Source organism: Chiloscyllium punctatum, chromosome 28 (assembly GCF_047496795.1).
Source record: "Chiloscyllium punctatum isolate Juve2018m chromosome 28, sChiPun1.3, whole genome shotgun sequence".
In the NCBI taxonomy this organism is placed as follows: domain Eukaryota; kingdom Metazoa; phylum Chordata; class Chondrichthyes; order Orectolobiformes; family Hemiscylliidae; genus Chiloscyllium; species Chiloscyllium punctatum.
Genome location: NC_092766.1, coordinates 12,685,361 through 12,757,449, shown reverse-complemented (window position 1 = coordinate 12,757,449; position 72,089 = coordinate 12,685,361). Strand labels below are relative to the sequence as shown.

Sequence of the window (72,089 nt, the reverse complement as noted above, 5' to 3'; positions counted from 1 at the left end):
CACACGCTGTCCTTCTCTTACACAAACCCTCTTTAACTCTTCTTGTCACACGCACACTTTCCCTTTTTAACACACTCACTTACGCATGTATTCGCAATTTCTGCCCCTTTAACACTCTCTCTCTAAACCTCCTTCTCTATCTTTCTCTGGAACTCCGTCACATAGTCTCTCACACACAATCTTCTTGGAACACTTTCAGTGACAATTTCATCCTAACCATCAGAAACCTTGTCTCCGGTGACTCCGCTATCTACTACCGCGCTGTGTGGGATTGCTCAGCTGGTTATATCTTCGGCGGTGGGACCACCCTGACTGTTCGCAGCAAGTGAATCTGTTTTCTCTCTCTTTATCATTGAGATTAGTTCAATTTTGTATCCCTTCAGTGTCGGTTCTATTGTCCATACTTTGCCAGTTCATAATTAAACACATTTCGCAACAACTCGAACTCACACACACAAATCAGTATTACATAACAATTCTCTCACTCACCCTGATGAAGGGCTTTTGCCCGAAACCTCGATTTCCCTGCTCCTCAGATGCTGCCTGAACTGCCGTGCTTTTCCAGCACAACTCTAATCTAGAATCTGGTTTCCAGCATTTGCAGTCCTTGTTTTTACCCATGTGCAACATTTAAGAGGCATCTGGATGGGTATATGAATAGGAAGGGTTTGGAGAGATATGGGCCGGGTGCTGGCAGGTGGTACTAGATTGGGTTGGGTTATCTGGTCGGCATGGACGGGTTGGACCGAAGGGTCTGTTTCCATGCTGCACATCTCTATGGCTCGAAGACTCTAAAAGCGCCGATGAGAGTGTTATGTACATAAGTAATTCTCTGCTTCTCATATTCACACACATAATGAACAGATCAGAGTTTACATCAATAATTATCTCTCTCTCACACAAGTCAAATAGTTCACCTTAATCAAAAATATACGTTTCTGGAAAGGATCACCAGATTTAGAGGCATCTGTGTAGAGAAATCAGAGTTAATGTCTCTCAGTCTTACTTGCACTCTCCCGAACTGTTTCTCACTCACACACACTCATTTGGTCTTTTCCACTTCAACACATTTAGAGTCATGCACATTTTCCCTTGCTGAAACACATTTTCGCTTTCCATACGCTCTCTTTTATGCACGCATAGATACAGAGTAGTACATTTGAGGTTGAGATAAGGAGAGATTTCTTCACTTGGTTAATGGCGAACTTGTGGAGTTTCCCAGCACAAAACTGTGTGGACGCCAAGTCATTGGTTTCTATATTAGAAAGAAAATCGTTTCCTAAAGGCTAAATCTGTTGAGTGTAATGGGACATAGCGGCAGAATGCATTGTGAACGAGGTTGAGCCATAATGGTATTGAATGGCAGGGCAGATTGGATGGCCAAAGGGTCTCGGACTGTTCCTATGCTCTCTATTTTCGACACAGACAATGGGCGTACACATGGAGAGAGGGACTCACAAAAACACACGCAAATTAATATCTTCCATGTCGATCTAGAGTGGGAAACAAATTTCAACATAGTTAGAGATCACTCCACAGTTATCCAGGTATTTATCTCACTTATACATGTGCTTAATTAACCTGAAGCTAAGCAATGAGCAAGGGGAACGTACTGGTGAGAGCTGACATTTGTCTTCTGAGGAGCTATTGAGCAATTTTGGCCAGTATCCGAAGAATGAGATGAGAGCTAATTGAGGTGAATATCATGCTAAAGCGGATTGACAAAGTAAATGTAGAAAGGATGATTCTTTCAAGAGGGATAATCTAGCCCAATAATTTTGGAATTAGTGGTAGTAGATTTAAAATAGAGATGACAAGGAATGATTCATCTCAAAGGATTGTGAATTAATGGAGTGTGTTGGATGCTGTATTAATAAGTAACTTTGAGAAAAAGATAGAGATTTAATTAAGGAGGGGTTAAGAGGCTTCTGGGGAGGAAAGTGGAGTTAAGGATATGATGGCATTGTATGGTGGAACACAATGAATGGCCTACGTCTGTTCTAGATCTTGTCTTCTATTTGGACTCTCTGTAGAGACTGGCCAACCGTGCAAAGATTGAGTGTCTGTAACCACAACAGAACCTGTTGAGATAATACAGTGGACAGATATATATCACCACAGCATGATCTCACAAGACTTTAAATAGCCTTTTCTCAATGTGGATGACAGACCAGTGTCTACATCCTTTGAGAAAGAAAGAAAAATGGAGATTACAAACACGGAAAGACTGAAGCGACTGGGCTTGTATACCCTTGAGTTTAGAAGACTGAGAGGGGATCTGATTGAAACGTATAGGCTTATGAAAGGACTGGACACTCTGGCAGGAGGGAACATATTTCCGTTGATGGGGGAGTGCCGAACCAGAGGACACAACTTAAAAATACGGGGTAGACCATTTAGGACAGAGATGAGGAGAAACTACTTCACACAGAGAGTGGTGGCTGTGTGGAATGCTCTGCCCCAGAGGGCAGTGGAGGCCCAGTCTCTGGATTCTTTTAAGAAAGAATTGGATAGAGCTCTTAAAGATAGTGGAGTCAAGGGGTATGGAGATAAGGCTGGAACAGGATACTAATTAGGAATGATCAGCCATGATCATATTGTATGGCGGTGCAGGCTCGAAGGGCAGAATGGCCTACTCCTGCATCTATTGTCTATTGTATCTATTGTATCTATTGCAAGCGCCCTGTATAACAAATCAAGAAAATTGTGGGTGAGGATAAATATATCAGGCAGGATCTTATTCACTGGTGCAGCAGACTCGATGGGCTGGATAACCGACCTCTCTTCCTACATCTGAAAATCCTTCCAAGTCAAAACTGAATGAGTCTGCTCAACTGCAATTGGGAATCGAAGTTGTTCCGCTGACTCAGATTCAATCCTGAGACAATGTGAATCATGGATTGAAGAAGCAAAGAAATAATGAACTGAAGTATTGCAATCAGTGTTGGTGGTGAACTGGATTTCATTCTTTGTCAGGAAGCTGTAGAGAAAAGAGGAAACGATATCTAGACAGTAAAGCAGTCCACTGAGTGTGACTGTGGCTGCATTATTTCTGCTTGGGCTTAGGAAATGGTGGAATTCGCTGCCTGAGATGCTGACCAACATGAGCATGGTCGGGGGGAGGAGGTAAAAGCATCTTAGCAGTTTCACATCTCGTGGTTTACACTGAAACTGCTCACACAAGATTATTTGCCACTCGGGGTGATATGCATTGGAGGGTATTTGGGGTTTGTGGGGTGGGGTTGGGAGGGGGGTGGACTTGGTGAGGGGCGATTCAGTTCAGAATGTTTGTGAATATTACCCAGCTCAACTTTGAAAAACACTATCTGGAAAAATCAGACCTGTGTAAACTTTAGGGGAAAGCTTTTGTTGGTGGATTCCGAGCCCAGGCTTGACATTTTCTGAAGGTGGACGCCATCTTCATCACTGCCGCTGGGTGCCGCTGTTGACTCATGTATGTCCTCAACAAAACTGCTCTGTGGTGCTGTGACTGATATGTATCCTTTTCCTTGCGCGGTGTGGTGTTCTAACTGAAACATACCTGACTCATCACTACCCCCAAACGCGCACACTCGAGCATGCACGCTTGCGCGCGTGCACACACACACACACACACACACACACACACAGACTCATGCTGTTCCTACGTGGTGCAGTAACTGAAAAATATTCCTGGTGCGCCCCCACCCGCCACAAACACACACATTCACGCTCATTCTTGCAGTTGGGTGGTATTCTATTTGAAATAAATGCACGAATGAGGCATAGACGTTTATCTCTGGCATGGAATAGTGCTGTAACTGAAATACATCTAAAATACACACACACACACAAAGACACACGCACACACACAAACACACACACATACACACACACACACACACACACACACACACACACACACAAACACACACACACACAAACATTCATGCTGCTAGGGAGGGCAATGTGCTATTTTTCATCACTCCCCTCATATTCTCAACACCCCTGTATACCTTCAGTGACCAAAGCAGTGGATAGTGCAGCACTTGGTTGCAATGTGATACTCGAGGTACAATGCGCGTTCTGTGGAAGGGGCATTGCACCTGAAACGTTATCTTTGTCACCAGACCTGCTGAGACTTTCCAGCAACTTCTGTTTTTGTTTCTGCTCGATAGCATTTGCAGTTCTTTCCGCTTTTATTTGTTATTTGGGGTATTTGACTTATTTATTTATGATCACATTTGATCTGTTTTAATTTGATTTATCATTGGGACAAGTACTGAGGCACATGGAAAAGGGTTGCTTTGCATGCCGTACACCATATCGTACAAAGCGTGCTAGGGTAAAAGAACAGAGCAAGGAATACAATGTTATGCCTCCAGAAAAGGTGTACAAAGCGCAAGATTAGATTCACAGTTTGAGAGTTTCGTTCAGAAGTCAGTTAACAGAAGGGAAGAAGCTGTTCTGAAATCTATTTGTGCAAAAATGGAAGCATTTGCATCTTCCGCTTGATCTAAAAGATTATAACTGGGGTGGGAGTGTTCTTTTATTATGTTGGCTGTCTTACCGAGGGTGTGACAAGTATAGATAGAGTCAATGCATGGAAGGTTGGCTTATGTGATGTACTGACTTTGTTTGCAACTCTCTGCAGTTTCATTTGATCCCTGGGCAAAGCAGCTGACATACCAAGCCATGATGCACCTGGAAACATCACTTTCTACGTTGAATCTGTAAAACATTGCAAAAATCTTTTTTCACAGATCAAAGTTCTTTAGCCTCCTTACGAAGTAGAGGAGTTGTTGTGCTTTATACACTTTCCAGTTGCTGGACCAGGACAGATTGTTGATGGTCATCATCCTAGGAAGGTGAAGCTTTCCATCTCAGCACCATTAATGTAGAAAGATGCATTCAAAAGTGTTTTCTCAACACCATCTAGCACCACTTTGTTTTACAAATAAAATGAAAAGAAATTAGACAAACACTGTCCTTAATTTGTACAAACGACCTTCAAACTGAAATTCTGCAAGGACTCTTCAAGGTGTGCCAGTCCTCGAGTTTCCCCAACTCTGGGTCCAGCAATGACAACATGACCAAGTCTCTCTATTCTGGCCACCACCTCTGCCGCAGCTGACAGCACACCGAGCACCACCACAGATGACAACCCACATTTCCCAGTATTTACGTTTCAAATGGGGATCTGAATCCTTTCCCGTATTCCTCTCAGATCCGCTGGTTCTCGCCATTCTCGCGCAGTGAATGATGAGTACAGTCAACCTAATAGCTGGAGGTGCTGTGACTGATATATATCCTCATCATTGGTGATGTAACTAATATATATTGCATACACACCATCTTCATCCCTGCCTGTGGGAAGTGCTATGAATGAGGCACATCATCATTCCAGGTGCAAGGTAACGCTGCGTCTGAGGATTCCATTTGCTCTTACGTTCTCAACAGCTTTGCATAGCTTCAGCAATCGAAATAATTGATCGTGTAGCACTTGCTTCTCTGTTGCAAATTCGTCACCTATCTGGAAACTTTGCTTTCTTGTCACTCCCTCTCCCTTTCCGTTTCTGTCACCCTTTCTCTTTCTAACAACACTCTCTCGTCCTGTCTCTTTCCAAACCTCTTTCCTCCCATCATCCAACGTCCCTCTGTATTCTTTCCTTTCACCACCTTTGTCATGGCCCTCAACCTCTCAGCCCTCGCTCTCTGCTGCTGTATTCCTGCCCTTACTACCACCCACCCTGAATCCCGTCTCTGACTCTCTCCCTCACTTTTTTTTAACACTCTGTCAAAATTTTCCCTCCTTACTCTCTGTCTCCATATTCCTTGATATATCTGACTTGCCATCTCTCTCCAACTGAATCTCTCAATCGAATTCCTCTTTTACTCTCCGACTCAATCTCCTCTCTACGTCTGTCCCTCTCTGTTACTCCCATTATTTATAACAACACTCATTCTCATCCTGTTTCTCTCTCATCCTATTCCCCCTCACTTCTCGCTCCCTCTGTAACTTCTCCCTTACCCATGCTCCCGCTCCCATCCTGTCTTTATCTCTCTCTTTCTCTCTTACTCTCTCTCACCCTCTCCTTCTCACACTCTCTCTCACATTTTAACTGTTTTACCCTCACACTGCAACCTTTTTCCAGTAACTGTGTCTTCCTTTCTGTTTCGCACCCCTCCCCGAATCACTTCCTCTCTCACTCTCACTCACAGTTTAACACCCTCCCCCTCTCATTTTCTTTCCCTCCCTTTTCTTTCCCGCTACATCTCCCTGTCTTGACGCTATGAAGACGCTGTTGCCGGATTCCACCTTCCTCCTCTCTTCCTTCCCCAGTCTCGCTATTAAACTCAGTCACTGCCCTCATGTCTTGAGCTCTGAAATTGTAGCTGGCAGACCCTTGTGGCCCTCAGTGAGTGCAGCATGACCAGAGGTGCCACCAGCAGTGAAGTCTAAACCCAGGCACTGTCATTTGGTTTAAGGTGCAAACGTGGAGCTGAGGGTAGGGGTACATCTCCAGCAAGGTCAATGCATTTCCGAAAAACAATTCTGGTCTGCAATTGGCCGCCTGGTCACATCCCTGGACGAGCAAAGCCGAGGTCAAGGAGTTTTGAATTTGACCACATCGGTTTGAAACCAACCACATGATTAATTAATACATTCATCAGTAAATGTGGAATCTATTCTGATTCAGAGTGACGGTGACAGCTATCATCGAGTGTCATTTAAAAAAAACACTCACCATCGTATTTTCACTAATGGGGGAAGTAATCCAGCATTTGTTACTCTGGTCTGGGTCTCCATGTGACTCCACGCCCATACAATGATGAGAGGGTGGGGCGGCCTATGTGTGTGTGTGTGCATAAGCACACTTCATCTTTTTGAACACATTAATCTCTCTTTCTCTCTCGCATACACGTTCCTTCTCTTAGGCACACTCACTCTCTCACTTGCACAGACATTCACAAACACTCCATCTGTCACACACAGTCACACATTCTCTCACTCCTACATGCAGTCTCTCTAATAACTGCTCTCGCTCACACACACGCTGTCCTTCTCTTACACAAACCCTCTTTAACTCTTCTTGTCACACGCACACTTTCCCTTTTTAACACACTCACTTACGCATGTATTCGCAATTTCTGCCCCTTTAACACTCTCTCTCTAAACCTCCTTCTCTATCTTTCTCTGGAACTCCGTCACATAGTCTCTCACACACACTCTGCCCTTTTCACATGCTTACTCTCACTCCTGACACAGTCACACTTTCTATGTTTTACACACTCTCCCTAATTTCCACCCTCAATCTCTCTTACACTCGTCTTCTCTAACTCTCATGCACCCCACCTCTGTCTCACACACACACACACTTGCAATTTTTCACGCGATCTCATTCTTTCGTATACTCCCATTCCCACGCATACACACATTTCTCTGTCTTGCTGGAACTCTTTCGAACTCTTCCTCATTCACAAACAGTCATTGACTTTTATGCACTCCTTTTCTCTCAGATTTGCAGTCACGCACACGTTCCCTTATCTTTTCACACGATCTCTTTCACACAAACATCGATATAGAGTAGTACAATTGAAGCTGAAATGTGGGGGAATTTCTTCACTAGGAGGATGGTGAACCTGTGGAATTTTCCACCACAAAACGCTTTGAAGACCAAGTCATTAAGCTTTATGTTAGTAAAAAACGTGCTTTCTAAAGGCTAAAGCTGTTGAGGGATATTGGAAATAACGGCAGAATACACTGAGATCGAGGTTGAGCTATAATGGCATTGAATGGCAGGTGGTCAAATGGTCTCAGACTGTTCCTGCTCTCTATATTTGGCACAGACAATGGCATACACATGTAGAGAGGGACGTACAAAAACAATCACAAATTAATGTCTTCTATGTAGATCCAGAGTGGAAAACGCATTTAAACATATTTAGAGATCACTCCGCAATTATCCAGGCATTTGTCTCACTTACACATTTGCTTGATAAACCTGAAGCTTAAGTGATGAGAAAGGGAACCCACTGGTGAGAGCTGACATTGGTCTTCTGAGGACAGATTGAGTAGTTTTGGCCTGTACTCACTAGTGTACACAAGAATGAGACCAGAACTAATTGAGGTGGCTATCATGCTAAAACAGAATTGACAAAATAAACGTGGAAAGGATACTTCCTTACGAGGGATAATCTAGCCCGAGAGTTTCCGAATCAGTGAGAGTATATTTAAGACAGAGTTGAGAAGGAATTATTTCTCTCAAAGGGGTGTGAATTTGTGAAGTGTGATGGATGCTGTATTACTTAGTAATTTTGGGGAAAAGATAGAGCTTTAATTAAGAATGGATTAAGGGGCTTTTTGGGAGAGGGCAGATAAGTGGAGTGCAGGACATGACGGAATTGTACGGCAAAACATGATGAATGGTCTACTTCTGTCCTAGATCATGTCTTCTTTTGAGACTCTCTGCAGAGACTGAACAATGGTACAAAGATTGAGTGTCTGCAACCAGAACAGAAACTGCTGAGATAACATGGTGGACAGCTATCTGTCACCTCGGCATGAATCCACTAGACTTTAACCAGCCTTATCTGAATGCGGATGACAGTACAGTGTCTGTGGCCTTTACAAAAGGAAGAAAACTAATGATTACAAACAACAGGTGCCCCGTATAACAAAGCCAGGAAATTGCGGGTGAGGATAATTAAATCAGGCAGGATGTGATTAAATGGTGTCGCATACTCGATGGGCTGAATAATCTACTTCTCTTCCGACAAGTGATAGTCCTTCCAAGTCAAAACTGTATGAGTCTAATCCCATAAAATTCTGTTCATCTGCGATTGGGGATCGAAGCTGTCCACTTGAATCAAATTCAACCATGAGACAGCGTGAATTATAGGTGAAAAAAGTAATAATTAACTGAAGCATTGGAGTCAGTGTTGGTGGCGAGCTGGACTTCAGCCTGTATCAGAAAGTTGCAGAGAAAAGAAGAAGCGATACCTATTTAGTAAAACAACACACTGACTGTGACTGGCTGTGTCATTTCTGCTGGGCTCTGGGAAATTGTGGAGATTCTGACCAACGTGTGTTGGAGGGCAGATGGGGGTGGTGGGTATTGGGGCTCGTCAGTTCACAATATTTTTTCTATTAACTTTTGTGGATATTGCCAGGGTCGAGTTTCGAAGACGCTGGACTCTCTGGAAAAATGAGAGCAGTGCACACATTCAGGGGAAAGTTTCTTGTTGGTGGACTCGGAGCCCACTTTCAAGTTGGACAGCATCCTCATCCCTGCTGCTGCGATTCATGTATGTTCTCAACAAAACCGCTGTGTGGTGCTGTGCTTCATAGGTGTCTTTTTCCCTGCCGCTATGTGGTACTATAGCAGAGATATATCTAACACACACGCACACACACACACACACACAAACACAAACACACACACACACACACACACACACACACATCCCTGCAGCTAGTGAGGGCAATGTGCATTTTTTTTCCTCGGATCTCAATACTCGCCTTATATTCCCAACACTTCTGTATACCTTCAGTGATCAGAGCAGTGAATCGTGCAGCACTTCCTTGCAATGTCTTATATGAGGTAAAAAGGTGTATTCTAAGATCCTGCAACCTTAACTTTGCTGCTCGGTGTGCTGAGATTTTCTAGTAACTTCTGTTTTTGTTCTTTCAGCGTTTTTTTGTTATTTTGGGTATTTGAGTTATTCGTTTATATGTCACATGAGATTTGTTTTATTTTGATTTTTTTATTGTCACGTGTACTGAGTTACATGGAAAATGTTTATTTTGCATGCAGTACAGGTAGATCATATCATACCAAGTTTACTAGGGTAATAGAACAGAGTGAGGAATGCAATGTTTTGGCTGCAGAAAAGGTGCATAACGAACAATATCATCATTAGATTTGCAATTTGAGAGGTTAATTCAAATGTCTGATAACAGCCGGGAATAAGCTGTTCTTAAATCTATGTGTAGATACGTGTCAGCTTTTGTATCTTCTGCCTGATAGAAGAGATTATAACTGAGGTGGGAAGGTTCTTTAATTCTGTTGGCTGCCTTCCCGAGGCTGAGACAAGTATAGATGGAGTCAGCGCATGAATGAGAATCGAAGTTTCGGGCATTAGCCTTCCTGATGAATGGCTTATGCCTTAAACATTGCTTATCCTGCTACTCGAATGCTGCCTGTGTTTTTTTTTTCCAGCACCACACTCTAGATTCTGATCTCCAGCATCTGCAGTCCTCACTTTCTCCTCCTCAACGCGTGGAGGTTTGGCTTATGTGATGTAATAGACTGTGTTTGCAACTCTCTGGAGTTGCTTTCGGTTCTGGGCAGAGCAGTTGACATACCAAGACATGTTGCACGCGGAAAAATTACTTTCTATGTTGAGTCTGCAAAAATTGGTAAAAATATTTACGCTCATGCCAAATTTTCTTAGCTTCGTTATGAAGCAGAGGTGTTGTTATGCTTTCTCTATTTTACCGACAACATTGGTGGGCAGGACAGATTGTTGATGGTCATCATCTTAAGAATATGAAGTTTTCAACTATCTCCATCGCAGAACCATTAATATAGAAAGATACATTTTCTCACCACAATACAGCACCATTTTGTGTTGCAAAAACGAATAAAAAGAAATTAGAGAAATAGTGTTCATCATCTGTACAAGCGTCTTTCGTATTCAAATTCTGGAAGGAGCCTTCAAGGTGTGTCTGTCCTCAATGTTCCTTAAATCTGGGAACAGCAATGACAACATTACCAAGTGCCTCTATTTTGGGCATTATTGCCCCCGCAGCCGACGACATGCTATGTACCACCAGAGGTGATAACCCCACCTTTCCCAGTGTTTACTTTTCAAATGGGGATCTGAACCCTTTCCCATATTCTCCACAGATCCGCAGGTTCTCGCCATTATAGCACAGTGAGTGATGAATATAGTCAACCTAATAGCTGGAGGTGCTGTGACTGATATATACCCTCATCCCTGCTGCCGACTGGTGCTGTAACTAATATACATTGCGTACACATCATCCTCATCCCTATGTCTGGGAGGCGTTATGAGTGATGCGCATCATCATTCCAGGTGCTCGGTGACGCTGCAACTGACGTTTCTTTTCCCTCAGACTCATCACTTCCCTCATCACCAGATATCCTAATCTAGTCTAGTCTGATTTACCAGCATTTGGCCCATTCAAATCCTATTAAATTACCCATCCACATTAATTGCAATTGTTATGATTCTAACCACTCCCTCTGGCACCACCAGCCCTTCCCTGAAAATGTTGTGGCCTTTTAAATCTTTGCCCTTTCATCATGAACTTGCGCCCTCGAGCTTTGGACTCCCTATCTTGGTGATAAAAGAAATCCTTTACGAGTCACTCTATCCATGTCCTTCATGATTTTGTACACCTCTCCAAATTCATCCCTAAGCCTCAACTATTTGGAGAGGGCCTTCATTTAACCTGGACTGTTACAAATCCAGAGGGGGGAAGTGACATGCTGCCAGGTACCTCTGTGTGGCACCATGCACTCTGCATGCCACATATTCCCCTAAATCAGCTTTCCCATGGCTGTGTCACCTCAAATTGTAATTATTGCAGCGTTTCTGCCACATCCAGACAGTTTAACAACAAGACCAACGAACAAGTTTGGTTTATGGATGGTTACTTCAACACCTTTGATGAAGGCATCATTTTCTCCTGCCCTTCTGAGTGACTGAATTCTGGGATGGAAAACCTCCATGTTCCCACGCACAAGGATTAGAAGTAATAAATTTCTTCAACAGATTCCTCCTCCTTGGGATGCCAGGAAATTATTTGCATTCTGACACCCCTTATTTCTTACCACCTTACCACCAGCTGGCAATTTGGTACGGTATTTGCCCCTGCCAAACTGCTATGCCCGGATCTAACATTTGCAGTTGCAATCGACTAACATTAGATGGGGTTACTGAGTCTCCAAAACTTGCAGCTTCGTGAGCCTTTTCAAATAACAGCTCGGGTCTCTGTTCTGCTGCGATAGCATGGGCACCAAACTTCAGTCTGTCTCTCTCTCCCTCTCACCTTCACTCGCACTCGCCCTCCCCTCTTATACACGCCCATTCCTCAAAATGTTTATTTCAACGTGCCTCCCTCTGTTCTCTCCCTCACTTTTCTATCCCATGCCACCCCCTTGCTCAATTAGTACCTCTGTGTTCCACTCCTTCCTCGCTTACTGCTGCCCTCTCTGATTCATTTCTCTTTTGTTGCCTTTGTTATGCTCTGTTAATCCCCTCCCTCCCTTTCTCTCTCTCTCTCACTGTCTCTACATATTTCTGTCTTGTCATCTCACAGAGTCAGAGGGATGTGCGGAATGGAAACAAACCCTTCTGTCCAATTTGTCCATGCAGACCACATATCCTAAAATAATCAACTCTCATTTGCCAGCACTTGGTCATATCCCTCTCAACGCTTCCTATTCATATACACATCCAAATGCCTTTTAAATGTTGCAATTGCACCAGTCTCCAACATGTAGTCTTGCAATAGAAGTGCAAAGAGACTTGCAAAGAGTCCAGGATTCTCTCAAGCGTCTATAAACACCTCTCAGTCTTCAACTTCCAGCGAAATCATACTCAGGCTATTTAACCCGCCCCCTCCATTTCTCCCTTTATCTGTCTCTCACTCTCTCCCAGTTCTAACACACTCTCACACATTTTCTCTCTCTTACTATTTCACTCCGTTCCCTGTTTTCCTGCATCTGGGCCTTCATTTCTGTCTCTCAGTCTCCTCCCCGAATCACTCCCTCTCTCACTCTCACTCAGTTTAGCACCCTCCTCATCTCACTATCTCTCCCTCACACTTCCTCTCCCGCTATGCCTCCCTGGCTTGATCATACTAAGAAGCTGCTGCCCGATACCACCTTCCTCTCTCTTTCTTTCCCATGTGTCGAAACCGAGGTACATTGCACCTAAATTCGCCATCAGACTTAGTCACTGCCCTCATGACATGACCTCTAAAATTGTAGTTGGCAGATCCATGTGGGCCTGACTGAGTGTAGCACGATCAGAGGTGTCATCTGGCAGTTCCCGGCAGTGAAGTTCAAACCCAGGCACTGTCAGTTGGGTGCAAGATTAAAGCGTGAAGCTGAGGGTAGGGGTGTATCTCCAGCAGTGCAATGCATTTCTGAAAATTAATGTCCCTGATTTGACAATGGGGGCTGGAGTTGGCCTCCTGATAATATCACTGGACTAGCAACGCCGAGGTCAAGGAGTTTTGAACATGCCCACACTGGTTTAAATCCCGCCACAGTTTTAATCAATATATTCATCATTAATTCTAGAGTCTAATCTGATTCAGAGTGACAGCTATCGTTGAGTGTCATTTGAAAATAACTCACCATTGGGTTTTCACTAACGGGGGAATAACTTCGCCTTTCTTACTCTGGTCTGGGCCTCCTTGTGACTGCAAACCCGCACAATTATGGGTAGGAGGGGCGGCACAGAGCTGTCCTCTGAAATTTCCGATTGGCGTTCAGGGATGGATGGTGACTGCTGAGCTCAGCTGGATAAAGTTCTAGGAAAATATGAACTGGGATCGGGAATGCATTCCATCAGTTGGATCTTCCTGCGTTTCTTCCTTCCCTCAGTTCCCTTCTGTTTTAGTTAGCCTTGGTATACACCCTCCCTCTCTGTCTAATCCTCCCTCAGCCATTGAAAAGACATTTTTAAAAAAAATATAATGAAGGCATCAAGGGAGAAAGAGGGAATCTGACGTTGAGGCCATGGTCAGATTAAATAGGTGCAGTATCGAATGGTCAAATAGCCTCCTCCTGCTCCTAGCTTCTGAGTCCCCCTCAACCTCGCTCTTTGGCTGTTCCTCTGCCGTAGGGACATCGAGGGGGGCCTCAATGAAGTGCAGTTGGTTTGAGTTTAACCCCCAGGCAGAACTTCCACTGCTGTGGCAAGTACACTATACTACATCAATTACTTGTGGACCGACCATGTGAATAAAATGAAGGAATACTTCAGTTGGCTTCTTCCGGAGGGGTTTTACCTGGTGGGGCCTGTACGTTACCATTACAGTGATAGCTCTATCAAGCTCTACTCCCACCACATCCTCCACTGCAATCTTTTTGACTCAAATGTGCACGTACGTCTCCCCTTTGCATCACTTTTCCTTCCAAGCACACGCACTCTCTCATTTCCCACACCCATGACCAATCACAGGATAGTAATGTTATTCAACTGTGGGCACCATGACAACGCAACCTGAAGTGATTCTCTCCCTGCCATGACGTGTTACATCGTGGGGACAGAGCCAATTACCCTTAGTACATGCGGATTCAAAAACAATGACATTAAAATCATGCAATGTCCTCAAAATTGACCCCAATGAATCCTAACCAGCCGTTTTTCAATGCGAATCTTAGACGTGATGAATAAGCAATTTTCAATTGTAGCTGGTATCTTAAACAAAAGATCCAGGAAATTATTAACAATGCACAAACTTCAGTAGATCAACATTGAATACCAAAGGAATTGGTCTATGTGATAAAGCTTATGCTTTCATACCCATTTCCAGAAAAGACGGACAGACAAAACAAAACAGTTCAGGCATAATCAATAAAAACAAATCTCGCCAGAAGACTTCACTGGCTTTCATGACGTTATATTCCACAGACATAGGATAATGTTTTCTTGACCGATTTTCTGAAGATTCCATCAGGGTCACTTTTCTCGTAAACGCTGATAAATGCAGGAGTATTTATGACTTAGTTTTAAATTCTCTGAATTTCCAAAATCTGATAAAAGAGGTAAGACAGGGAACCTGCAAACACTCTTGCTGTAACATCAAAAGCAAAATTCCTTTTGTTCATAGAAAACACAGTCTAAAATTGAAACTCTTACCACACTCTGAACGCATGAGCATCTCCTCCACGAGGTCCCAACATATACCATCTGCTTGAGAAGAAGGTCTTTTCCAGACTTGCTGGAACCAATTACCAGGTATGAACATCATTAATGGGAAATCTCTGCCCTCTACTTAAGCACAAATCTCTTCCCTGTTTACGAAGCAACTTCAGAGTCATTTGATCAGGAACCTGGCTTCACAAATAAGCAAAAGCTTGTTTGGTCTTTTTTTACTTTCAACACAAGCTGGTACTCAGAGTCTAAAAGTTAACTTTAGCTCACAGTTCACAGTTCCAAAACGACATTGATAAGAGATTTTAAATAAAAATGATTAAAAATGATTAAGGTTTAGCTGCTGGGTGATGGAAGTAAGGGTGAGGATAGGCCGATTGGGGCGCTGTATTGGTGGAAGATGAGCAATCAGAGAACTGTGCATCTGAACTCCCAGGTCCCCTGTTCATTTGATCCCTTAAGGCCATACCATTCATCATGATCGAATCCATCTGAATAGGAGGCGTCTGTTCATCCCCTCAAACCTCTTCGCCCCTGCAATCAAAGAGTGAGGCTGAGTTGCGTCGAAACACCCTCAAACCACATCTATATTTCTTGAAGTATTTAATCTTCTAACCCAACACAATCATTGCAATGAGTTGGGTTGGGGTAGATTGTGGGGAAATCATGCTGCTCAGATACTAAACAGGATCAGCCACATAATTAGGGCATTTCAAGAGAAGGTCAGAAGCTGTGAACTCTGCAGCGAGTGACTCACCTCACAGCTCGCCAAAGACTTACCAAATTCAACAAGGCACAAGTCAGGAATATGATGGAATATTCCCTATTTGCCTTGCTGGGTGCAGTCCAACTGCACATCAGTTCAGGATCATCCAGGATAAAGCAGAGGGCTTGATTGTCACTGCATCTGCAAGTATCCATTCCCTCCGCCACCGATGCACAATAGCAGCAGTCAATACCATCCACAAGACAAACCTCAGCAACTTTTCAAGGCTCCCGAGACAGCATCTTCTAAACCTACAGCCTCTCCTCACCAAGACGACATGTGAGCAACACTACTCACTACTTGCAAGTTCCCCTCCAAGCCACGATTCTAACTTGGAAGTCTATTCGCCATTCCTTCAGTGCATCTGTGTCAAAATCCTGGAATTATATCGCTAACTGCACTGTGAGTGTCCCTGCACCAACCAGGGGCTGTGGCATTTCAAGAAGTTGGCTCATAACCGTGGTCTCAAGGGGGAGATAACATTAGATAATAACATGTTACCCAGAGAGCAGCGTCCACATCTCCTGAAAACATAATGCAGAAAAAGTATTGAGCTTATGAAAGCTTGGTGTGCACAAATAGGGGGCCATTTTAGCGACATCACAAAGTGAGCACACTACTAAAAGTAATTACTTGATTACATGCTGAGGTTGTGAAAGGTGCTATCTGAACGCAACTATCTCACTTGTTTTGAGTGAGCAGCCTGCAACTCATCAGGCATTACTTCTTTAAGGACTGCAAGTGGAACTGAAAATCAGAGGGAGACAAAGGAAGTGCAGCTGACAGCATCTGACCAATACTGATTTTAGATGTTCTTTTTTTTCAGTTGCAAAAGTAATTGGGGTCTAATAAGTATAGCCCCTGTCAAGGGCACGGAGGGTGATTGACTAGACTGGGACCAGGGATGAGGGGCTTCAGTTTAAATTTCGCCTTTAACCTCTTCGCTCACAAACCCCTCACGAAAGTAGCGTTACACGTTTCAATCTCCTTCAACAGACGCAGATGCTTTAGCAAGAGGTCATTCATTCGAGAAGCGAAAACACAAACATGATTTCTCCTGAGCTTTTCAAGGGTTCTTCAAAAACACTTTCCATCAAGTCATGACGTCTTCAAGACTGGAGTAGAGTGCGTCAATCGGGAAGGGTGCATGGTCTTGGGGAGGTGAAAGAGGTACTGAGGGACGAAGGGGCGAGAGGAGGTAAAAGAGATGGAGAGTCTGCAAGAGGTTGCAGGCATACAGAGCAGTGTAGGAGCTACAAAAGCTCACAGAGACATGGAGCGATGTCGGAACTGGAGAAAAGGGTTCAGAGATCAGAAAGACTGTAGGTGCTGGATGATGGTACGGATAAGCAGAGTGCGCAGGTGTTGGAGGAAGTTACATATAAAGAGAGGATGTAGGGGCTGGGAAAGGTTTTAGAGACAGTGAAGAGTTTTGAGGCTGGAGGGGGGTACAGAGATAGACTCATGGAGTTATGCTAACCGGATACAGACCGGTTCGTCCAAATCATACAGATCTGCTGATTTAATCTAGTCCTATTTGCCAGAATTTGGCCCATATCCCTCTAAACCATTCTTATTCATGTACCCATTGAAATTCCATGTAAGTATTGTAATTGTACCCACCTCTGCAACTTGTTCTGACAGTTTATTGCATGCGCACACTACCCTCTGTGTGAAAATGTTGCTCCTCAGTTCACTTTTAAATCTTCTCCTTTCACCACAAAGCTATGCCCCCGAGGTTTGGACTACCCTCTCCCGGGAAAAACGTCTTAGCTATTCACTTGACCCATACTTTTCATGATTTTCTAAAACTCAACAAGCTGCCAGAAGAAGTGGTGGAGGCTAGAACAATTGCAAAATTTAAAAGGCATCTGGATGGGTAAATGAATAGGAAGGGTTTGGATGGAAATGGGCCGGGTGCTGGCCAGGTGGGACTAGATTGGGTTGGGATATCTGGTCGGCATGGACGGGTTGGACCGAAGGGTCTGTGTCCGTGCTGTACATCTCTATGACTGTATGACCTCTCTGCCTCCCATGCTGTAGTTTCAATTGCCCCAGTCTATTCAGCCTCTCCATCCAGCTCAAAGCCTTCACCCCGGCAACATACTTGTGGTTTTTTTTTCTGAACTCTTTCAAATTTAACAACATCATTCATGTGGCAGACTTCAACACATTATTCTAAAAGTGGCCCAATCAATGTCATGTACAGCTGCAACGTGAGCTCCCAACTCCTATACTCAATCCACTAATCATGAAAGCAGGCCTGCCAGAGGCCTTCTTCACCACCATGTCTACATGCGACTCCACTTTCAAGGATCTGTGCACCTGTCCCCTCAGGTCTCTTTATTTAACAGCACTCCCCAGGGTTTCCCACAAACTGCAAATCTCTGTCCTGATTTGCCTGACCAAAATCCAATGCCTTATTCGATGTAGTGGCTGGAGGAGTTTATACATTTAGGGAACGTGTTGTGACTAGAGATGTTGAGAGAGAGAGTTAGTCTGAGCTAGAGCAGGTTACAGTGGTAAGGGGGCGTGTAGGGCTTTAAAGACGTTTCAGTGTTAGGGAGGGGTGACAGGACTGCAGGAGGGCTTAGAGATAGAGTGATAATAAGGCCCTGGAGAAGACTACAGTAATAGGTAGATGCTTTTCTGCTGGAAGGGTTTACAGAGAGAGGAAAATTTGTTGGGGCTGGAGGAGTTAGATATGGATAGGCGCAAGGGCTTGATGAAAAGTGGTGTAGGGGTTGGAGGTAAGAGAGATTGGGAGAATGTAGCGACAATGGGGAAGAGACGTGCAGAGGATGGAGGATATGAAATAGTTACCTAGGGGGTATAGGAGCTGGAGGAGGTTACACGGATGGGGAGGTATTCAGAGTTGGAGTTAGTTCCAGAGGTAGGGAGAGGCATTGAGTTTGGAAAGTGTGACGGAGATAGGGAGGGATAAAGGATCTGGATTTGATTCAAGAAATAAGGAGAGGTGTTAGGTCAGTGGGAGTTGGACGAGGTAGGGAGTGGCGTAGTGTCTGAAGGATTTTATAGAGATGGGCAGGAGTGTTATGCAGAGATACAGAGGTTTTACGGGCTAATAGAGATAACAAGGGACGGTTATGAAAACCTTAGGCACTCAACGTGATTGGGAGGTGTGTAAGTGCTGGAGCGATTGACAGCAATATGAAGGAACTCGGGGCTGGAGGAGATGTCAGATATAGAGAAGGGTATACAAAGTCGAGGAGTGTATGGAGGTATGGTAGGATATCAAAGCTGAAGGAGGTGACAGAGTTGAGAAGGTATGTAGGAACTAGAGGTCTGCCAGTAGATAGAGATGGGTGCAGCAACTGGGGGAGGTGACAGAGATTGAGAATGGTGATGCAGTTGCAATTACTAACAGAGCTAGGGAGGTGTATGGGGGCGATTGGATATATCTAGGGAACCGTATTGGGGGCGGAGGTGGGTACACAGATAGGGATTGGGGCAGGCACTGGAGATTTTGTTTTAAAATAATGAAGAACGCAACGTCTGGATGAAGTCGCAGAGATATTGAGGCACGTAGGGTCTGGAGAAAGTAACAGAGCGAAAGTGTGGTATAGGGACTTGGGGATCTAATAGGGATACGGAGGAATGTAGGGACTCCTGTACGTTGCAGAGATATGGAGAGATGTATGAACTTGAGAAGGTCACAGGGAGAAGAACAGTTACAGGTGCTTCAGGAGGCGACAGCGATAAGGAGGGATTTAACGACTGGAGGAGTTTACAGAAATATACAAGGGACTAGGGTCTGCAGCAGGTGGCAGAGATAAGGGAGGGTGTAGTGACATTGGCTGGTTACTGAAATAAGGACAGTATTGAGTCTGTATGAGATAACAGAGATAGGAAATGGTATAGTGTTCAGAGGATGTTAGAGAGACGGAGGAGTGTTGTGCGTGGAGTGGATTGTACGGATATGGAGGGTTGTAGGGGCTAGTGCAAAAAGAAGGGAGGCGTTTAGGGACGCGGGGTGGTCACTGCGAAAGGCAAGGGTCTGGGCAGTGATAAAATTAGTGAGGAATCGAGGGTCTGGAGGAAGTGGAAGAGACTGGGAAAGGAATGGAAAACTGAAGCAGAGTATCGAGATAGGGTGACACTGAAGGGCTGGATGAGGGAAAAGAGATAGAAAGCGTTTCAGGTGCTGAAGAATATTACTGAGATAGGAATGGTTGGAGGACCACACCGTGATAGAGTGAGATGTATAGGCTGGAACTATTACAGACATAGGGAGTGGTGTAGGGTCTGGAGTAATTTACAGGGACGGGGAGGGGTTCAGGGGTGAGAGGTGTTTCTGGAGTTAGGGAGACACAAAGGGCCTGACGAAGGTTTTAGAGATATTCAGGCATGCAGGGCCTGGAGGAGGTAACAGAGGTGTGGATGAGCACAGGAACTTGAGGAGGTGATAGGGATAAATGAGAATCTAGTGGCTGGAGGTGTTTATAGAGATAGCGAGGGGTGCCAGGGCTTGAGGTGGCTACAGAAAGCCGAATGGGTAGAAGTGCTTGTGAGGTGACAGAGAGAGGAAAATGTGTATTGGCTGATAAGGCAACAGATATAGGGAGGCGTGCAGGAGTTGGAGAATGTTACAGAGATAAGGAGGTGTGCAGAAGATGGAAGGTGTTAAAGGGATAGGGAGCGGTATACGTGCTGATTGACTGAAAGCTGGTGTTAGTCAGGTGAACTGGAGACTGTGAGAGCCAAGAGGATGAAAAGCAGGGGTCCACTTTGATTATTTCGAGTGACCCGGTCTATCATAGTCTGGTTTGTGCAAATGTGTGACATTTCTGAGAAGGTGAGGGTTTGACAGAGTCTCTGCATTTGCCCTCCAACTCGTGGGTGAAGCGACGGCCGCCTTTCTGATGTTTTAGGACTGGTGGCTGCTGCTGCTGCTGCTAATCGCTCAGTGATCAGAGTGGTTTCAGTTCCTCCACCGACATGACCCACCCCTTCCCCTCCATCTGGAGCGAGTGACCACACCACCTGCAGCCCCTCCAATAAACAGGCCAAAAACAACATAGCTTTGCCTCTCGGGAGCTAAATTGAGGCACTTGAAATGCCATCCAGGTCACCCCAGATCGAGGTTGTGCACCGCATTGAACTCAGATGCAGAGGCAGCCTTGAAACCGGCTGTTCAACTCTGTGAAGCATCATTGAGATGGCTTTAACCAGACTGCTAAAGGGTTGATGCTGTATAGCATCTTTCAAAGCAACAAGTCTTAAAATAAAACCGAAGACACAATTTAAGGAATAGGAGGCCATTCGGCCCTTCGACCGTTCCCTGCCATCATTACAATGAAGGATGATTACTTCACAACTGCACTTTCCTATCCCATATCCCTCAAAGCACTTAGAGCACTAATTTCTGCCCATTAGAGCATCCCATAGGCATGGGGAATGCAATAGATTCACCAGGCTCTGAGCGAAAGAATGTCTCTTCATCTCAGTCCCCAAATTAGCTGCTCGCTATCCCAGCCCTTCAGAAATATCCTATGTTTCTATTCCGCCAACCTAAGCGTATAATTCCACATTTTCCCACATCAATATACATTTACCACTTCCTTCCCTGATTCCTTACGCAGACTGCATCCCGTTTCAGACTTCCCATTCACCTCAACATTACTCTCCCGTAGAGTTTCGCAATTCAGTTCCTCATTCTGTGAGCTCTCTTAACTGATGGTTGCAACATCCCAGATTAAAAATCATTGCAATATAAAGGCCAGCAGTGCATCTCCTCTACCAAGGATGCTGACTCAAAGCTGTTCTGTGAATACATTTTTTTTGGAAGGGATATAATTAATATTTTGAAAATAATTGGAAAGGTCAGTCAAAACTTAATGGCTCAGTCATAAAGGTCTCCAACACAGAAAAATGCCGTTCAGCTCGACAAGTCTGCCCTGATCAAAAATGATCCCCTAACTATTCCAATTCCATTTCACCCTCTACCACCCTTCCAGGCAGTGTGTTCCTCACACCCAACACCCTGTGGATGAAACAGCTATCCTCAATGTTCCTGAAACATCCTGCTCCTTACTTTAAGTCTATGAACCGTGTTGGCATGAATGGATTGGGCCAAATAGCTTCTTTCTGTGCGATAGCTTCTGTGACTTTGTGACACCATGGAAGCTCAGAGAAAGAAAGGAGGAGTGTAAATTTTCTTTTAGAAGTCCATGTTTTCAGGAGGAGAGGATATAGCTGTTCAAGCTAAAGGGATCAAAGGTATTGAGGGAGAAAATGAAACAGGGGACTGATTTGAATGTTTGAACATGATCTTACTGAATGGCAGAGTAGACTCGATGAGCTGAATAACCTACATCTGCACTTATTTACTATGTTCCTAGGAGAGCTAAATCCAATCGCATGTTAAACACCATAAACCCTAAAGTTCAGATGATGGGCAATGATGTGAGAAGCCAGAAATAGATCGGTGAAAACCCGAAGTGTCGATTTGCCTGGTCTCTGCCCCTTCATTTGCATTGCACTGAATAAATAGAGGTGGGAGAGCCGACTCCGATATACTGACACTGGGTGCGAAGGGTCTCCCGGGAGTTCAGAACAAACACCTCGCTTAAAGGAAACAGCCACGTCAGCTGACTGTTTCCGCGCATTCTCCAGCAGAAATGTTTCCGACACTGTGTCTGCTGTGTGTCCTGCTGCTCCATGTAACAGGTCAGAAATTGCTCTGGATTAATGTCTGACCGTTTTGTTTCACACCCGCTGGCAACGCCTCTCAATGTGCTTATACTGTTCCTTTAATTGTAGGTACTTTGGCTGTTCCTGTCCTCAATCAGAGTCCAGTGTCTGACCCACTCTCCGCCGGTCAGACCACCCAGTTGAAGTGTGTGATGCAGAACGGTAATATAGACAGCTACGATGTGCTCTGGTACCGACAGAGTCCCGGAGAAGCCCCGGTCTGGGTGATCAGGCATGAGAACGACAATGACATTTTCAGGGGCACTGGCTTCACTAACCGTTTCCAACCTTCTCGACTCTCCCTCAGTAACACTTACATCCTAACCATCGGAAATCTGGTCTCCGGTGACTCTGCCGTCTATTACTGTGCTGTGTGGGATAGCTCAGCTGGTTACCACAGTGAGACAGGCCAGTACAATAATCCAGCTTGCAGAACCGCTCAAATTTACAACAGCATCTGAAACTTCACTACCTGAAGACAAGTCACCGCCTCCAGCAATATCTTTCTGTGTAGTTGCGTGTAGAGCCCAGCTGAAATTTGAGGGGTTTCTGTCAGATCTCCAGAGATGTTCGTCTCTGGATCAAACCCGGCACTGTCAGGGTCCTCTGGATGACAGGGATTACTGAAACGCTCCCTCATCTATGATTCAGTCTGACCCACATGCCCCTCCTCTCGCCGAGAAAGGCGCAATGTGGAAAAGCACAAATTACTAATACTTTTTTTTTTCCTCTGTTCACCCCACACCAGCTCTTATTTTGGTTCTTGGTGAGCCACAGCATTGGAACGACCCTCTGTGATTCATCTTCGGAGGTGGGACCACCCTGAATGTTCGCAGTAAGTGATTCTGTTTTGTCTCTCTTTATCATTCAGATTAATTTCATTTTGATTCCTTCAGTGTCGATTCAGTTCTCCAAATTTCGCTAAATCATGATTTAACATATTTCACAATAAATCGAACTGACACAACAGGTCAGTATTGTATAACAATTCTCTCACTCGCTCAATCACGAAGGTTAAAGTATGGTTTATATCAATAATTCTCTCACATAATCTGACAGGTTAGGACATTTTACATGTATTAGTATTTTGATCGCATTCACACACACGGGACAGATAGAGTACAATGCTCTCTCACACGTACAGTTTGGTGTTCTTGCCATAATTCTGTCTGTCTCACAGGCACACACAGATCGGAATGTCATTTACGTCAAGGATGCTCTCTTCCTCTCCCCCTCTGTGTGACACACTCATCAATGTTATATTAATAATTCATTCTCTCACCAGAATACCCAGCATCCGAGTGCTATGTATTTATTACTAATTATTATTGCTCTTTAAAACGCTCTGTCATTCACACACACAGGTCAGGGATTATATCAGTAATTCTCTCACACTTACCGGTCAGTGTTCCATTAATAATTCCCTCTCATGCAGACAGACACAGGTCAGCGCGTTATTTTCTAAATCTATCTCTTTGTCTTTCTCTCTCTCTTTCTCCCTCTGTCCCTTTCACTCTCTCATGCACACACAGATGAACATGCACATATGTGTGCGCACGTGTAAATGTCCACACACAATACATACACATGCAGGTTAGACATCATATCAGAAATTCGGTCTCATACATTCACAGGTCAGTGATAAATTAATATTTCTAATGCCCTACATATGTAGGTCAGAGATTCTACCAAAAATTCTCTGTCGCATTTACAAGTTAGAGTTCCTTTAATAATTTTCTCTCTCCCTCTCTCTCACTCACACATAAAACACACACGGGTGAGAGATTATAACAATAATCTACCTTCACACAAACAAGTTATCTATATTTTAGTAATTCTGTCTCTCTCAGACACACGTAGGTCAAAGTGTTACTTCCATTATTAATTCTCTCTCACACAAAAATGGATAGATCTGAGATAATATCAATAATCATCCCACACATTCCAGCAAGTGTTCTCTTTCTCGCAAACACAGGCAATTCAGAGATTGTATCAATAATTCTCTTTTGCACACACCAGTCAGTTTCATTCATAGTTGTCTCACTCACAGACGCACCCAGGTCATAAGGTTATTTACATCAATCTTTCTCTCTCTTCCTCTCTGTCTCTCATGCACACAGGTCTATGTAACTAAAGCTCTGTCTCTCGCACAGACACAGTCACACAGGGGTTTTATGTATGTGATAAATTCGCTCTCTCCATCTCTCTCACTCCCTCTTGCCCTTCTCCCACCTTCCCCTCTGCACCCCTCCCCATCCCAAAGCGTAAAATGCTCACTGTGATATTAATATTAGTAATTCTCTCTCACACAAATTTACATACATCAGAGATTATATCAATAATTCTCTCTCGGACACACAGATCATGATTGTGTTCCCAAACTCTTCCTCAAACAAAGATATAGCAATCATACTTCTCTCTCTCTCTCTCTCTTTCTCTCTGTCTGACACACATATACACACCAAGGCTGGTTTGTTGTATCTGTGTATAATTCTCTATCTCTCACATACACGCATTTCAGAGGTTGTAACAATATTTCTACCAAGAGTTGTCTCTCACACACAGGGCATTGTTACAATGTAATACTTGTTCACTAATGCACACAGGTCAGATAATTTTTCTGAATAACACTGACATAGGTCAGACAGAATTACAAGAATAACACTGACATAGGTAATTCTCTCTGTCTCTCTATCACACGCACACACGCACACACACACACCAGTCAGAGTGTTATATATCTTCGTAATTATTTCTTTCTCTCTTCCTTTGTCCCTCTATCATATCAGATGTGTATACACAGATGCGAGTATGCATTATTAATTACGTCAGAAGGTTCATCGTTATATTTCTCTTGCGCACAGGTCAGAGTATTGTGTATATATAATTTATCTCTCACATGCAGGTCAGACAGTTATATTACTAACTCTTATCCTTTTCCTCTCTCATACGCAGGTCAGTGTTACATTAATAGTTCACTCTCACACAAACATTTCGTAGTCAATTTTATTTATATCAACAATTCTCTCTCCCTGTCTGTCTCCAACACACATGAACATGCACGTAAAGCTCACTGCTTTATATATGTTAATAATTTGCTCTCACAGCCAAGCACAAACAAGTCAGACATTCTAACAACATTTCTTTCTCACAAGCAGGTCAGTGATATATTAATAATTCTTCCTTTCACAAAAAAAATCCAGGGCAGAATGTTAAGTATTTTAACAATTCTCCCTCTCGCTTACACACAACTCACACATTGCTCCAAGATTTAATCAAGAATTCTCTTACGCACAAATAGATCAGCGTGCAATTGACGTTAATAATTCTCTCGCTCTCCCACCCCCATCCACCCCACCCCCCATCTCTCTCTCTCTCTCCCTTTCTCTCACGTACCCACAAGGAGACAGATCAGGGATTACATCAATAATTCTATCTCAACTACGCAAGTCAGTGTTACAGTAATAATTCTCTCTCACAGATATACACAGGCCAGTGAGTTATTTGCATTTATATATATCTCTCTCACTCGCTCTCTTTCTCTTTCTCTCTCTCCCTCCGCATTTTATCTCGCCTCCCCGCGCCCCCCCCCCCCACACGCACACACAGACGTCAGTTTAACAGTTCTATCTCATAGCGAGCTAATTATATTAATAATCTCTCCTTTACAAAAGCACAAGTCAGTGACTTATTTCTGTTAATAGTTGGCCGTCTCCCTCTCTCTCACGCACACACAAAAACACATTAGAATTTGCAACAGCAATAATCCTTTGTCGGCACTTACAGATCAGATAGAGTATATCAATAATTGACTTAGGCAAACTGGTCAGAGTTATATTAATATTTCTCTGTCTCACTCAATCGCAACGATCAGAGTGTTATTTACATAAGTAATTCTCTGTCTCTCATATTCACGCAAATAAGACACTGATCAGAGTTTACATCAATAATTATCTGCCTCACACGCAAGTCAAATTGTTCATGTTAATCAAAAGCATAAATTGCGAGGAAGTGTCAGCAGATCTAACAGCATCTGTGGAGAGAAATCAGAGATTTCAGACTTTTGGGTCCAGTGACCCTTCTGCGGAGTCCATTATAATATGTCTGTCACACCCTGGTCAGAATGTTATATATATATTAATAATAATTTCTCACGCGCCGTTTAGATGGCTATATTAATAACTCTTGTCCTATCTCTGTCTCCCTAACACACACAAATACACAGAGGTCAGATTGACATTTTACTCATTCTCTCTCACACACACTCACACATACAGGACGGCCAGTAACATGACAATAATTCTCTCTGTCCCCCCTCTCTCTCTCTCTCTCATTCATAAAAACAAGCACAGAAGTCAGAGTCTTATACATAGGAATAAATCTGTCTCCTGCTCTGCATTTCTCGAACACACACAGGTCAGACTGCCGGATATTAATTATACTGTTTCTGAGGCATGCTCACACATGATACTAATAATTTAAAGTTTCTGTCCCTTCACACGGAGCTCAGACTCTTACATATTTCCTAACTTTCCTTCACGCATCCGTCAGTTTTTTTTTTAATTTCATAAATTTAAACACCTTTTACTCTCTTTCCCCACACACAGGTAGTGATGATCGGAAACCATCTGTCCTTTTGCTCCCTCCTTCGCCAGATCAAATAGACATGGGGTCAGCGACACTGTCCTGTCTGGTGAGTCACTTTAAGCCGGGCTTTGTGCAGGTCCTATGGAGCGTGGATGGCAAGGAGACAGACAGTGGGGTGACAACAAGCGCCGTGTCCCCGGACAGTGATCAGAGCTACAGCCTGAGCAGTTACCTGACAGTCTCAGCCACCGACTGGAAGAAGGGCTCCAGGTATTCCTGCAGTGTGAGGCACGGTTCACTGAACTCACCTCTCCTCAACACCATCAGCCCCAGCGACTGTTAGTCTGAGGAAAGCAATGATTCAGATCAGTCGCTGTGAGACATTCCGCATTTTGTTGTTTGTTTTAGCTTTACAATGTAATTTCTGCAGCAATGTCATTATTTAGTGAATAATCTGACTATTGAAGGGTATCAGGAGCGGGTGAAATGATTATTCCGTTTGGTGTGTGGAGATTTCCTGTTGCGATTGTCCCCAGAAGATTGTGTGTAAACTCTAATTCTGGGTAGAATAGGGAGTACTCTCCCCTTTTTAGACATTTACCATTTTGCATTTGTGAACATTGTAACCACAGCTCTGAATAAATATGAAATGATACCAGGAAATGAGTGTGCCTCATTATTGAACATTGAAAGAGGCACTGAGAGGGTTGGCAGTGGATAGTTTACACGTGTGACAATATTTCACTGAACGATATCAATGTGATCGTACATCCATAATTTTCATCTCAACCACTCCTCAAGGAACACACGCACACTTTCCTTCTCTGACACACACTCTCTTTAACTCTTTCTGTCACATGCACACTTTCCCTTTTCAACACAATCACATATGCATTCACAATTTCTACCACTTTAACAATCTCTCTCACGCTCCCTCTCTGTCTTGCACACTCTCTCTGAGACTCTGTTACATACTCTCACACACACGCTGCCTGTTTCACATGCCCACTTTCACTCCCTCACACACTCATACTTTCTACCTTTTGCACACACTCCCTCACTTCTTCCCACCATCTCTCTCACACTTCTCCTCTCTAAGTCTCTCATGCACACCGTTTCTGTCTCACACACACACTTGCAATTTTTCACACGCTCTGATTCTTTTATATAGTCTCACTCCCAAACATACACACATTTTCTCTGTCTTACATGCACTCTCACATGCACCCATTTGCTCTTTTACACAATCATTCGCTTCAACATTTCTTCTCTCACATGTATAGTCACACACACTTTCCCTTGCTGAAAAACATTTTCCCTTTTCACACGCTCTCTTTCAAACACGTAGATACTGAGTAGTACATTTGAGGCTGAGATGAGGAGAAATTTCTTCACTCAGGGGATGGTGAACCTTTGGAATTTTCCAGCACAGAACCGTGTGGTGATCAAGTCATTGGTGTCGATATTAGAAAAAAAATGTTTGCTTAAGACTAAAGCTGTGAAGGGGTTAGAGAGATAACGACAGAATACATTGAGTCGTGGTTGAACCATAATGGCATTGAAAAGCAGGGCAGACTGGATGGGTCAAATGGTCTCAGACTGTTCCTATACTCTGCGTTTTTGGCACAGACAATGGGCATACACATGGAGAGAAGGACACACACACACACACACACAAACACAAATTAATATCTTCTATGTCGATCTAGAGTGGGGGAAATAAATTTCAACATAGTGAGAGATCACTCCACAATTATCCAGGTATTTGTCTCACTTATACACGTGCTTAATAATTCTGAAACTAAGTGATGAGCATGGGGAACTCGTGAGAACTGACATTTGCCTTCTCAGGAGAGATTCAGCAGTTTTAACCTGCATTCACTCGTGTTCAGAAGAATGAGTCGAGAACTAATTGGGCGGGATATCATGCTGAAGCGGGTTGACAAAGTAAACGTAGAGTGGATCTTTCCTCACGGGGGGCATTCTAGCCGAGAGTTTTCGAATCAGTGGTAGATGATTTGAAAACAGAGATGAGGAGGAATGATTCTCAAGCACCACTCTAATCTCACCTTCAGAAAATGGCAAGCCTGTGCTCCAAATTAATCGACAAGAAGCGTTTCCCTGAATATTTGAAGTGTTCTGATTTTTCCAGAGAGTCCAGTGTCTTTTCAACTTGAGTTAGGTAATATCCACAAAAAAAATGGAACAAGCATTCTGAAACGACTCACACCCCTACCATCTGCCCTCCAACACACGCATTGAGTCTGCACCACAATTTAATGAGATCATGCCCGATTTAATTATCCTCACCAATGATTTCCTTGCTTCGTTATACGGGGCATTTTTTATTTGTAATCATCAATTTTCCCCCATTCTTAAAGGATGCAGACACTGTTCTGTCAAACGCATTTAGAAAATGAGGGGTAAACTCTTGTGGGCTCAGGCCGTGGTGACACATATATGCCCGCCATGTTACCTCAAGAGGTTCTGTTGTCATTGCAGAGACTCAGCATTTATGCGGTTGTTCAGTCTCTGCAGAGAGTCTCATCAGAAGACAAGATCGAGGACACAAGTTGCTGCATTTGTTGTACCCGGTGTGGTCTTCTCTACATCGGGGAGACAGGACACTTTCTGGTGGATCATTTCAGAGAACATCAACCCCACTGCCCCGTGGCTGAACACTTCAACTCCCCCTCATACATAAACTATTACCACCCGATACCTGGAGGAGGAATACCTCATATTTCGCCTTGGGACCCTGCAGCCACACGGGATAAATGTGGATTTCAACAGGTTCCTCATTTCTCCTCCCCCCACATTACCCCAGTCCCAAACCTCCAACTTGGCACCGCCTTCTGGAACCGTCCATCACTGCCTCCTCTGACCTATCACCTTCTCCCTCACTGTCATCCAACTACTGCTTCCCAGCAACCTCTCTCAACTCCAACCCCTCCAATTTATCTCTCAGCCCAAATCCACAAGCCTCATTCCTGATGAAGGGGTTATGCCCGAAACGTCAATGCTCCTGCTCCTCGGATGCTGCCTGACCTGCTGTGCTTTTCCAGCACCACACTCTCGAAAAGGACAGAAGTATACCATTCATCCTGTTCCACCATACAATGCCATCATGTCGTTAACTTCACTTTCCTGCCCACTCCCCATTAGCCACTTAACCCATTCTTTATTAAGTTTCTACATTTTCCTCAAAGTTACTTAGTAATACAGCACCCATCCAGACAATTTAATGACAATACTAACAAGCAAGTCTGGGACTTTCCCTGTAAGACCAACATTAGAGAGATCATCAACTGCAGTTGGACTAATTACAGCAACACCTTTGATTAAAGCATCATCTCTACTGCCCTTCGTGTTTCCACGCACATGGACCTTAAGTGATATCCGTAAACATTATATTCCGCTCCCTTGCTTTGCCAACAAATTATTTCCATTCTGCCACCCCTTATTGCTGGTCACTCGTACCACTAAGTGGCACTTTGGTACGGTACTTGCCTGGAGCAAGCTGATCTGCCTGGCTCTAACACTTGCAGCTGCATTCGAGTTGCTGGGTCCTCACAGCTTGTGAATCCTTGAACCTTTTCAAATAACAGCTCGGGTCTCTCTTCTGCTGCGATAGCATTGGCAACAACCTTCAGTCTCTCTCTCTCTCTCTCTCTCACTGTCACTCACGCTGGTCCCCCCCTCACCCATGCTGTCTCCTCAAACTCTGTATTTCAGCATGCCTCCTTCTGTACTCGCTCTCACTCACTCTTCCGATGCACACACCCACCTTGTTCAATCACAGTCGCTCTGCTCCACTGCTCCCTCCCTTACTGCTGCCCTCACTGATTCCACACTCTTTCATTGTCTTTGTTGCACTCTGTCAATTCCCTCCCCCTTGCTCTCTCTCTCTCCCCTCACCCCCACCCCCCCACACCCCCACCACCCCAGTCTCTATATATCACTGCCTTGCCATGTCATTGAGTCAGGAAGATGTGTGGAATGAAAGCAAACCCTTTAGCCAACTCGTCTATGCAGAGCAGGTATCTTAAACGAATCTAGTCCCATTTGCTTGCACCTGACCCATATCTCTCTCAACCTTCCTATTCACATACCTATTCAAATGCCTTTTAAATGTTGTAATTGCGCCAGCCTCCAACATTTCATCTTGAATCAAAAGTGCAAAGAGACTTGTAAAGAGTCCAGGATTCTCTCAAGAGCCTCGAAGGCACCTCTCAGCCTCCAACACTCCAGAGAAAACAGCCTCAGACCATTTAGTCTTTCCCACAATCTCAAACCCTCCAACCCAGGCAACATCCATTACAAAACTTTTCAGAACTATTTCAAGTTTCACTATCTCTCTCTTATTGTCTCGCTCAACGCCCTTCAATTCTTTTTTCTCCCATTTACTCTTGTCTCATTTTCCCTCCCTCCCCTATCTGTCTCTGCCACCCTCTCTCTTTCTAACCACACTCTATCTCATCCTGTCTCATTTTATGCCTCACGCCCACAACTTTGTCACTCCCTCCGTATCTTTCCCCTCTCCACTTTTTCAAAGCCCTCACTCTTTCATCTCCTTCCTGGCCCCTCGCTCTCCGCTGCACTCCTCTCGCCCTTACTGCTGTCCACTATGACTCCTGTCTCTTGCTCTCTCCCTCACTCTTTGTTACACTCTGTCAAACCCGTCCCTCCCTTACTCTCGCTGCCCTTTTCTGACGATATATCTCTGACTTGCAATCTCTCACTTACTGTATCTCCCAATCCAATTATTTTTTCACTCTTCGACTGAATCTCCTTTCCAATTCAACCCCTCTCCTCTTCTGTACATGTCACACCCCTTGTTTATAACAACACTCACTCTCATCCTGTTTTTCTTTAATCCTATTTCCACTACCTTCTCACTCTCTCTATCACCTCTCCCTTACCCATCATTTTACAGCCCTCCCCCTCTCTCTCCCTTTCTATCTTTATCTCTCTTTCTCTCTCAATCTCTCCCACCCCCTCCTTCTCCCATTCTCTCTCACTCTCTCACTTCAGTCCCTGAGTTGCAGTCCCTGTGTCTTCCTTTCTATCTCTCGCTCCCCTCCCTGAATCTCTCTCTCTCTCCCCCCCCTCTCTCCTTCTCCCTCTCACACACAGTTTAATAACGTCCCAATCACACTTTTTCTCTCGCGACATCTCCCTGGTTTGATCTTACTAAGAAGCTGTTGCACAATGTTACCTTCCTCCTCTCTTTCTTCCCCATATGTCGAAACTGAAGCACATTGCACCCAGTCTCACCATCAAATTCAGTCACTACCTTCATGTTTTGAGCTCTGAAATTTTAGCTAGCAGACCCATGTGGTCCCGTGTGAGTGCAGCACGACCAGATGTGTCATCCAGCTGCGCCCAGCAGTGAAGTTTAAACAAAGTCACTGCCATTTGGGTGCAAGATGAGAACGTGGAGTTGAGAGTAGTGTTGTATCTCCAGCACGGGCAAGTTATTTCCGAAAACCAATGCCCCTGATTTGACGTTCTGGTCTGGGGTTGTCCTCCTGGTAATATCACTGGACTAGCGAAGCCGAGGTCAATGAGTTTTGAACATGCCCAGATTGGTTTTCATCCCACCACAGGATTACTCAATATATTCGTCAGTAAATCTAGAACCTAATCTGATTCAGAGTGATGGTGACAGCTATCATCGAGTGTCATTTGTAAAAAAAAGTCACCACTGAGTTTTAACTAAATTAGGGAGACAATTCCACATTTCTTACTCTAGTCTGCTGGGCTCAGCTCGACAAAGTCCTGTGAAAGAATGAAGTGGGAGTGGGAATACCTTCCGTCAGTTGGATCTCCCTGAGCCTCTGATTAACTGAGCTCCTTCTGTTTAAGTTGGCTTCGGTATATACCCTCCCTCCCTGTCCTTTCCTTGCTCGGCCCGTGAAAAGACAGATTTTTATTAGATAATGAAGTCATCAAGGGAGAAAAGAGTTATTAGACCTTGAGGCCATGATCAGATTGAATAGCAGAGTAGGGTCAAAGGGCTGAATGGTCTCCTCCTGCTCCTAGATTCTGAGTCGCCCTTACCCTCGCGCTGTGGCTGTTTGTCTGCCTCAGGAATGTCGAAGGGGCCTGACAAATGAGGCTCAATGAAGTATTGTTGGCTTGTGTAGCAAATACAATGTGCACTACATCAACGCCCAAGGAGTACTGTCAAGAAGGGGTTTTACCTGGTGGGGGCTGTATGTTATCATTACAGTGATAGCTCTAATAAACCCTACTCCCCCCACATCCCGCAATGGAGCCCTTTTGACTCAAATGTGCAAGTACGCCTCTCCTTAACATCTTGTTTCCTTCCAAACACACACACTTTCACTTTTCCTTACACCCATGACGGTACACTGGATAGAAAAGGTATTCAACTGTGGGCACCATGGCAACGTGACCTGAAATGGCTCTATCCTTGCCGGATGTAGCTTAGGGGCATAACGTGTTACAGCATGGGTGCAAAACCAATTAGCCTTTGTACCTGCGGATTCAAAATGCAATGAAATTAAACTCATTAAAGATCGTCAAAATTGACCCCAATGAATCCTAACCAGAAGTTTTTCAATGCGAATCTCAGACTTGATGCATAAGCAATTTTCAGCACTAGTTCATTTCTTAAACAAAAGATTTAGGAAATTATTTGAAATGTCCAAAATTCAGTCGGACAAGACTGAGTAGTAAAGAGATTGGTCTATGCGATAGCATTTATGTTTTCATTCCCATTCACAGAAAAGAAGGCATGCAAATGGATCCATAAACAATAAAAAAAATCCATAGAACATAGAACATAGAAAAATACAGCGCAGTACAGGCCCTTCGGCCCTCGATGTTGCGCCGACCAAAGCCTACCTAACCTACACTAGCCCAATAACCTCCATATGCTTGTCCAATGCCCGCTTAAATGACCATAAAGAGTGAGAGTCCACCACTGCTACTGGCAGGGCATTCTATGAACTCACAACCCGCTGAGTAAAAAATCTACCCCTAATCCAGCCAGAAGACTTCACTGGCTTTCATGATGTGATGTTCCACAAGCTTAGGATAATGTTTTCTTGACTTATATGTTGATGGTGTCAATCAGGGTCACCTCTCCAGCTCACTCAGATAAAGGCACAAGTATTTATGACTTAGTTTTATTTTTTCTGTACTTCCAAAATCTGATAAACGATGTTAGACAGAGAACCTCCAAACCCTCATATTGTAACATTAAAAGCAAACATTCCTTTTTTTTCATAGAAGACACTGTCTAAAACACAAATGAAACTCTGAGCACTCCTTGAAAGCATAACCATCTGCTTCACCAGGTCCCAACATATGCCATCTGCTTGAGCAGGTCTTTTCCAGAATTGCTCGAATCAATGACCAGGTATTGACGTCATTAATGGAAAACTTCTGTCCTCTGTTTAAGCACAATGCTCTCCCCTGTTTATGAAGCAAACTTTTTGTTCAGGAACCTGGCCTCACAAATAAACAAAAGCATGTTTCGTCTGTTTGCCTGTCAACACAGACGGGCATCCAGAGACGAAAAATCAACTTTAGTTCAGAGTACACGCTCTAAACCAACATTGAGAAGAGATTTTGCATTAAAATGATGAAAAATCATTGTAGTTTGTCCCAGATGGAGCTGACGGGCTCTGGATGCAGCATGAGGTAGTGCGTAACTGTGTTGGGGGATGGGTGACGGAAGTAAGGGTGAGGATAGGCCGATCGGGGCATTGTTATTGATGGGAGATGGACAATTAGAGAAAAAGGAATTTTCAGACGTACTTGGTATCAAAATTCAAGAGTCTGCACCCAACGGGACATCCCTTTGCCTTTAATCAAGACACAGGATACTGACCCAACTCAATAAACGTATGCAAAACACAGAAAAGAATGTCTAACGTCAGATGTCATTTCACAGTTTGACATAATTGAGTCAGTAATCGCACGTGATCTACGAATTGCACAAGCAGCTAATTTAGGTTCCTTATTGAAGCTTGGAATGTGGTTGACTTATGCATGCTAGCTCCACACATGTAGATAGGAAGGGATATGTCCTCTCCAACCAAAATGAACACCTCTGACTACTCTTGGACCAGCATCCACTGCCTCTTTTTCGCTCCCTACAGAAAGGCAGCTCGAGATGATTGTACCAATATCAGCGCATTGGACCTTGTTGTAATCCAAATAGCCCCATTTTCTCTTGTGATACACATTATTGCTCCCTTTGAAATGTTGTATCCTTGTGTCTTGTCCTGATGAATTCAAAATATCTTTGACACCTTTGGTAAGACAAAATACAAGGTTGATACAAGGCAGAAAAAGAGGCCATTCAGCCCATACTAGATCATACCAGTGCTGATGCTCCATTCCTGCCTCCTTGCACCTTCTCACATTTTGTTTTCATTATGAGCCTTTATCCCCTCTTCCTTTCCCCAGAAGTGCATCGATTTCATGCACTTCGCTACAGTTCACTCTCTGTAAGAGCAAGCTCACCTTCTCAACCCTCCTTGCCTGACCTAATCATAGAATCATGAAGAGTCATAGAGTCCCACAGCATGAAGACAGGCCCTTTGGCACAATCAGGCCCATGCCGAATAAAATGTCCACGCTGACCCCCATTGCCCTGCACTTGGCCCATATCCTTCTCAACCTTTTCTATCCATTTGTCAAAATGTCTTTGAATTTTTTTAATGTGCCCTCCTCAACCACCTACACCAGCTGCTCATTCAATATGTGCACCGCTCTCTGTCTAAAAACGATTTTGCTGGGGCTCCCTTTTATTCTTTCCCCTCTCGTCCTAAACGGATGCCCTCTAGTGCTCAATTCCCGAACCCTGAGAAAAATCCTGACAGCATTGACCCTATCCAGGCCTCTCATAACCTTATGCACTTCGAGAAGTTCCCTCCTCAGTCTCTTATGCTCTAAAGGAAAAAAACCCAGCTTTTCCACCTTCTACCTATAACTCAGACTGTTGAGTTCTGGCAACATCCTTGTTAATTTGTTCTGCACTGTTTCCAGTTTAATAACATTCTTCTGATAGCAAGGTGGATAAAACTGAACACAATACTCCAAGCTAGCGTGACCAACGTCCTGTGCAATTGCAAAATAATTTCCCAAATTCTATACTCAGTGCCGTGACAAGCAAAGGCCAATGTGCCAAAGGCCTTCTTTACTGACCTGTGTCACTGCAACACATCTTTCAGAGAAGCGTCCATTTGAACTCCAAGGTTCCTCTGAACGACGAGATCCCTAAGGACCTCCCATTCATCATAATCGAATCCATTGGGCCAGGAGGAGACAGTTCATCCCCTTAATAAAGAAGTGAGACTGAGTTGCATCTCAACTCCCTTAAAGCACATGTATAATTACTGAAGTATTTAATCTCCTTTACCAAAGCAATTATTACAATGAGTCGGGTTGGAGTGAGGTGTGTGGAAATCGTGTGGCTGAGAAACAAAACAGGATAAGCCACATAAATAGTCTAGCTTCAAAAGATGGGCAGCATCTGCGAACTCTGCAGTGGGCAACGTACCTCTTAACTTGCCAAACACTTTCCAACTTCAACAAGGTACAAGTCAGGAATGTGATGGAAACTTCCCTGGTTGCCTCTCTGGGTGCAGTCCAAGTGCACTCGAGAAGATTGACATCATCCAGAATAAAGAAGCAGGCTTGATTGGCACTGCATCCACAACTGTCCATTCCCTTCATCACCGACACTCAGAAGCAGCAGAGTACCAACTACAAGACAAATTGCAGCAACTCGTCGAGACTCCTGAATTAGCATCTTCAAATCCTACAGCTTCGACCCGCTAAGATGACAAGGGTAGCTTATACATGTGAGCACTACCACTTGCAAGTTCCCCTGAAGCCACACATTCTAACTTGGACATCTTTCCTCCATTGTGGCTTTGTCAAGACCCTGGACCTATATCGCTTACTGCACTGTGGGTTTCTCTGTACCACCCAGGAACTGTGGCAGTTCAAGAAGGTGGCTCGCCACTGCGGTCGCAAGTTGGAGCTAGGATTAGATAATAAAAGGTTGGCAAAAGATCAGTGCTCACATCCCCTGAAAGAATGCAAATAATAAAAAGTGTTGACGTTGTGGAAGTTTGGTGTGCACAAATAGGCTGCCATGTCAGCGTCATCACAAAATGACCACCGTACAAAAATTAATTGTAAAACACGCAGGAACACGCTGAGGATGTGAAACGTGCTGTATGAATGCAACCTTCTTGCTTATTCTGAGTGAGCATCCTGCTAACTAATCAGACATGACATGGTGAAGGATTGCGAGTGGAGCTCAAAGTCAGAGGAAGATTTTAAAAAAAAAGTGCTGCTGGCATTTCCTGGCCAACACTAATTTTGGAAGTTCCATTTCTTTAAGTTACAAATTGGGATCTGTTAAATGCAGCCCCTGGCTAGGTCGCAGAGGGTGAATGGAACCATGGATGAGGGGTTTCAGTTTACATTTCGCCCTCCCCCTCCTCGCTCATGATCCTCCTCATGGAAGTAACGTTTCAATATCCATCAACAAACACTGATACTTAGCAAGAGGCTATTAGTTCTATAAGTGAAATTAAACAGGATTTCTCCGAAGCTGTTCAAGGATTTCTTAAAAACGCTTTACAACAAGTCAAGATGTCGTCAAGACTGGAGGAGACTACATAAATGGGGAGGGGTGAATGGGCTTGAAGAGGTGAAAGAGGTAGTGAGGGACGAAGGGGCTAGAGGAGGTAAAAGATTGGGAGAGTTTTTAAGAGGTTGCATACATAGGGAGCAGCTACAGACAGGGCGGTATGTCAAATGTGGCCAAGTCTTCAGAGATAGGGAACACAGTAGGTGCTGGAGGATGTGCCAGATATGGCGAGGCGTACAGAGGCTGGAGGAGGTTACATACAAAGGGAGGATGTTGGAGCTGGAGGAGGTAACAGAGACAGTGATGGGTTTTGAGTCTGGAAGGGGGTACAGAGATAGACTCATGGAGTTATGCAAACCGGACATAGATCCTTTCGTCCAAATCATACAGATAGGTTGGTTTTATGTGGTCCCATTTGCCAGAATTTGGCCCTTATCCTTCTCAACCCTTCTTATTCAAGTACCCATTTAAATGCCTACTAAGCATTGTAATTGTACACACTTCTGCCATTTGTGCTGGCAGCTTATTGCATACACACACTATCCTGTGTCTGAAAACGTTGCCCCTCAGGTCCCTTTTAAATCTCCTCCTCCCACCATAAAGCTATGCCCTCGAGGTTTTAACTACCCTTTCCTGGGAAAAAGACATTGGCTACTCACCCTATCCATACTTCTTGTGATTTTATGAATCTCTATAATGTTTATAAGCCTCTCAGCCTCTTACGCTCTAGTTTCAATTGCCCCAACCTATTCAGCCTCTTCATTCAGCTCAAAGCTGCCAAACCTGGCAAATCATTGCGAGTTTTTTTCTGAACCCTTTCAAATTTAACGACATCATTCATGTAGCAGAATTCAACGCAGTAGTCTAAAAGTGGCCAACCAATATTCTGTACGGCTGCAACATCAGCTCCCAACTTCTATACTCAACGTACTGCTTAATGTCGGCAGGCATGCCAGAGGTTTATTCACCACCCTGTCACATGCGACTGGACATTGAAGGATATGTGCACCTCTTCGCCAGATCTCTTTATTTGGCAACAATCCACACAGCTTCTCAGAAACCCGAAGTCCTATCGGGATGTAGGGGCGAGGGACGTTCATACAATTAGGGAAAGATTTGTAACTGGCGGACGTGAGAGACAGAGATAGAGGAGATTACGGTGATAGGGAATCCTGTAAGGTTTCAAAGACGTTTCAGTGTTAGAGACGGGGTGTCAGGGCTACAGGAGGCCTTAGAGATAAAGTGATAATAAGACCCTGGAGGAGATTGCAGTGATATGTAGATGTTTTTGCGCTGGAGAGGTTTGCAGAAAGAGGGAGATTTGTCGGAGCCAGTGGAGGTTAGAGAGATAAGGATAGGTGCAAGGGCTGGAGCAGGTTACAGAGAGGAGAATGGGTGTGAGCACTGGAGGAGGTAAGAGAGTTTGGCAGAATGTAGTGACAATGAAGCAGAGACGTGCAGAGGATGAACATTTAGGCAGGGGTTGCAGGAGGTGGGGGAGGTTACGAAGATGGGGAGAGGTGAGGAGTTTGGAAGATGTGGCAGAGATAGGGAGGGATATCGGGTCTGGAGGCGCTCCCAGAAATAAGGGGAAGTGTGGGGTTGATAGGATTTAAACGAGGTACAGTGTGATGTAGTATCTAAAGGATTTTATAGAGATAGGGAGGAATTTAGTGGAGGGGATTGCAGAGATATAGAGGGTTGTAGGGTTGGTGGAGATAACAAGTACTTGAGGTGCTCAACATCATGGGGATGTGTGTCGGCACTGGAGGGGTTGACACATCAAGGAGGAATCTAAGGGATGGATGAAATATCAGAGATAGAGAAGTGTGTCAGAACGGGATGGGGAGGGGGTGTAAGAACTGGAGGGCTGCCAGAAGATAGAGACGGGGGCAGCAGCGAGTGGAGGTGACAGAGGTTGGTTATCGTGCTAGTGTTGGAAGTAGATGTAGGGATAAGTAAGGGTGTAGGGGCGATTGGAGATTGGGACCTGAGGTGTTTACAAAGATAGGGATGGGTGTAGGCACTGGAGAGTTTGTTTGAAATAGCGATGAACCAACGTTTGGATGAAGTCATGGAGATAAATAGGCATGTATGGTCGGGAGCAGATAACAGAGCTAAGGAGTGATGTGGGGACTTGGTGAGCTGACAGGGATAGGGAGGAACATAGGGATGGTCAAGAGTAACACAGGTGGGGAGAGATGTATGAGCTTAAGAAGGACACAGAGATAAGAACGTGTCTCAGTGCATTAGGAGCTGACAGTGATAGAGAGGGGTGTAGGGCCTGGAGGAGTTTACAGAAGTAGAGAGGGGACGAGGGGCTAGAGCACGTGGCAGAGATAAGGAAGAGTGTAGTGACAATAGTTGGTTACAGAAATAAGAACAATGTTGAGTCCGGATGAGATAACAGAAATAGGAAGAGCTTTAGTGTACAGAGGATCTTATAGAGATAGGGAGGAATGTTTTGAGTGGAGGGGATTGCACAGATGGAGGGTAGTAGGGGCTGGTGGAAGTAAGAGTGAAAGAGCATAGGGATCTGACATGGTTACTACAAAAGTCAAGGGTGTGGGCAGAGATAGAAATAATGAGGAATCGAGGATCGGGGGAAAGTGGTGAAGACAGGGAAAGGAAAGGAAAATTGAAGGAGAGCATGGAGATAGTGCAGCATTTCAGTGCTGAGGGAGGGAAAAGAGATTGGAAGTGGTTCAGGCGCTGAAGAAGATTACTGAGATAGGAGAAATTGGAGGAGCACATAGTGATAGAGTGATGTATAGATTGGAGAATGTTACAGAGATATAGAGTGGTGTAGGGTCTGGAGTAATTTACAGAGAAGTGGAGGGTTTCAGGGGCTGGACGTGTTTTCAGAGTTCCAGAGGCAAAGGGCCTGAAGAAGGCTTTAGAGATGTTGAGGTGAGTAGGTTTTGAGGAGCTAACAGAGGTAGGAGTTAACACAGGAACTTGAGGAGGTAATAGGGATAAAGAAGGATTTGGTGGCTGGAGGTGTTCAAAGAGATAGAGAGGCGGGTAAGGGCTTGAGGTGGTTACAGAAAGACGAATAGGTATAGGTCTTTGTTGAAATGGCAGAGAGGAAAACGTGTGTTGATTGATAAGGCAGCAGATATGGGGAGGCGTGCAGAAGCTGGGGAATGTTACAGAAATAAGAAAGTGTGCAGGAGATGGAAGGTGTTAAAGAGGTAGGGAGAGGTATTGGTGCTGGATAATTGAAAGCTGGTGTGAGATCTAGGGATTGAGTGATGGGAACAGGAGTAAACTGGAGACTGTGAGAGCCCAGAGGATGAAAAGTTCATCTCCACTTTGATTACTTCGAGTGACCGGTCTATCGTGGCCCCATTTGTGTAAATGTGTGACATGTCTAAGAAGGTAAGGGTTTGATGGAGTTACTGCATTTTCCCTCCAGCTCGTGGGCGAAGCCACAGCCGCCTGTGCAATGTTTTGGGGCCGACGACTGATGGTGCCACGAGTGTTGCTGCTGCGAATTGCTCAGCAATCAGAGAGATTTCAATTCCTCCAACGACATGACCTTTCCTTTCCCCTCCATCTGGAGCGAGGGACCAAACCACCTCCACAAACAGGTCAAAAGCAGCATCGTTTTGGCTCTCGGGAGCTAGATTGAGGCACTTGAAACGCCATCCAGGTGCCCCGAGGTCGAGCTGTGCACTGCATTGAAGCCCGCTGTTCGACTCTGTGAAGCATCATTCAGATGGCTTTAATCAGATTACTAAAAGGGTGATGTTGTACAGCAGCTTTGAAAGCAAAAAGCCTTAAAATCAAACTGAGGACTCCATTTAAGAAACAGGAGGCCATTCAACACTTTGACCTTTCTCTTCCATTCACTACAATGAAGGACGATTATTTCACAACTGCACTTTCCTATCCCATATCCATCAATTCACTTAGTGCACAAGTTTCTGCCCATTAGAATCTCTGATAGGCATCGAGAATGCCATAGATTCACCGGGCTCTGAGCGAAAGAATTTCTCTTCATCGCAGTCCAAATTAACTATTCGCTATCCCAGCCCTATCAGAAATATCCAGTATTCCATTCCGGCAACCTCAGCACAAAACTCTACATTTTCCCACATCAAAGTGCATTTACCACTTCCTTCCCTAATTGTTGACTCAGTCTCCATCCCGTTTCAGACTTTCTATTCCTCCTCAAAGTCAACTCTACCAAAGAGGTTCATTTGTGAGCGGCACGGTGGCACAGTGGTTAGCACTGCAGCCTCAGAGCGCCAGAGACCCGGGTCCAATTCTCCGCCTCAGGCGACTGACTGTGTGGAGTTTGCACATTCTCCCCGTGTCTGCGTGGGTTTCCTCTGGGTGCTCCGGTTTCCTCCCACAGTCCAAAAATGTGCAGGTCAGGTGAATTGGCCACGCTAAATTGCCCGTAGTGTTAGATGTAGGGGAATGGGTATGGGTGGGTGCGCTTCGGCGGGTCGGTGTGGACTTGTTGGGCCGAAGGGCCTGTTTCCACACTGTCAGTAATCTAATCTAATTTCCTCCTTCTGTGACTTCTCGTCACTGATGGTTGCACCATTCCAGATTAAAAATTATTGTGAGATAAATGCTTGCAGTGCATCTCCTCTGCCAAGGGTGCTGACTCAAAGCTCCTTTGCGAATATGTTTTTGAAAGTGATATGATTAATATTTCGAAAATAATTGAAGAGATCAGTCAAAACTTGTGTCTCAGAGTCCTAAAGGTCTCCAACACAGGAAAAGGTCATTCAGCCCAACATGTCTGCGTTGATGTAAAATGATCCCCTAACTGTTCCAATCCCATTTTCTAGCACTTGCATAACTAAATACATCTTCAATGTTATGGGGAATTCTCCGTTTACCACCCTTACAGGCAGTGCGTTCCACATACCCACCACACTGTGGATGAAAACAAACGTTTTCGAAACGTCCTGCTCCTTACTTTAAATCTATGAAACAGGTCAGCATGAATGCATTGAGCTGAACGGCTTATTTCTGTGTGATAGCTTGTATGACTCTGTGACTTTGTGACACCATGGAAGTTCAGGGAAGTGTAAACCTTTTTTGAGAAGTTTAGGAGAAAATGGATATAGCGTTCGGGCTAAAGGGATCAAAAGGTATTGGGGGACAAAGTGAAACAGGGGACTGATTTTTATGTTTAACCATGATCCTACTGAATGGCAGAGCAGGTCTGATGGGCCGAATAGCCTGTGTTTGCACTTACTTACTGTACTCCTATGAGAACCAAATCCAATCGCATGTTAAGCACCATAAACATGGAAGCTCAGATTATGGACATTGACTGAAAAGCCAGAAAGAGATCAGTGAAAATCTCAAGTGTCCAGTTGCCTGGTCGCTGGGCCTTCATTTACATTCCACTGAATCAATAGAGGCGGGCAAGCCCTCTCCGATTTACTGACACTAGTAGCAGAGGGGCTGTTGGGAGTTCACAACAAATGCTTCGATTAAAGGCAACACTCAGTCAGCTGACTGTTTCCGTGTATTCGCCAGCAGAAGTGTTTAAGGTGCTGTGTCCGCTGTCGGCTCGGCTGCTCCATGTAACAGGTCAGAAATTGCTCTGGATTAATGTCTGACCATTACATACCCACGCCGTACTGTTTCGCACCTGCTGGCAAAATCTCTCAATGTGTGTGTGTTTTATTACTGCAATTGTAGGCACTTTGGCTGTTCCTGTCCTCAATCAGAGGCCAGCATCTGAACCCAGTCTCTGCCGGTCAGACCACCCGATTGAAGGGGGCGATGCAGTACGGTAATGTTGGCAGCTATGATGTGCTCTGGTACCGACAAGGGTCCCGGAGATGCCCCGGTCTGGGTGATCAGGTATGAGCACGACAATGACATTTTCAGAGGTTTCACTGACCACTTCCAACCTTCTCGAGACTCCTCCAGTAACATTTACACCCTAACCATCGGAAACCTGCTCTCCGGTGACTTTTCTATCAATTACTGTCCTGTGTGGGATAGCTCAGTTGGTTATCACAGTGAGGCAGACCAATACAATAACTCAGGGTTCAGAACCGTTCAAATTGACAGCAGCGTCTGAAACATCACTGCATGAGGACACATCACTATCTTCTGCAATCCCCACTGTGCAATTTTCTGCAGAGCTCAGCTGAAATGTGAGGGCTCTCAGTCAGGTCTCCAGAGGTGTTAGCGTCTGGATTAAACCCTGCGCTGTCAGGGTCCTCAGAGGTGAGAGGGATTACTGAATCGCTATCTAGTCTGTGCTTACGTCTTACCCACGTACCTCTCATTTCCCCGAGAAAGGTGCAATGTGGAAAAGGACAAATTATTAATACTTTTCCTCTTCGCCGCCTGCAGCTCCTGGTGGTCCTTGTTGAGACACAGCATTGGAACGCTCCTCTGTGATTCATCCTCGGAGGTGGGACTGCTCTGTTTGTTCACAGTAAATGATTCTGCTTTCTCTCTCTTTATCATTCAGATGAAATCAATTTTTATCCCTTCAGTGTCGATTCAGTTCTCCAAATTTCGCCAATTCACAATTTAACACATTTCACAACAAATTGAACTTGCACACACAAGTCAGTATTGTAAATCAATTCTCTCACTCTCTCATTCAATCACAGAGGTAAAAGTACGGTATATATCAATAATTCTCTCACACATACAGTTCGGCGTTCTTTCCATAATTCTGTGCGTCTCACAGACACACGTAGTTCGGAGTATTATTTACATCAATGATCCTCTCTCTTCCTCTCCTTCTGTGTGTGACACACTGGTCAGTTTTACGTTAATAATTCGCTCTCTCACAGGAATACCCAGCATCAGATTATATTTAATGCTAATTGTTGTTATTTTTATTTTAAAATTCTCTGTCGTGCACACACATGAGTCAGAGATTATATCAGTAATTCTCTCACACGTACCGGTCAGTGTTGCATGAATAATTCACTCTCATGCAGACAGTCGCAGGTCAGAATGTTATTTATATCAATCTATCTGTTAGTCTCTCTCTGTCCCCTTCTCCCTCACACACACAGATGAACATGCACATGTGCGTGCACGCGTGTACACACACACACACACATGCACACACAAGTCAATGTGTTATTTATATTAATCATTGTTGTTATCACAAACACACAGGTTAGAAATTATATCAGTAATTCGGCCTCGCACACTCACAGGTCAGTGATATATTTATATTCCTATCTCTCAAAAATGCATCCAGGTCAGTGATTACAACAATAATCCCCTCTCACACGCATATCTCAGAGATTCTAATAATAATTCTCTGTCTCATTTACAACTCAGGGCTCCTGATAATTCTCTCTCTCCCTATCTGTCGTTCAAATGTAAAACACACACGGGCCTGAAATTATAACAAAAATCCCCTCTCACAGAAGTGGGTCAGGATATTATCTGTATTTTAGCAATTCTGTCTCTCTCAGACACACATAGGTCAAAGCGTTATTCACATTACCATTAATATAGTCTCTGATGTTTGCATTTGCGTGAGAGATAATTACTAATGGATCACTGACCTGGATGTGGGAGAGAATTATTGATAAGCTCTGATGTGTGTATATTCGCATGACATAATTATTAATATAAATGTCACACTGAACATTCTATGCATTGGGGTGGGGAGGGGAGCAGACAGAGAGGTGGGAGAGAGGTAAGAGGGAGAGAGCAAATTATAAACATCCACGAAACACTTGTGCGACTGTATGTGTGTGAGAGACAGAACATTCGTGTAACGTTGACCTTTGTACGAGAGACGGAGAGGAACGGAGAGAAAGATTGAAGCAATTAAAAGTCTGACCTGTGTGTGTTTCTGAGTGAGACAACTATAAACATAACTCTGAGTGGTGTGTGTAAGAGAGAATTATTGATACAATCTCTGAATTGCCTTTGTGAGAAAGAGAATTATCAATGTAGCACTTACCTGGATACAATCTCAGACCTATCTATCTACATTATCACCCTGTCTGCTCCCCTCCCCTCCCCACCCCTCACTTTCTCCTCTCATGCATTGGTCAAAGTGTTTTTTTTTATTCCTACATTTAATCATCTTTTGCTCTCTTTCCCCACACGTCGGTAGTGATGATCAGAAATCTTCTGTCCTTCTGCTTCCTCCTTCGCCAGATCAAATACACGCGGGGTCAGCGACTCTATCCTGTCTGGTGAGTCATTTTAAGCCAGGCTTTGTACAGATCTTCTGGAACGTAGGAGGGAAGGAAACAGACGGCGGGGTGACCACAAGCCCCGTGTCCCTGGACAGCGATCAAAGCTAAAGGCTGAGCAGTTACCTGACAGACCTGGGCACTGACTGGAGGTAAGGCTACAGGTGAATCCTACATTGTGAGACACGGTTGACTTAACTCGCCTCTTCTCAACACCATCAGCGCCAGCGACTGTTAGCTCTGAGACAAACAATGACCCGGATCAGTCGCTGTCAGTCATGCGGCATTTTGTTGTTTGTTTTAGTTTTGCAATGTAATTTCTGCAGCAAAACAGTATTTCGAAACAACCTGAATATTAAAGGGCATCAGGAGCGAGTGAAATGCTTGTTCAGTTTGGTGAGTGGGGGTTTTCTGCTGCAATTGGCCCCAGCATTTTGTGTGTAAGCTCGTGATCAGGGTAGAATGTGGACCAACATCCCTTTTAGACATGTTACATTTCTGAACGATATAACGCAGTTCTGAACAAACATGAAATGTTACCATGAAATGACTGTCCTCATTATTGAAAATTGAAAAGGGAATCTTAGCAGTGGATAGTTTGCACCTGTGAAAGAATTACAAAGAATTACATTAAATGATAGCGTGGGATCGCACATCAAAAACATTCACCTCAACCAATGCCTATAGGAGCGTGAGCCTATTCACTCCCTACTCCCTATGGGTGTGTGGCTCATTCACCCCACTCCCAGTGGTAGCTAGTCTCTTAATTTCCCTCCCTGAGGAAGTTCATTTTGAGTTACTGCCTGAATTTTATTATGACTGGGTGATGCTGATCGATTTTGACATTTTTTTTCAAGAAACAAAACATTCCACTCCATCATATCCCTAGCACTTTAAGAGTCTCAAACAGGTTAGACACTCTCTCCTGATTCTTCTAACCCCTAGTTCTAGAATAAACCTTTCAACGAAACCCACTTTCCGAGTGCCTCTAATTTTTTAAAAGAATAGATTCTCTACAGTATAGAAGCAGGCTATTTTGCCCAACAAATCTACACCGACTCTCTGAAGAGTAACCTACCCAGACCCATTCCCCTACCCTGCATTTACCCCTAACTAATGCACCTAAAACTATGGGCAATTTGCCATGGCCAATTCATTTAACCCTCACATCTTCGAACTGTAGGAGGAAACTCACGCAGACACTGGGAGAAGGTGCAGACTCCACACAGACAGTTGCCTGAGGCAAGAATCAAATCCGGGTTCCTGGCGCTGTGAGGCATCATTCCTAACCACTGAGGCAGCATTCTATCCTAGAATTTGAGCTTCAATTAAGCACAGTGAGCCTGACGTGATTCTGTGATAGAACTAGGTGACTTGGACTCTATACCTTAGTGTAGTCTAACTGACAAGTATAATTAGTGGCTGCACTGTGTAAGACACATGCTGTGTCGGGGAAAGCATACTTTTGTTCACAGACAGGAAACTTGCAGAAACGTGTCCATCACTGCTCTGTTTCCCAGTACAGGTCTCTCGCTCTCTCTGACTCTGTGTCTCTGTCTCTGTCTGTCTGTCGCTCTCTCTCTCTCTTTCTCTCCCTCTGTCTTTGTCTCTCCCTCTCTCTCACACACGAAACTCATGCCATCCAGCTTACAACATTCCTAATAACGACAAGTGTCCAGTGAGTCTTGACTACCCCGTCCCCAAATCTCAACGTCTGCCTGATGGACAGTAAGCTTATTCTGAGAGTGTGGAGTCTTTGTCCTTTCCCATGTTATCCAGAATGAACTATCTCTACTTCTTCAAGGAAATGTTTGTATGATACCAGCAGAGGCAGTCAGGGGAGTATTTTCCTTGGAAGGCAAGGATTTGGAACGAGAGGGTAGTTGGAAATGGTAAGTTTTTTTTCTATTCAGCAATGCATTTAATCTCGGATTCAACAAGAACTTTCAACAAATGAGTAGGACGAATAGTACGCCTTTGGCAGAAAGAACGGTGAGTGCATATGAGCTGTGGGTGAGCATAGTCACTACTTAAGTTCACAGTCCCAGCTAACAGCAGGCTGAGGTGAGAAAATCTCGCCAGCATTGTTGGCACTTACTGACATATTTGAAAATGCTTTACCAATCTAAAGCTGCAGGCTTTATTTGAAGCACAACCCTTATCTACACATACATTCACATACACATATATACTTACATACACACATGCACACTTTGTCTTTATGCACACCTAACTCTCTCTCTTGCACACACACTTTCTATCTTTTAGGAACACACCCTCATTATACCAACATGCATTAACAAACTTTTCATCTGTCTCACACACACGTTAATGCACACTCACACATACTTTCTTGCACGTACTCTTGCTAACCCCCCCCTCACACATGAACACTCTCGCTCTTACGCACACACTTTCTCTCTTTTTCACAGAGCCTCTTTAATTCTTTGTCTCATACACTCAATGTCCCTTTGTCACACACACTCACTCACGCACGCATTCACAATCCCTTTAACACTCTCTTTAACTCGCCCTCAGCTTCTGGCGCATTCTCTCTGTAACTATCTCACATACTCTCTCACTCACCCACTGCGCTTTTCACAACTTCACTCTCACTCTCTCACATTTTCTGTCGTTTACATTTTACCATTCTCTTCCTCCCTCCCTCTCCCTCTCTTACACAGATCTTCTCCAACACTCTTTCACACACACCTTGTCTCTCTCATACACAGACATTTTCACTTTTTCACACACTCATTCTTCACATTCTGGCACTCTCTCTCACGCACAAACACACATATACATGCACACTTTCTCTCTCTTACATGCACTCTCTGCATCTCCTTCCGTATCACGTACACATTTCTCTTTTAGACATGAATTCACTCCTACACTTTTTCTCCCACACGCATGCCCTTGCTCTTACACAATTTCTCTTTTCACACATTCTCTGGCATACGCATATAGATACAGAGTAGCACATTTGGGACTGAGATTAAGAGAAATTCTTACTTTTGGCAGATGGAAGGCTGTGCACGCCAGGTCAAAGATGTCTTTTTCAGAAAGAAATCTTTTTATTTTAGGGATAAACATGATGAGGGGTATGGAGAGAAAAGCAGCAAAGTGGCATTGAGATCGAGTTTGAGCAAGAATGGAATTTAATGGCAGAGCAGACTTGATGGGCCAAATCTTCTCAAACTGCTCTTCAGCTTTGTGTTTTTTTGACAGACATTGGACTCACACATGGAGAGAGGGAAACACAAACACATAAATTAATATCTTCTCTGACGATCGAGAGTGGGAACCAAATCTCAACATAATTAGCACTCACTCTGCGATTATCCAGATATTTTTCTCTCTTATTTCATGTGCTTCATAATCCTGAAGCTAAGTAATTAACAAGGGAAACCCACTGGGGAGACCTCAGAATTATCTTATGAAGAGAAATTGGGTAGAGTCGTCCTGTACTCCCTAGTATTTTAAGAATGAGAGGAGAACAAACCGAGGTGGATAATATGCTGGGATTCACAAAGTAGACGTAGAGAGTATGTTTCCTCGTGTGAATTATCTAACCCGAGAGGTCCTGGTTTTCGGATATGTGGTAGTAATTTAAAATTTAGATGAGGAGGAATGATTTCTCTTAGAGAGAGTTGTGAATTTATGGAACTTATGGAATGCTGGATCACTGAGTAACGTGGAGGAAGAGATAGATGTTATTTAAAAATAGGCTCAGGGGCTTATAGGGCATGAGCAGGCAAGTTAAGGCTGTGATGAGAGGATCGTATTATATCATGTGGCCTCCTTCTGTCCTAGATCTTACCTTCTGATGAGACTCTCCCTGCAGAGATGAGACAACAGAGCAAACCCTGACTGTCTGTAACCAGAACAGAAACTGCTGAGATAACATGGTGGAGAAACAAATGTCACCAAGGTATGAGCCCACAATACTTTAACTAGACCTTTCTGAATGTGGGTGACAGTACAAGCATCTGCGTCCTTTGGAGTGGAAGAAAAGTGTTGACAACAACTGCAACTGCCTCTATAACAAGACAAGGAAAGTTCGGTTGAGAATGATCAAATCAGTCAGGATCTCATTAAATTGTGGAGCAAACTGAAAGGGATGAGTGGCCCACTCCTCTTCCTACGTCTGAAAATCCTTCCAAGTCAAAATCGCATGAGTCCAAACCGAAAAAGCCTTGGTAAACAATGAATGGAGATCACAATTGGTCAGTTCAGTCAGAATCAATCCTGACACCGCATGAATGATAGATTGAAGAAGAAACAGAAATAATGAACTGAAGCATTGGACTCAGTGTTCAGATGAACTGGATTTCGCTCTGTGTCAGGACGCTGCAGAGAAAAGAGGAAGCGATAACTACACAACAAAACAGCGCATTGACTGTGACGTTAGCTGTCTCATTTTGGCTCGGTGTTGGGGAAATGGTGGATCTCCCTGGTTGGGATTGTGAGCAGTGTCTGGGAAGGCAAGTCAGAGCACCTGAGCGGTTTTGCATCGTTTGGTTCCCACTGAAACTGTTCGTGCAAGATGCTTTGTTACTCAGGTGGGGTGTGGTGGAGGAAAGATAGTGCAGGAGTCGGTTCATAGAAGCATAGTATCCCTACAGTGTTGAAACAGACCATTCCACACAAGAAGTTCACATTTACCATTCAAAGAGCAACTCAATCAGACACATTATCCTTCCCTAATAGCTTACATATGCCGTTGACTAATGCACCTAACCTACATATCGCTGAATATTATGGGCAATTTAGCGTAGCCAGTTCACCTGACCTCCACGTCTTTGTAGTGTGGCAGGATGCCAGAACACTTGGAAGAAACCCAAGCAGACACGGGGTAAATATGCAAAAGTTCAGACAGGCAGTCTCCTGAGGTGGGAATCTAACACTGATCCCTGGCACTGTGAGGCAACGGTGATAACCACTGAGTCACTGTGTTGCCCAGAATGGTTCAGAACGCTTGTTCTACCTATTCTTGTGAATATTACCTGGCCCGAGTTTGAAAGGCAGTACACTGTCTGGAAGCCATCAGCGCAGAACAAAAATTTAGGAGAAAGTTTCCTGCTAATAGATTAGAAGGCTCGGCTTGGCATTTTCTGGAGGTGGACAGCATCCTTATTCATGCCACAGGGTGGCGCTGTGACTAATGTGAGCCCTTAACAAAACTGCTATGTGGTGCTTGACTGATTGTTTGTTTTCTCCTTTATTCTTGAATAGAATGAGACCGTCACTGGCTAGGCAGTGACACACATACACACACACACACAAACACTCATCCCTGCTGGTAGGTGGTGCTCCATCTGCAGGTGATGCTTGAACATCAACACGTACTCATCCCAGCTGTTCACTCCTGTTCTAATTACTGTATATACAGAGGAACCTGGATTAGCTGAACGCAACCGACGGACAGTATTTCGTTTGAATACATAACTATGCAGATAATCAATTTGACCTAAAACAAAGGAAGCCATACTAGTCTGATGCTTTACTCTACCGGAGAGTTTAATTAAATGCAGAACATTGATGAGTCTGCTATTCAAATGAACAAATGTTTGCATTCTGCAAATTGCAGGTGAAACTGAGAAGGACTGAACCCTTACCGTCACGTAAGTATATAAAATCTCAGCATTAAGCGATGTCCTCAAAAACTTCTAAGTTCTGGTATGAAGATGTAGGTGTACTTTAAGAGAGTTAAAAGCAGTAGAACAACCGGACATAGCACCAAGTCTTCTTATTAAGACAACAATGTCACACTTGCTTGAACAACTCGATTATCTCGTTGCCTGGAGACAAAATCAAATTCGAATTCTGCCAATCAGCTTAATATATATCTCAAAAAAAATCAAACTGCCATCCTGTTTGAATTGAGTACGTTGACAATCTAAAAAGCCAATGAGACAATCCGATGTGTTGGGGGTTTAAGACCCAGGAAAGTTGAACAGTTGACAGGAGAACTGACAAGTACATCATGTAAACAGATTGCCTGAAAATAGCTCTCTTAAACGTACCTTTTTGATCAGCAACTTGTGACGCAGAAATTCCTAAGACGAAGGAAAGAAGACACAGAAAGATCCAAATAGATGAATGAAAGGTGCCTGGTTTTGAGATAAGGTGGTTTTGTGAATCTTAATTGGGAGTTTTATCAGACGAATATTATAAAAGGGAAAGTGACAGATAGGTTAGAGTAAGGAATGGTAAGTAGTTATTACTTAATTATTCTCTGTTAGGCTTTAAAAAATAAAGTTGTTGATTTTTACTTTGAATACTTCTTGGCCACTTGAATGTTTGCAGACTACTGCACGGGATAAATCGTTTCTGTGTTGCTGGTTTTAAATTAAGCAGGAGGGTTTACCCCATGTCATAACAATTCTCAAGAGCATTTATTAGTTTCTGCTGAACTCAGTGTCACAACAGAAAGGCAGAAGCACTGCCTCACACATGTGTTTACTTTCTCTGCCATTCTTTCCATGAATGGCCGATAAAGTGACGGGAATAAAGCACTTCCTTTTGTAAAGGGCTGTGTAACTAACCCTTACATTAAAAAATTCTACAAATGTATGGTACTCACATACACAAAAGTTGCATCACCATCGCTAGGTGGCGCTCTACCTGAACTATATGCATGGTAAACACGTGCGTGCACAAGCGCGTGCCTACACACACACACACACACGCACACACAATCACATCCCTGCCGCTGTTTGCACTCCAACATGAAATACATTTATGATGCACATACAAACTCACACATAAACATCCCTGCCACTGTGTAGTGTGGTAACTGAAGTACATGCATACCTATACAAACATACACACTCACACACACACACACACACACACGTGTGCATGCATTGTTATGGATTAAGCCATACCACTCCAAACATTCTTAAGAAGGCAGCGCAGGCCATATATTTGCAATTAGTTTCGGTGAGTGTACAGTGCAAATTACCCAGAATAAGATAACTGAGTTCATGACTAGGTTTTAAAACAGAGAAAACATTTATTCAAAAAGTTACACCTTGAAACACAAAGACCACAATAAAGAACCCATACAGAACTCAGTCTATCCAACTAGACATAATAATGCTGTTCCAAATATACACAACGATGCCAATCAGCAAACTCCCTTTGAAAAACCAGTATAAATGGAACACATGCTTACAGAGTAAAGTGGGAGGGCAGAAAAAGAGGAAGAGAGTTTCCACAGAGGACCCTGTTGAACTCCTCGCTAGTTCAGACAGAACTAAACTGCTCAGCTCAGCTGGGGAGCTGACCACTCCCCTTTCTTTATACAGGTGACTTCTGAAACGTGACCACTTTGACCTGAAGTCTCATCTGTTTGCTAATAAACAAAAGACCTCTCAAAATCATTTTCATCTCTATGCCAAACCAAACCAGACTGGTTGGAGCACAACCCGGTTTATTACCATCTGAAAAACATCAAGGATAGAGTATCCTTGAGTTTTGAGCACAATAAAAGAGTAGCTTTGTGACACACACACACACAAACACACACACTCACTCACACACACACACACACACTCACACACACACACAGACACACACACACACTCACACACACACACACAAACACACACACACACACTCTCACACACACACAGACACACACACACACACAGACGCACACACACAGACACACACACACAGACACACACACACTCACACACACACACACATACACACACACAGACACACACGCACCGACACACACACTCACACACACATACGCACACACACACAGACACACACACACACATACACACACACACACACACACACACACACACACACACACACATACACACACACACATCCCTGACGCTAGGTGGCGAGATGTTATACTTTTCCCCAAAACCCTTACATTCTGAGTAGTTCTGGATACCTAAAATGATCGAAACAATTGATCATGCAGTCCTTGCTTGAAATGAGTTATATGAGATAAGATGCATGGCCTGAGGAAGGCTCTAACATGGACCCAAAACATCAAGTTTGATTTCTCTTCTCAGATGCTGCAAGATCTTTTCATATTTTCCAACAAATCCTGTTGCTGTTTCTGTTTTTCAGCAGTCACAGTTGTTTCGGTTTTTATTTGTTATTTGGGGTATTTGAGTTCATAATTTGCTGTCACATTAGACCTTTTAAAATTTGCTTTATTATTGGCACATGTATCGAAGTACACTGAAACCTTTTGTATTGCGTCCAAAACTGGTAGAATGCATCATTTAAAGTGTACTCGGGTAATAGAACAGAGCGAGTAATATAATGTTATGGATGAAGAGAAGCTGCACAAGGAGCAAAATTATTATTATGTTTATTATTGGAGCGGTTCATTCAGAAGTCTGATAACAACATGGAAGAAGTCATTCTTAAATCTGTTCCTGCGAATGTGCAAGCCTTTGTATCTGCTGCCCGATAGAATAGATTAAAATCGGGATGGGAGGGTTGTTTGATTATGTTGGCTTTTCTTCTGAGGCTGTGAGAAGTATAGATGGAGTCAATACATGGAAGGTTGGTTTGTGTGCTGGACGGGACTGTGTTCACAACTGTCCATATTTTCTAACAGTCCTGGGCAGAGCGGTTGACACACAGTGGTTGGATGGGGTTTGTGGGCGGGGCGGTTTTGGGGGGCGGGGGAGGTTTGGACGGGTTTGGGGGGCGGGTGGGGACGGGGTTGGATGGGGTTGGGGGCGGGGGTGTCCATGCGTTGTGTGCTGCTGCAGTCGACTGAATGGGGAGCAGACTTTAAAAACTCCGAGCCCCAGAGGAAAGGCATTTAATCAATTAACCGAATAGTCGATTATCCAAATCAAATAGTGCCCACCCATCTCGTTCGGATAATTGAGGTTCCCCTGTACTGCATATTATAATACACACTGCCCTAATCCCTGTCGGTAGGTGACGATGTGAGACATATATATCCCTGAGTGTCTGTGTACACATAGACATCTGATATATACCCCAAGCCCATCGCTAAAGGCTGCAGATACATAACGCCATTCCTGACAATAGGAGGCGCTATGAATGATGAAAATCTTCATCTGAGATGCTGGGTGAATGCTCCGACTGACGATTTCATTTTCCCCATACTCATCACTGCCCTTATATTCTTAACAGCTTTGCATAGTGTTAGGACACGGGTAAACCCTCCTGCTTAATTTAAACCAGCAATACAGAAAAGATATACCCCGTACAGTAATCTATGAAAATCGAGAGGCCAGGAACTAAAAGAAGTAAAAATTAATAACTTTTTTCTTAAAGTATAACACAGAATAATTAACAAGCAACCATTAACAACTCTTTTCTCTGACTTATCTTTTACTTTCCCTTCTATAAAACTAGTCCAATACAACCCCTCGATTAAGATTTACTGAAAACTTCAATTTTCAAAACCAACCAGCTGTCGAATTTTCTCTTTGCAGATTCTCTCTCCAGGTCAGTGTCGTTTTTTTATATCTCTGTGCAAACTCCATCTTCAGACAGGTACCTTTCAGACAGTTCTGACTAGCAGTCTACACCTGTTGGTGTCATGGCAGTTGTCCTCCCAACTGTTCAATTTTCCCTGGTCTTATACCCCAAAGCATCGGCTTTTAAAATTGTCAATATACTAAATTCAACCTTGATTTGAATTTGGTATTGTTCTGGATATAATTTAAACTGATTGGCCTAATTTGAAACTGTTTTATCGTTTCCAGGCAACCCAGATAATATAACTTTCGACTAAGTGTTTTGTTGTTGCCTTATTGTGAACACTTGGTGCTGTCAGGTAGTCCTGCTAGCTTCTAACTCTCTTAAAGGTGCAGTATACCCACATCTATCGTTCGATAAAAGTTGTCCATGCCAACCAGATGTCTTAATCTGATCCAGTCCCATTTGGACCATTCAAAATCCTTCCTATTTATGGGCCCGTCCACTTGAATGTATCATACTTAACTACTCCCTCCGGCATCTCATTCCACACACCTACCAGCCCTTGTATGAAAATGTACCCTTGTATATCTTTCCTCTCCCACTATAAACCTGTGCACTCTTGTTTTGGACCGCCTACACTGGAAAAAAAAGACATTGAATATTCGCACTATCCATGTTCCTCATCATGTTATATATCTCTACAACGTCACCACTTAGCCTCAACGATTTACAGAGGCACTTCCTTTCATCTGCAGAGCTGGGACGTGAGACGAGGCCAGCTACATCTGTTTGTCACTGTGGACACTATATACCACATGTTTTCTCCAGTCAACTTTCCCTGTCTGTGTCACCTCAAATCGAAATTGGTGCAGCATTTCTTCCACATCCAGGCAGTCTAACAATATGTCCAATGAGCGAGTCTGGGTCTTTGACTGGAAGGCCAATTTCACAGATATTGAACTGATTACGTCAACAGTTTTGATGAAGGCATCAACTTCTCCAGCCATTCCGAGTCACTGAATTGCAGCATGAAACATTTCTGTGTTTGCACGAACAAGAAACACAAGCAAAACCCTTCTTACCCAGAATTGTCCCCCTTAGATTAGCAGGAAAATTGTTTGCGTTCTGACTCCTCTTATTTTAGGTCTTTTGTACCACTCGATGGCAGTTTGGCACTTTGGTATGTATTTGCCCTGCCAAGCTGACCTGTCTGACTCCAACACTTGTAGCTTCAATCGACTTCCATTAGATGGAGTTACTGCGTCTCCAGAACTTGCAAATTCGCGAAACGTTTCAAATAACAGAATCGGTCCCGGTTCTGCTATGACAGCATCATTAGTAGACTTCAATCTGGCTCTCTCCTTCTGTCCATTACTTGCACTCGCCACCTTCTCTCATCCACTTTCTCTCCTCAAACGTTTTCTTTTACCATGCCTCCATCTGTACCCCCTCTCACTCTGTTGTTACTGGTTGCTTTGCTCAATCAGTGACACTCTGTTCCACTCCTCCCTCCCTTACTGCAACCATCTCTGACTCCCCTCTTTTTCTCTCCCCCTCACTGCTTTTATTACACTCTCTGAATCCCCTTCTCTCTACCTGACCCGATATCTCTGCCTTTCCATCTCTCCCTTACTGTCTCCCTCAATTCCCGTTCTCTCCCATGCACTGTCCTCCCATTTTCCCTCCCTCTCCCTCTCTTCTCCGTCACCTCTGTCTTTCTAAAAACTCTCTCTCTCTCATCCTATCTGTTCCTAAGCCTCTCCCCCCCTTTCTCATCACTCCCACTGCATCCTCTCCCTTTTTCACAGCACTGCCCTCTCGCTCCTTCCCCGTCTTTATCTCTCCCTCTCTCTCACTCTCTCTTTCTAACACTCTCTCACACATTTTCTTTCTCTTACTCAGTCGCATCTCTAGATGTCTTCCAGTCCCTATGTCTTTCTTTTTCTCTCACCCACCCCTCTCACATTTGGTTCCTCTCGCGCTCTCATTCACCATTTATCACCCGCCTCACCTCAATTTCTCTCCCTCTCCCTTTCTCTCTCGCCACATCTCCCGTCCCTGTACCTATTAAGAAGCCGTAGCCCGGTGCCAATCTCCTCCTCACTTTCTTCCCCATATGTCGAAACTGAGGCACGTTGCACCCACCCTCGCCATCAGTTTCAGTCACTGTCCTCATGACTTGAGCTCTGAAATTGGAGCTGGCAGACCTATTTGGGCCTGAGTGAGGGTAGAACTATCAGTGATGTCATCCAGCTGCCCCGACTGTGAAGTTTAAAGCCAGAAACTATCATTTATGTGCGTGATGATAAAGTGAAGCTGATGACGGGGGTGGGGGGGGGGGGGGGGGTGTGGGAACAGGGAATACCTTTAGTACAGCCCAATGCATTTCCAAAACCCAGTGTCCCCATTTTGACATTAATGCCTGCAATTGGCTTCCTGATGATATCACGGACCTAGCAAAATGGAGTTCAATGAGCTTTGTATATGCCCACACATGTTTAAATACCACAGGATTGATCAATATATTCATCAGTTAATCTGGAATCTAATCTGATTCATGGTTATGGAGACAGTTATCTTTGACTGTCATTAGGAACAAATCTTACCATTCTGTGTTCATTAATTGGGGAAATAAATTCGCCTTCCATAACCTTGTCTGGGCTAGCTCCAGACAACCTCAATGATGGGCGGGAGGGGCGACACAGTGCTGCCCAGTGAGAAAGTCGAGGGGTAGTTAGGGATGGGTGATGGGTGATCAGCTCAGCTGGTGAAAGTCCTAAGAAACAGTGAAATGGGAATACATTCTGGCAGTGGGATATTCCTGTGTTTCCGCCTTCCCCGAATTCCTTCTGCTTTTGTTGGCATTGGTACGCACCCTCCCTAACTCTCTTGTCCTTCCTTGAGCAGGAAATATATGTTTTGTTTTGTTTAGATAATGAAGGCATAAATGGAGAAAGAAGGAAGGTGACGTTGAGCTCATGGTAAGATTGAATGGCTAAGCAGACTAGAAGGGCTAAATGGCCTACTCCTGCTCCTAGCTTCTGCGTCGCCCTCATTGTCGGTCTCTGGCTGTTCCCTCTCTCTACTAGACATGGCTTATTGATATGTCGTGTTCCAGCATGAGGGCAGAACCAAATAGCCTCTGAACCTGTGGATTCAAAATATAGTGAATTAAAATCTTGGATGGTCATCAAAATTGACCCCAATGAAACCTAAGCAGACGTATTCGAATATGAGTCTCAGACTTGTATAATAAGCAATTCTCAACACTCTTTTCTATCTTAAACAAAATGCTCAGGAACTCATTAAAAATCCACAAACTTCAGTAAAGCAAGATTGAATAACAAAGTAATTTGTCTATGTGATAAACCTGATGTTTTTATTCCCATTTACCGAAATGACAGGCCGACAATGGAATACTTGTAAGGCATAACAAAACTTTGAAAAAAACCGAATCAGATTGCATCACTGGTTTTCATGATGTGCTGTTCCACAATCATAGGATTATGTTTTCTTGGTTGATGTCTGACAGTGTGCAGCAAGGCCACTTCTCCATTTCACTCAGATAAAGGTAATTAGAGCGATGACAGAATTCTCTACTCTCTGAACTTCCAAAATTTGATAAAGGAGGTTAGACAGGGAACCTTCAAACCTTCATGTTGTCGCATCAACTGCAAAAAATCCGTTTGTTGTCAGAAGACACAGTCTAAAACACAATTGGAATTCTGACCGCTCCTTGAAAGTATGACCATCTCATCCTCGAGGTCCCAGTTAACATTCAACAAAAAACATCTGGTGGAGCGGGTGGTCTTTTCCAGACTTGTAGGAAGAAATTACCAGCTATTGACGTCATTAATGGCCAAGATCTGCTCTCTGTTTAAGCATGATGCTCTCCCTGTTTAAGGATCAACTTCAGAAACATTTGATTAGGAACCAAACTGCAAGGAACTTCCAGGCTTGGCCTCAGAAATTGTCCAAACCTTTTTTGGTTTGTTCTCCTTTCAATACAAGATGTTACCCAGAGTCGGAATGTCATCTTTGCCTCAGAGATCACAGTTCCAAACCAACATTGATAAAAGATTTCCAATAAAAGTGATGAAATATCATGGAGGGTTCTAAGAGTTGGAGAATTCTTTATTGTTCCTTCAGTGAAGTAAGTGTCCTTCTGATGTTTTTGATTTTGCTTACAGCAAATGCCATACTGATGTTGTGCGATGTTCCCCAATGTCCTGCCTACACATTTATTGCTTTACGGGGCTAAAGTCGTCAGAAGAACAGTGATGAGTCCACTGGAGCTGGGATTCCCATATTGATTCATTACAGTGTCCGCTTAGAATGGCACCTGGCTGGCGTGGTCAAGCTCTGTATGGATCTGGAGCGGTAGCGCTTGACAGTATTGGTGGTTGGGTGAGTGGAGGAAGAGTGACGAGAGGCAGTTCGGGGAGCTGTTATTAGTGGGAGATGTGCAGTTAGAGATAGTTGATGTGGCGGAGGGCCAAGAATTATCAGGCATACTTTTTACCAAAATGCAACAGACTGCACCGAATGAATGGTGGATTGCATCCAACAGTACATCTCTTTGCCTTAATCAACACACAGGATATTGACCTAACTCAATAAACGTAAGTAAAACATAGAATAGAATATCTAATTTCAAATGTCATTGCACAGTTGGACAAAACTGGCTCAGTGATCACAAGTGAACAATGAATTACGCATGCAGCCAATTTAAGGTCAGCAGTGGAGCGTGGAAAGTGGTACAGACATGCATACTAGCTCCACACATGTACATAGGTAGAGACCTATCCTCTGCAGCCAGATCGAACCTTTGCTGTCTATTCTTGAAACAGCCACTGCCGTTTTGCACTCCTCACAGATGGGCAGTTAGAGATGATTGGACTGACGTCTATGACTTGGATATTGTTGGAAATTAAACGTAAGTATGGGGTGGACTTGGCGACATGAAGTGTTGTGTGGTGGGAGTAAGTTCCTGGGGAATTCTCTGTGGCAATGCGTTTGCCAAAAGGAGCTGGCAGGAATCCAGTTTGTACCCTGCTTCTCTTGTGGTCTAAAGTATTGCTCCCTTTGAAATGTGATTTGCATCTTGTCCTGCTGAATGCATGATGAAAGTTTTTGACAGCTTCAGTAAGACAATGTATTATATCGGATATGTGACACAAAGAAGACATTCAATTCTCAGACCACGTCAGTGCTGATGCTCCAAGTGAACCTTTTTGCATCATTTCTCATTTATATTTACTATTGGGACCCTTTCTTTGCATGTCTACCCCACTCGTCTATATTCCTCACAAATGCTTCAATACCCCTCACTTTGGGACCAATTTCTACATTCTCACTACTCTTTGACCAGATTGACTCAAAAGGTGTAGAAGGAGACCGTTCAGCCCCGTGAACCTCTTCTGCCCTTTAATACAGGATTGAGGCTGAGTTGTGTCTCAACTCCCTCAAACGACATGTATGGTTCCTGAAATGTTGAATCTCTTTACCCAACACAATCAGTGCAATGAGTTGGGCTGGGGTGGTGACTGGAAAATAGTGATGCTTGAAAAGTAGCAAAATACAGAGCTTCCAAGACCAGGTCAGAAACTGGAAATTGTGCAATTGTCCTGACTTTCCAAAACCTGTCCACCATCAACGAGGCACAAGTCAGGAGTGTGATGGAATATACCTTAACTTGTTTCACTGGGTGCTCGACGCCATCTAAGGTAAAACAGCCCACTTTAGTGGCATCACAATTCCAAATATCCATTCCCTCCACCACCGAAGGTCAGTGGCAACAGTATGTAAAAACTACAAGGCAAACTGCAGCAGTCCATCAAGGATACTTAGCGCCTTTCAAACCTACAAGCTCTAACCTCGACAAGGACAAGGGTGGCAGATACACGGGGGCACCACCACCGCCTGTAAACCACACACTCTAAATCTAGCCGTCAATCCTACAGTGTGACTGCGTCAAAGTAGTGGAATTATCTCGGTAAGTGCACTGTGGGTGTCCCTATACCAGCTAGTGACATTTCAAAGAAGGTGTGTCACCACCACTGTCTGAAGGGTGAGATAGCATTAGATCGTAAAAGGTACCCAGACAGCAACGCCTACAACCCCTGAAAGAATAATGCAAACTAAAAAGGGTTGAGTCTGTGGAAGATTACTGTGCACAGATGGGCTACTACGTTAGCGTCATCACAAAGTGACCACACGACTAAAAATAATTCATTGGCTGTAAAACACGCTGGGACATGTTGTGGTTGTGACAGGTGATATATGAACGCAACTTTCTCAAATGTTCTGAGTGAGCAGCCTGCAAATCATCAGGGCATGACATCTTAGATGACAGCGAGTGGAACTGAGAGTCAGAGGGGGCGAAAGATCGAGCTACTGACAGCTCGTGGCCAACACTGATTTTAGAAGTTCTTCTTCCTTACGTCACAAAAGTAATTCGGTTCTGATAAAAGCGGCCCCTGGCGGTCGCACGGAGGGCAGTTGACGAGAATGGGACCATGGATGAGGGGCTTCAGATTAAATTTCACTCTCCCCCTCCTCGCTCATGAAATCTGTCATGGAAGTAACTTTGCAGATTTAAATCTCCTTCAATGACACAGATACTTTAGCAGAAGGCTATTAGTTCTAGAAGAGAAAACAAGCATGATTTCTCCGGAGCATTTCAACGGTTTTTTTTAAAAAACACTTTACATCAACTAAAGACTTCTTCAAGACTGGTGGAGACTGGTGGTGAGGGGTGAATGGGCTTAAGGAGGTGAAAGAGGTAGTGAGGGACGAAAGGTTAGAGGAGATAAAATATTGGGAGAGGCTGGGAGAGGATGCAGACATAGGGAGCACCTGAGCAGAGACAACAGATCACAGAGATTGGGAGAGATGTAGGAGCTGGGGAAGGCGAGAGAGATACGGAGGGTCTTAGGTGATGGAGGAGAGTACGGATAATGACAGGCGTGCAGAGGCTGGAGGAGGTTACATATGAAGGAAGGATGTAGGAGCTGGAGGAAGTTACAGAGACAGTAATCCGTTTTGAGGCTGTAGGGGGTACAGATGTAGACTAATAGAGTTATGCAGCCCAGATACAGACCCTTTGGTCCAAATCATCCAGATATGCTGATTTAATCTATTGCCTTTTGCCAGCATTCGTTTCATATCCCTCTAAACCCTTCCTATTCATGTACCCACTGAAATGCCTTCTAAGTACTGCAATTGTTCCCAGCTGTTCTGCCAGATTATTACATGCATGCACCACCCCCTGTGTCAAAATCTTGCCCCTCCAGTTCCTTTCAAATCTTCGTCTCACACAGTAAGACCATGCCCTTTATTTTTGGACTACTTTGCCCTGGGAAAAAAAGACTTTGTTTTTCACACTATACGTATGTCTCATGATTTTATAAACCTCCATAAGGTTTGCAAACCTCTTAGCTGCTAAATCTCTAGATTCAATAGCCTCAGCTTATTCGGCCTCTCCATGCAGCTCAAATCCTTCAAGCCTGGTAACATCCTCGTGAATCTTTCCTGAACCCTTTCAAATTTAACAACATCATTCCTGTAGCAGAATTCAATACAGTTTTCTAAAGTTTGGCCTAACCACTGACCTGTTCAGCTGCAACATTATATCCAAACTCCTACGCTCAATGCACTAATTAATGAAGGCAGACATGCCAGTGGCCTTCTTCACCACCCTGTCAAACTACATCTCCACGTTCCAGGATCTCTACACCTGGAGCCCTAGGTCACTTTGTTTGGCAAGAGTCCCCAGGTTTTCCCATTGACTTTCAGTCCTGTCCTGAATTGCCTGGCCAAAATGAACACCATTTTGGGATGTAGGGGCTGGAGGAGTTTATAGACTTAGGGACGGTTTGTGACTGGAGGAGGTGAGAGAGAGGAGTGAGCTGTCGGAGCTGGAGGAGATTGCAGTGATAGGGAGGCGTGTAGGGCTTCAAAAAAGCTTCACTATTTGGGAGAGAGTCTCTCAGCTGGAGGAGGGCTTAGAGATAAAGTGATAGTAAGGTCCTGGAGAAGATTGAAGTGATAAGTAGATGTTTCAGTGCTGGAGAGGTTTGCAGACGGGGAGGATTTGTCGGGGTTGAACGAGATTAGAGAGATAGGGACAGGCGTAAGGGCTCGAGGAGGTTACAGAGACGAGGAGGTAAGAGATTATGAGGCCAAAGTGAAGAGTGACGCTGCAGAAGATGGAAGATTTAGGCGGTGGTATATGTGCTGCAGGAGGTTGCACAGGTGACGACGGATGTAGGGCTGGAGTTACATCCAGAGTTAGGGAGAGGTATAGGGTTTGGAGGGTGAGACAAAGATCATGAGAGGTGTAGGAACTGGGGGGCAGCTAGAAGATAGAGACACGTGTAGCCGTTGGAGGAGGTGACAGAGATTGGGAATAGTGTTGATGCTAGAAACAGTTATAGAGCGATGTAGGAGCAATTGGAGATATCTGTGGAGCAGTATTCGGATCTGAGATGGCTACAGAGATTGGGATTGGTGCAGGCACTGGAGATTTTTTTCTGAAATAATGAGGAACTTTCGGATCTAGAGCAGATAACAGAGCGAAGGAGTGGCATATGGACCTGGAAAGGTGATAGGGATACGGAGGGATGTAGGGGCGGCCATAGGTTACAGAAATAGGGAGAGATGTATGAGCTTGAGAAGTTTGCAGGGAGAAGAAAGGGAATATGTGCTGCAGGAGGTGACAGTCATAGGGAGGGATGTAGGGACTGGAGGTTTTACAGAAATTCAGAGGGGAGTAGGGTCTGGAGGTGTTGGCAGAGGTACGGAAATGTGTAGTAACAGGAGATGGTTAAATAAGTGTTGACTCTATCAGATAAAACAGGTAGGGAGTAATGTAATGTCCAGAGGATGTTGTAAAGATAGGGAGGAGTCTTGTGCGTGGAGAGAATGGCACAGATATGGAGTCTTGTAGGGACTGGTGAAGATATCTGAGGAGGGTTATCGGGACCTGATGTGATGACTGCGAAAGGAAAAGGTGTAAGCAGTGATGGAAATAGTAAGGAAGCTCGCATCTGGAGGAAGTGGCAGAGGCAGGTAAAGGAAGGGAAAACTGAAGAAGAGTTTGGCAATAGGGCGGGATATTTGGGGTTGGAGGAGGTAAAACAGGTTGGCAGCGGTTCAGGTACTGAAGAAGGTAACTGAGGTAGGAGGCATTGGAGGACCGTATGGTGATAAAGTGAGATGCATGGATTGGAGAATGTTTCACAGCTAGGGAGTGGTGTATGTTCTAAAGTAATTTATAGAAAAGGAGAGGGGTTCTGGGGCTGGAGGTGGTTTCAGGGTTAGGGACAGGCAAAAGGCCTGAATATGGTTTTAGAGATATTGAGGCATGTAGGGCCTGAAGGAGGTAACAGAGTTAGGGAATGATATAGGAAATTGAGGAGGCGATAGGCTTAAGGAATGATTTAATGCTGGAGGTGATTATAGAAATAGTGAGAAGTGTGCGAGCTTGAGGTGGTGGCAGAAAGACGAATGGCTATAGGGACTTGTTATGGTGACAGCGATAGGAAAATGCATAGTGTTTTATAAGGTGACAGCGATTGGGAGTCGTGTAAGTGCTGGAGAATGTTACAGAGAAAGGTAAGTGCACAGGAGATGGAAGGTGCTAAAGAAGGAGGGAGAGGTATAGGTGCTGGATATGTGAAAGCTGGTGTGTGATGCTAGAGTGATTGGAAACAGGAGTGAACTGCTGAATGAGAGATTCCAGAGGATAAACAGAAGATGTCCACTTTGGGTATTTCGATTGCCTCTGTCTTTCATGGATCTGTTTGTGTAAATGTGCGAGATGTCTGAGAAAGTGAGTGTTTGATGGATCCTCTGCATTTTCCCTCCTGCCCGTGGCTGAAGCTGCAGCTGCCTGTGTGAGGTTTTGGAGCTGATGACTGATGGTGCAACGCAGTGCTGCTACCGCTGCTTCTAATCGCTCAGTGATCAGAGAGGTTTCAATTCCTCCGCTGACATGCACCTTCTCTTCCACTCCATCTGGACGACAGGCCACAACACCTGCTGCCCCTTCACAAACAGGCCAAAAACAGCATCGCCTCAGCTCTCGGAAACTAAAATGAGGAGCTCGAAATGCTCCCCTCCCCCCCACCCCCCCAACCCCACATCTCAGGCCACCCAGGGTCAAGGGACTGCATTGCATTGAACTCAGATACAGAGGCAACCTTGAAACTGGCTCTTTGACTCTGTGATGCATCATTGAAGTGGCTTTGATCAAACTGCTAAAGGATTGTTATTGTTGTACAGCAGCTTTCAAAGCAAAAAATTTTACAATAACTTCGAAGACTTCATCAAAGAAAGAGAAAGAGAAGGCGATTCGGCCCTTCCACGTTTCTCTGCCATTCATTACAATGAAGTGTGATTCTTTTCACAACTCCAATTTCCTTATCTCTCGATTTACCTAGTGTGCAAAGTTCATTTGAGTCTTCCATACGCACAGAAACTAAGGTACCTTCATCAGACTCTGAGCGAAAGAATTTCTCTTCATCTCAGCCCAAATTAGCTGCTCTCCATCCCAGCTCTTTCAGAAATGTCCTGTTTATCTATTTTGCCAATCAAAGCAGATGATTCCACACTTTCCCACATCAAAGTCCATTTACTACTTCCTTCCCCAGTTACTTACGCAGTCTGTATCCCGTTTCAGCCTTACTATTCCACGTCAAAGCCTACTCTCTCAATGAGTTTTATACCTTCATTTCCTCCATCTGCCGAGTTGTCTTCACTGACCATTGTACCGTTACAGATTTAAAATCATTGCAATACAGAGTCCAGCAGGGAATCTCCTCTGCCAAGGGTGCAGACTTGAAGCTGATCTGTGAATACGTTTTTGAAAGGCAAATGATTAATATTTTGAAAAGAATTGGAGAGGCCAATCAAAACCTAATGTCACAAAGTCATAAAGGCATCCAACACTGTAAAAGGCCTTTCAGACCATCAAAGCCGAATTGTTCAAAAATGATCCCCAAACTATTCTAATCCCATTGTCCAGCACGTGCAGAACTAGACATTTCTTCAATGTTATGAGTGGTTCTGCCTCTACCATCCTTACAGGCGGTGTATTCCACATACCCAACACTCTGTGACCCGGTGACACTAATGGAGCTCAGAGAAAGAAAGGAGAAGTGCAATTTTTAAAAAAAACTGTATGTTTTCAAGAGGATTTGGTCACAGTTCTTTGGGCTAAAGGGATCAAAGGGTTTTGGGGGGACAAAGTGGGAACAGGAGACTGATTTGGATGATCAACCATAATGCTATTCAATGGCAAAGCAGGCTCGATGGGCTGAATAGTCTGCATCTGCCCCTGTTTGTTCAGTTACGATGAACACAAAGTCACAGGTTCACTGTTGGTAAACCCGAAATTTTAGGTAATGGAAAACGATGTGAGAAGCCAGGAATAAATCGGTGAAAACCCGATGCGTCGATTTGCCTCGTCACTGTCCCTTCATTTGCATTTCCAGTGAATGAATAGAGGCATGAAAGCCCTCTCCGGTTTACAAGCACTTGGTGGAGTCGTTGTTATATCACATTTCACTCACTCTCTGGCTCACTCACTCACTCAGTCACTCTCTCTCTGACACACACATATATACACGCACACACACACATATAAGCGCACACACACATACGCGCACACATGCACACATATACGCGCATGCACGCACACATACACACACACACAAGTTAGTGCGTTATTTATAATGATCATTCTCTTTCTCACGAAAACACACAAGTTAGAGATTATGTCAGTGATTCGGTCTCACACAAACTCACAGGTCCGAGATATATTAATAATTCTACCTCTCACAAATACATACAGGTCAGAGGTTATCAGAATAATTCTCTGTCACTCACACAGGTGAGTGGAACATTAAAAATTCCCGATCTCTCTCAAATGCACAGGTCAGAAATTCGAACAACAGTCCTTTTTCACAACATATGCAGGTCATGGTTCCTTTGATAATTGTCTCTCATATGCTGACATAGACAGGCCAGATTCTTAATTACATTTATAATTCTCTCTCTCTCCCTCTCTCGTTTTCAAATACAAAGCACAACCAGGTCAAAGATTATCTCAATAATCACCTCTCATGTGAACAGGTCAGCATGTTATCTGTATATTAATAATTCGTCTCTTCGACACATACATGTCACGCCATTATTTTAATTAATAATTCTCTCTTACACATAAACGTAGATAAATCAGAGGCGGTATCAATAACCATCCCAACATTCAGGTCATTGCTGCACTGATAATTCCCTTTCATTCAGACACAGATCAGAATGCTATTCACATCAATCATTCTCTCTCTATCTACCTCTCTCATTCTCATAGGTCAATGTCACACTCATGTTCTGTCTCTCTCACACACACAGTCGCATAGATCTATTTGCTTTATACTTGTTCATAATTTTCTCTCGCCAACTATCTCTCTCCCTCGCACTCACCGAACCCCCTCACATCCCATCACCCCCCCACCAAACTGCTGGTGTGATTTTTATATTCATACTTCTTTCTCAGATGCACGCATACACACATCAGAGTTTTTCCAATAATTCTCTACTACATCCAGGTCACTGTCACATGAATAATTCTCTCTCACATAAATACACACAGCAGAGATTACATCGATAATCTCTCTCACAAAATTGTCAGTATTGCATTCACGATTCTCTGTCTCAGAGACACACACAGTTTAAGCATTATTTATTTCAGCATTTCTCTCTCTCTCTCTCACTCTCTACTATTTATAATACTCTCTCACACACAAACATACAAGATCAGAGTTTTTCAATAATTGTCGCCCATATCGGGTCAATGGCATTTAATAGTTCTCTCTCTCACAAATACACATATCAGAGATTATTTGAATAATTCTCTCACACATCAATAATTCTCCCTCAGACACGCAGCTAAGTATTATATTCCCAAACTTTCGCTAAAACAAAGACATAGCAGCCATAATTCTCTGTCTTTCTCTCTCTCATTCTCTCTCTCTGTCTCTAACACACATACACATACAAAGGTCAGTACATTATGTATGTTAATAATTCTCTATCTCTACAAGTACACAGATCAGAAGTTATAACAATATTGCTCTTTCACCCAAGGCAGGTCAGTGTTACGTTAAAAATTCTCTCACACACACAAACACATAGCGATCAGAACACACACACACACACACGAGCTTGCAATAATAATTCCCTCTCACACACAGGGCATGGTTATATACGTAATTTCCTCGTTTGCAAACGCATACAGGTCAATTAGATTATATCAATAATTTTCCCTCATATAGGTGAGTGTTTTATCTGTAATTCATTGCCTCATACACACCAGTCAGAGTGTTACATATGTTTGAAATTATTTTTCTCTCTCTCTTTCTGTCTCTCGCACACACAAACACATACACACACACCGATGAGTATTGTACTATTAACTATCTCTCATAAAAACACACAGGTTAGAAGCAAAGATATACTAATAATTCCCTCTTTTCCAAAAACACACAGGCTAGTGTATTATTTATGCTAATAATTAGCTGACTCCCTCTCTTGCTCACACACAAAGCACACGTAGGTCAGAGATTCAATCAGTAATTCTCCCTGTCACGCACTTCGGTCAGTTTGTTATTTATATTAAAAATACTCTGTCTCCCTCTGTCTCGTTCACATACACATGCACATTAGAAATTACAAAAGTAATTCTCTACCACGCACGCAATCAGATAGATTACATTAATAATTTACTTACACAGGTAGGGCAGATTTATATTAACATTTCTGTCTCATGCAAATACTCCGATTAGAGTGTTATATACGTAAGTAATGTTCTGTTTCTCATATTCATGCACATAATACACAGATCCGTGTTTACATCAATAGTTATCTCTCACACACAAGTCAAATAGCTCATCTTAATCAAAAACAGAAACTGCTAGAATGCCTGAGCAGATCGAGCAGCAAATGTATAGAAACATCAAAGTTAACATTTCAGGCCCAATGACCCTTTTTTTGAGGTGCTTGTTTTCTCTCACTCACTAGTCAGTGTTGTATATATTTTTCATAATTTCTGATGCGCAGGTCAGAGAGTTATATTAATAACTCTCTCTATATATATCTATCTATCTCGCTGTCTCTCTCTCTCTCTCACACACACACATATATATATTATACAAAATCAGATAGTCACATTAATAATTGGATTAGTGGTGCTGGAAGAGCACAGCAGTTCAGGCAGCATCCAACGAGCAGCGAAATCGACGTTTCAGGCAAAAGCCCTTCAACTGCTGTGCTTTTCCAGCACCATTAATCCAGTATTTGCTTTCCAGCATCTGCAGCCATTGTTTTGACCATATTAATAATTGGGTCTTTCATACACATTTACACATACAGGATAGCATGTTATAAATGTCAATAAGTCTCTCTTTCACTCACACACACACACGTCAGAGCGTTATACATAGAAATGATTCTTTTTCCCGCTTTGTATCTCTCCCATAAACACATCGCTTGAATGTAAGTCGTTGATAATTCTCACTCTCAAACATATTTATAATCAAAAGCAGAGAGCTTTCTATTCATAATTTTAAGTCTCTGGCCCTCACACACGTAGTTCAGAATCTAATATATTTAGTAATTTTCTCTGGTATCCTTCGATTAGAATGGTTTATTCACACAAATGATCGTCTTTATCTCTCTTTCCACGCACCCAGGTAGTGATAATTGGAAACCCTCTGTCCTTCTACTCCCTCTTTCACCGGAACAAATAGACACAGGGATCAGCTACTCTGTCCTGTCTGGTGAGTCGCTTTAAGCCGGGCTTTGTGCAGTTCCTGTGGAACGTGAATGGGGAAAGAAGCAGACAGCGGGGTGACCACAAGCCCCGTGTCGCGGGACAGTGATCAAAGGTACAGCCTGAGCAGCTACCTGACAGTCCCGGCCACTGACTGGAAGAAAGGGTCCAGATATTCCTGCAGTGTGAGGCACGTTTCACTGAACTCGCCTCTCCTCAAGACCATCACCTCCAGCGAATGTTAGCTCTGAACCACAAAACGTGCCATGTGGTGTTTTGTCACTTGCTCTTATTTTGCAATGTAATTTTTGCAGCAAATTTTGTGAATAGCTCTAACATTAACGGGTATCAGGAGAGGGTGAAATGACTGTTCAGTCCAGCGAGTGGCGATTCCCTGCTGCAATTGTCCCCAGCGTGTTGTATGTCGATGTTCGTGAACTTTGTAAACACAGATCCGAATAAATCTGAAATGGCAAAACAAAATGACTGTTCCCTACTAATGTTTGAAAGGGTCATTGAGGTGCTTGTCAGTAGATAATTTGTACGTGTGATAACATTACACGGATTTATCTCAAATGATGGCACGGGATCACACATCAACATGTTCCCCCCAACCATTCCCATAGGGGTGAGTCCCCCATTCACACCCTACTTTGCTGTGGGAGTGATTCCTCATTCTTCTCGCCCAACATGGTAGGGAGTCTCTTCATCTCCCTGTCTGGGGAGGTTCCTCTTGGATTACTAACCAATTTGTTGAGACTGGGTGATGTTGAATAACTTTGGCATTGTTTGTTCAAGAAACAGAATATTCAACTCTATTAAACACGCAGAGATTTAAAATGCCTCAATCAGGTAATGTTCCTCAGCTCTTTATTTTCTAGAGAGAAGTGTCACGCTGGTCATGCTGTCCTGATACATCTAACCTCCCAGATCTATCATTAATCTTGTCAATGTACACCCATTTCTGACTGGCTCTGTAATTGCGATAGAACTGGAAGCACTGAACTCTATACCGTAGTTTAGTCTAATTAATTTATTTTGTTAGTGGGTGCACTATGAAAATTGCATGCTGTGTCAAGGACACCATGCAGCTGGTCACAAACAGGAAACCTGTCCTGCCACAATGTTTCTCAGTAGAGCTCTTTATGTGTTAAGGCACATACAACACACACACACACACACACACACACATACACACACACGGCATTGGTCCCATTCAGCTTGCAATGGTCCACTTACCAACAAGTTTCCAGTGAGATTTTACCATCCTGCCCCCAAATCTCCAACGTCTGAATGATGGACAATGAGCTTTCTCTAAGAGTATGGGGTCTTTGTCCTGCCCCATGTCACCCAGCGTGAACTATCCCTACTTCCTCAGATAAACGTTTGTATGATACAGGCAGAAGTAGTCAGGGGAGACTTGTCAGGAATGGCAGGGTTGTAAACCGAATTTGGAAGGGGAGAGTCGTTGGAAATGGAAGTTTTTTTTGACCCAGTGATGCATTGGGATTTCGGATTCAACATAAACGTTCAACAGGTGGGTGGGATGAGGAGCAAGGCTTTGGCAGAATGAACGGTAGGGGCATATGGGCTATGGATTAGCCAAGCTGCTACTTCAGTCACGGTCCCACATAACAGCAGGATGAGGATGAGAAAATCTCGCCGAGAATGTTTTCTCTTATTAATACATTTAAAAAGGCTTTACCGTCAAAGGCTGCAAGCTTCATTCTGAGCGCTACCCTCATCTATATATATACTCATGCACACACTTTCCCTATTTTAGATAGATTCCCTTTCTCACTTGCACGGACATTCACAAACACTCTGTCTGTCACACACACATATTCATACACACGCACTCATCCTCTCACTCTCACAAATACTCTCGAATTCACCCCTCATGCACATTCACCTTCTCACTCAAACACGCACTTTCTTTCTCTTACCCATACCCTCATTAACTGTTTCACGCACACACACACTTTCCCTTTGCAACATACTCACTCACACACGCTTTCACAATTCCTATCC

The 72,089-nt window shown here is 43.8% G+C and overlaps 1 protein-coding gene and 1 pseudogene across 1 annotated transcript; both read left to right on the top strand.

Moving 5' to 3' along the window:
- Positions 1-22,231: 22,231 nt before the first annotated feature.
- On the top strand, positions 22,232-27,631 carry LOC140453826 (immunoglobulin lambda-1 light chain-like). The gene is made up of 4 exons (XM_072548711.1): positions 22,232-22,357; positions 22,451-22,776; positions 23,180-23,216; positions 26,989-27,631. The coding sequence occupies exons 1-4, from the start codon at positions 22,309-22,311 to the stop codon at positions 27,309-27,311; spliced, it is 735 nt and encodes a 244-aa protein (XP_072404812.1). The 5' UTR covers positions 22,232-22,308; the 3' UTR covers positions 27,312-27,631.
- Positions 27,632-43,066: 15,435 nt separating this feature from the next.
- On the top strand, positions 43,067-70,303 carry LOC140453896 (immunoglobulin lambda-1 light chain-like; annotated as a pseudogene).
- Positions 70,304-72,089: the final 1,786 nt, after the last annotated feature.

Coding starts and splice junctions, on each gene's coding strand:
- LOC140453826 (XM_072548711.1), top strand. CDS start 22,309: ATGTTTCCGACACTGTGTCTGCTGTGTGTCCTGCTGCTCCATGTAACA. Junction 22,358..22,450: donor CCTGCTGCTCCATGTAACAG/GTCAGAAATTGC, acceptor CTTTAATTGTAG/GTACTTTGGCTGTTCCTGTC. Junction 23,217..26,988: donor GACCACCCTGAATGTTCGCA/GTAAGTGATTCT, acceptor CCCCACACACAG/GTAGTGATGATCGGAAACCA.